At 36.1% G+C, this 72089-nt stretch overlaps 2 protein-coding genes across 29 annotated transcripts; both read right to left on the bottom strand.

Moving 5' to 3' along the window:
* Positions 1-33739: 33739 nt before the first annotated feature.
* Positions 33740-71597, bottom strand: LOC114310493 (histone-lysine N-methyltransferase ATXR7). 28 transcript variants are annotated; one of them, XM_082873268.1, is made up of 25 exons: positions 71417-71597; positions 70634-70847; positions 69949-70537; positions 69671-69787; positions 68595-68918; positions 68172-68510; positions 67762-68076; positions 67114-67596; positions 66324-66732; positions 66069-66227; positions 65497-65918; positions 65295-65417; positions 64987-65067; positions 64572-64625; positions 64310-64461; positions 50392-50438; positions 49908-49954; positions 48476-48546; positions 47319-47371; positions 46428-46608; positions 43812-45277; positions 35365-36551; positions 35225-35285; positions 34067-35111; positions 33740-33981 (listed from the first exon to the last, which is right to left on the bottom strand). In XM_082873268.1, the coding sequence occupies exons 2-16, from the start codon at positions 70819-70821 to the stop codon at positions 50417-50419; spliced, it is 3777 nt and encodes a 1258-aa protein (XP_082729394.1). In that variant the 5' UTR covers positions 70822-70847; positions 71417-71597; the 3' UTR covers positions 33740-33981; positions 34067-35111; positions 35225-35285; positions 35365-36551; positions 43812-45277; positions 46428-46608; positions 47319-47371; positions 48476-48546; positions 49908-49954; positions 50392-50416. The 28 variants fall into 28 exon arrangements, with proteins under 28 accessions (XP_082729394.1, XP_082729384.1, XP_082729379.1 ...); XM_082873258.1 differs by lacking the exon at positions 48476-48546 and having other exon boundaries at positions 65497-65921; XM_082873253.1 differs by lacking the exons at positions 47319-47371; positions 48476-48546 and having other exon boundaries at positions 65497-65921.
* On the bottom strand, positions 34916-36437 carry LOC114322609 (PKS-NRPS hybrid synthetase cheA). The gene is made up of 3 exons (XM_082873218.1): positions 35396-36437; positions 35225-35285; positions 34916-35111 (listed from the first exon to the last, which is right to left on the bottom strand). The coding sequence occupies exons 1-3, from the start codon at positions 36435-36437 to the stop codon at positions 34916-34918; spliced, it is 1299 nt and encodes a 432-aa protein (XP_082729344.1).
* Positions 71598-72089: the final 492 nt, after the last annotated feature.

Below are 72089 nucleotides of genomic sequence, written 5' to 3'. Positions count from 1 at the left end.
AAAACTACCATCCTTCTTTTTCACAAATAAAACGGGCGCACCCCAAGGAGAAACACTAGGCCTAATAAAGCCCTTATCTAGTAACTCTTGTAACTGTTCCTTCAACTCTTTCAACTCTGCTGGGGCCATCCGATACGGAGCCTTGGAGATAGGACCCGTGCCAGGTATCAATTCAATGACAAACTCAATCTCTCTATCTAGTGGCAACCCCGGTAACTCTTCAGGAAAAACATCGGGAAATTCCTTCACAACTAGAATATCCTCTAACTTCAATTCAATCTCACGGGTATCTCTCACAGAAGCTAAATAGCCCTCGCAACCATTCCTTAACAACCGTTTAGCTTGCAAAGCTGAGATTACCAGAAGAGGAGTGTTAACTCCACTACCCACAAAGCAAAATTCTGGTTGATTAGGAATCTGAAATACTACCCTTTTGCCTCGACAATCCACAGAAGCATAATTGGTTGCCAACCAATCCATTCCAAGAATTATGTCAAAGTCCCGCATATCTAAAACAGTTAAGTCTACAAGCAATTTCCTGTCATCTATACTAACCACACGAGATTTGCAAATTAAGTCAGCAACCATAACCCCTCCTATCGGGGTTTCAACACATAAGTCGATCTCTCTAGAGACACATCTCCATCCATGTTTCTTAACAAATCCCATAGACACAAATGAATTTGTAGCGCCAGAATCAAATAACACATGTGCATAAACAGAAGACACTAAAACAGTACCTGACACCACCATGTTGGAAGTCTGGACATCTTGTTGCGTGAGTGCGTACACTCGACCCTGAGTCTTTGGCTTATGACCTCCATTTTTCTTTTGACTTCCTGAAGACCCTTTGTCTGTTGATGCTCCTTTATTTGTCCATGCTTTATGTTCAATCTCATGCCCCTTCCGATTAGGGCAATCAGCTATCTTGTGCCCCTGTTGCCCGCAAGAGAAACAAGCCCCAGTATTCCAACGACACTCACTATCCCGATGAAATCCATTACACCTAGTGCATTGTACCCGATCATTCTTCTTATCAACACTACTACCCATAGTTCGACTTCCCCAACTCCCAACCGAAGAAGTGTTTTGACTCTTAGCATTACCCTTCGAATTGTTAGTTTGGAAGTTGGAAGAACTAGGCCTCTTCTTATAATTCTCTTCTTTCTCTTCTTGGGCTCTGGTAAGGCCACTCTCAACTAGCAAAGCCTTATTCAACACTGCTCCAAAAGTAGGTAACTCGAAAGGAACCACTTGTTGCATAATGTTCGTTCTTAGTCCACCTTCATACTTTCGTGCTCTGCTATCCTCATCTGCTTCAAATGCTGATGCAAATTTAGACAACTTCGTAAACTCAGCTTCATATTCTGCAACCGTCTTATTCCCTTGCTCTAACTTCAAAAATTCCCTCTGTTTTTGTAGACGAACACTCCTAGGGAAGTATTTCTCATTGAATGCCTTCTTAAACCTTTCCCATGTATAGGAGTTGGCATCATGCTCGTGTATGCGCTTCTCCATCTGCCACCAATCATTAGCTATCCCTTGTAGCATAAACGTAGCATAGGTCACCTTCTGATCATCCGTACACTCAAAAACGGGAAACAACTTCTCCATTTTTGTCAACCATTTTTCAGCCTCCAAAGGGTCTGTGGCTCAGTCAAATGCCAAGGCTATCTTCTTAAACTCGGTAATGTTACAACGTGGCCTTGGTTGTGGCCCAACACCCGGCTGTATCCGCTGTTGTTGCTCCATAAGTCTAGTCAAGTTATTCCCTATGGTGGTTTGTTGTTGCACCACCCCGGCCAACGTTTGAAGCACTTGAACCATTTCAATTGGATTGGGGATTGCAGCTTGTTCTTGGTGTCCCAACTCTTGCCCCTGATTTCCGCCGACTGCTTGTGAACCACTACCATTATTAGTCACATTTCCTCGCCGATTGCTATTACCAGTCCGTCGATTCGTTTGACCCTGGCGTGTATTCCTAGCCATATTTGCCAATGTCTCCTCATGTTCCATTGCAACCTAAATGCATCAATAATAAAATCCCATCTTATTCTATTCTCAAGTCCCTATAACAAGTAAATAAAAATAACATTATATCAAATTATAAGCGTTCCCAATCCTATATCTACCCAATCTCACCACTATTTTATACTAGCCTTTAAAAATTACAACCTGGCTCTGATACCACTAAATTGTCACGTCCCAAGCTCCGTGACAACGCCGCACACTCATTTAAGTGAGCATGCAAGGCTAAGAGTCCAACACATAACTAACAATGTAAAATACTCCAATCAAATCCTTAATTATCATAATACTAAAATCCATTAACAAAACAAATCATCCAAGTACTTAAATCATAGTCCTACTCTCGGCACTCCCATATGTAAAAAAAATCCCGCGCAGCTCTACTCTTCAGAATCTGAAAAAAAATAAAATAAGGGTAAGCTAGACAACCTAGTAAATAACCAACCATCACTGCCAGCTGGATCAAGTATAAAATAAATAAATAAATAAATCGATAATCAATAAATATAAATTTTTCTACAATTCAATAAATGAACAATTATTTTGTAAGATGGTTTCATAGCTAAAAATAAACAATGTACAATACATTTTAAATGAAAAGCCAACAAGATAATTCAAAGTAATTCATTGTTCAAATCGATGGTTCGATATTCAGATGGTTCAATGATTTGATTCACAAAACCCAAGTCTTATTGACTACGGTCACATAGCCCGTGACAAGGCCCAGAACCACACATAGGCCGGTGGTAAAGCCCCAAAAGAAACTAGTTTCTGTGCCAATAAATAACCCCCATTGGCTAGGGTCTAAATCGTAGTCAGACTAGAGTGATGTTCAAAATTCAAACAATACACAAATTTTAAATAAAGCATTCGATATTTTCAGAATAAACGTTTAGTACAATTTTCAGAATAGTTTCACCAAATATTCAAATAATTTTAATAATAATATTCGATATTGTTTTATACTTGACCCATATTTTATTTTAAGAGAACATGAAGGCTTTAAATAAATATTTATGATTTTAAACGATTCGATAAGAATAAAAATGAATCAACAGTGATAGAGGGTTACTTACCTCAAACGCTTAAAAAATAATATTCCAACACCAACTCCAAACTCTCAGCTCCACCACTTTAATCACACAAACCTAATAATTAGACCTTAAATAAATTAATATTTTTATGTCTATCACACATCCACAAAACCCACTGTATGTATGAAAAGCTCAAGAAATACCAAATCAATTCTCCAAATTAATAGTCAAACACACCTTATCTAATATACCAAACTCTATTGTCAAAACTACACCTACACAATAGATTGCACTTTTATCATCAACCTAGACAGAGCACTATACACGTTGAACCCTATAACCATTAGGCATCCCCACAGGTTTTCTTTTCCATCTCCTTTTCTTTGCCTATTGATCTATTGCATATAATAAACAATGGTGTAAAGAAAAAGTACCTTGATCAATGAGCATCAAGAATGCTCCCCACAATTCCCCACCGCCGTTTCCAGCGAACCCTCTGCGCAAATGATAACAACAAAAATATAAAACCCTTTTTTCCCTTTTTTTTTTTTTTGTTCTTCTCCTAGACTTGAAGCAAAACATGTGGGTTTATTAACCTAGTTTCTCAAACTTACAAAATTGCCCATCTATGTTATAGAAATTATAATACCATCTCATAACTAATTCCTTGATGTTACTAAAATGACCCATATAAATTAATTAATTACTACTTTATCCAAAAATAATTCTACACATAAAAATTTGGATTTTACATGTTCCGCTCGGTAATGGTGGCAAGGGGTTCTGCCTCTACCCATTTAGTAAAATAATCAATGGCGACAATGGCAAATTTGGTCTGGCCTCGGCCGGTGGGTAAGGGGCCAACTAGGTCAATCCCCTACTTGGCGAACGGGTAGGGGCTGCAAAGTGTGATCAATTCAGTAGGAGGGGCACGGGGGATACTGGCAAAACGCTGACACTTATCACATTTGAGCACGAAGTCAGCCGCATCTTGGTTGAGAGTAGGCCAGAAATATCCAGTGCGAAGTATCTTGTGGGCTAGGGACCTGCCGCCCAAGTGATTGCCGCAGATACCCTCATGAATTTCTTGTATCACATAAGTTGCTTGAGTCGAATTGAGGCACCGCAGATAAGGGCGTAAGAAACCACGTTTGTACAAAATGCCGCTGACGAGGATGTAATTGGACGACCGGGCCCTGACTTTGGCGGCTTGCTGTTGGTCATCTAGAAGTTCCCCCATTGTCAGAAATAGAAAGATGTCCGACGCCCAAGGGATGGGCTCATTTTGGAGGAATTGTATTTCATGCTGGTCGGGGGAAATGGAGGGGTGGAATAGGTATTCGAGGCGGACACCACTGCTGAGGTCGGACTGGTCTACGGAAGCCAACTGGGCCATCTCATCTGCCTTAGAGTTCTCCGCCCGAGGAATGTGCTTGATGTGGAAGGTATTGAAGAGGCGAACAAGGGAAAGTGCAAGATCCCTGTAAGCCCGCATTGTGTCCTCCTTGGCATCGAATTCTCTCGTGATCTGTTCGACGATGAGCTGGGAGTCACTGAGCACTCGGATGTGGCTGACACCAATGTCCCTGGCTAGGCGAAGGCCTGCTATCAGTGCCTCATATTCAGCCTCATTGTTACTGGCCTCAAACAAGAAACGGAGTGCACATTTGAAATAACCACCCTCAGGGGCGGTGAAGAAGAGGCCCACCCTACTACCTTGCCTGCGGGATGATCCGTCAACGTTGAGAGTCCAAGAGTGAGGGTCTTCTGGCTCATTGGGAGCTGGTGGGGGTGGAGAGGTAGTGGTCGGGGTAGGATTAGTGAATTCCAGGATGAAGTCGGCTATAGCCTGCCCCTTAATTGCTGTTCGGGGTCAGTAAGAGATGTCAAACTGGCTGAGTTCCACTGACCACTACATGAGTCTGCCGAAAAGTTCTGGTTGCTGCATGACCTTCTTCAAGGGTTGGTCGGTGAGGACCACTATGGAATGGACTTGGAAGTAAGGACAGAGTCGTTTGGAGGCAGTGACCAAGGCCAAGGACAATTTTTCTAACAGTGGGTAGTTCTATTCCGCTCCCCTGAGGGCCCGACTGATGTAGTAGACTGTTCGTTGGACAGAGCCGTCTTCCCTGATAAGTGCTGCACTGACAGCGGTGTTTGACACGGCTAAGTAGAGGAAGAGGGGCTCGCCCACGATTGCCTGTGAAAGGAGGGGAGGGTTGGCCATGCACTGTTTCAACTATTTGAAAAGCCTCTTCGGATTCAAATGTCCATTCAAAAGTTTGCCGAAGAACTTTGAAGAATGGTAGGCACTTATCTGTGGCGCGGGAAATGAAACGATTGAGGGCTGCAACTCGGCCAGTGAGTCTTTGGACCTCTTTAACCGTTCTGGGTGACTGCATCTCGACCAAGGCCTTGATCTTTTTAGGGTTAGCTTCAATGCCCCGCTGACTGACCATAAAACCCAGAAACTTCCCGGATCCTACGCCGAAGGCGCACTTCTCTGGGTTGAGCTTCATTTGGTACTTGCGTAGGGTGGCGAAGGTCTCCCGCAGGTCGATCAGATGATCAGTGGAGAGTTTGCTCTTGACTAGCATGTCGTCGACATATACTTCCATATTCCGACCTATTTGGTGATGGAAGACGGCATTGACCAACCGTTGGTAGGTGGCCCCAGCGTTCTTCAATCCGAATGGCATTACTCGGTAATGGTAGGTACCTCAGTCGGTGATGAAGGATGTATGTTCCGGATCGGACGGGTGCATCAGGATTTGGTTGTAGCAAGAGAAAGCATCCATGAAGCTGAGCATTTGATAACCGGCCGTGGCGTCGACCAGCAGATCTATGCGGGGCAGAGGATAGCTGTCTTTGGGACAAGCTCGGTTCAGGTCAGAGTAATCGACACAGAGTCGCCATTTGCCATTGTTCTTGCGAACGAGGACCACGTTTGACAACCATTTAGGGTAGTCGACATTTTTGATAAATTGGGCCTCAAGGAGCTTGTTGACCTCTGCGACTATAAGAGTATTGCGCTCCGGATGAAAAATGTGCTGCTTCTGGCGGTAAGGTTGGACATGAGGTTCAATGCTGAGGCGATGAGTTATGAAAGAAGGGTCGATGCCTGGCATATCTGAATGAGTCCAGGCGAATACATCATTGTGCTCAGTCAGAAGGGCAGTAAGGTCGGCCTTAGCTTGGGGGGATAGTTGGCTGCCGATCTTAGCAGTTTTTATTGGGTTGGTGGGATCGATGGGAATCTCAACGAGCTCCTCCACCGGCTCGCCTCTGACCAGCTCGTCCTCATCTCGAGCGTCAAGTCCTTCAATGATCATGGCCTCCTTCAACTTGACTTCCTTGAGTGAGGTGGCATAACATTCCCTGGCTATGGTCTGCTCTCCCCGTACTGTCCCGATGCCCTGGTCGGTGGGAATGGCGAGATGGTAGGTTGAAGTGATAGCTTGAAAAGCATTAAGGGCGGTGCGACCAAGGATGATGTTGTAGGCAGAGGGACAGTCGACCACAAGGAAAGTGAGCAACTTGGTAGCCTGCCGTGGGTATTCGCCGATGGTGATGAGAAGATCGATGGAGCCGATGGAGGTCACCCGATCACCAGTGAAACCGACCAAAGGGGTTTGGAGGGGAGACAGACTTTTCTCTCCAATTTTGAGCTGGCAGAAGCAGCTGAGGAATATGATGTCTAAAGAACTGCCGTTGTCGATGAGAACCCGTCTGACCTTATAGTTGGAGAGAAGGGCAGAAATGACGAGAGGGTCATCATGAGGATAACGGATGCCAGTACAGTCGGCGTCTGTGAAGGTGATGGGCTCTGTCCACTGCTTGGGCTGTTTGGAGGGTCGATCTACCGTGTCCACTACTCTGTCCGAGCCTTGCCTTATCTTCCTGAGCTGTGCCCTCTGAGCGGAGCGGGATGGTCCGCCACAAGCAAGGCCACCAGAAATGACTCGGATTTCACCAACTGGCGAAGGGGGATTACCTTGGGGCCGAGGCTGTTGTGGGGGGCGGTCATGGCCTTGGTTAGGTTGGGCTGGCTGCCGGGGTGGGGTACGCCGGCGGTTGTTTCTGAGGGGCTCGGTTCTTTGCCTCTGTTGTGGGTAGGTGTCCGTGAACCGGCTAAGACGCCCTTGACGAATGAGGGTCTCAACTTGATCCTTGAGGTTGATGCATTCATCAGTGTTGTGGCCATGGTCCGGTGGAAACGACAATATTTGGACTGGTCTTTCCGGTTGGAAGGGGTTCGTGAGGGTAGGGGCCATTTGAGGGGGTAATCCCGTTGGATCTGGTGGAGGACTTGTTCTATGGGAGAATTAAGGGGCGTGTACCGCTCGAACCGACCGGGCGGTCTGGCCGGTGCTGACCGATCAGTGCGAGGAGGTCGGTTGGTATATTGGGGTGTTTGGTTGTTATACTGGGTGTTTTTGGGTTCCGAGTCTTTTCTCTTTTCTCTGGGGGTCGGGTTTTTGGATATTGGATCTTGCCGAGCGGCTAGTGAGTCTTCGGCATTCATGTATTTCTGGGCTTTGGATAATAGGGCTGCCATGGAGGTTAGGGGGTTTTTGGAAAGGGAGAAGAGGAAATCGGACGATCGTAGCTCGGCTATGAAAGCCGTGAGGCTGACCTTATCGTCATTCTCCGCTACTTGTAGGGCTTCGGTGTTGAAGCAGGTAACGAAGCTGTGCAGCGACTCCCCCTCGGCCTGATGGATGTTGAGGAGTTGGGTTGCAGGGCGGCGTTGGCGATGGGCTCCAATGAAATGGCTGAGGAAGGAGTCGCTGAGATGCTGGAAAGTGGAGACAGAGTCCGCTGGTAACTGACTGAACCACAGTCGAGCTGACCCCTTCAGTGTCACGGGAAAAGCCCGACACATGATCTCGTCAGGGAAGGCATGGAGGATTATGAGGGTACGGTAAGTCTCCAGATGGTCGACTGGGTCCGTCGTACCGTCAAAGGAGTCAATGGTGGGCATTTTGAACTTGGCGAGCAACGGTTTGTCCCAGATGGAGGCAACAAATGGTGAATTTGCCGTGGTAGAGGGTTTATGCTGAATATTCTACATGACCCCTTGGAGTTGAAGCTTCATTGCTCGGAGCTCAGCGTCCCAGAGGGGAACGTGGTCACCATGGTCAGTCAATGGAGGCGGGACGCTGCTGGCCTCCCCTTCAGGGGCTGGTGCTACGACCGACGAGTGTGGGGGTGGTGGTGGTGGATTTATATGTGGGTGGGGAGGTTGCAAACCTTCCAAGTTGGGTGGATAGAGTTGTGGAGCAGTATGGCTCAGGGCTCTTTCTTGGTTGGGGGGAACATCTGGAGGTGGTGGAGAAGGCATCGGAAGATTTCTTTGGAGTAAAGCATTTATCAAGGCCTGGTTTTGCTCGGCCATGCGGTTAATGCTGTTGGTAAGCTCGATAAAATACTGTGGTGGGTTGTTTGGATTGGGGGGGTCGGCCTGATGGTCGGCAGCATTATTGTGAGAAGCCATGGATCTAGTCGTGACCATGCACTTTGACGGGTAGGAGAAAGAGATTGTTGGAACGGGGTCTCCGGCGACAGTGAACACAACTGGCGCGAGGAGCAAAGCGTTCCCACAGACGGCGCCAACTGTTGATACAGTTTATCCCAGTGAATGGAGCGAACTGGTCCAAGCTCCTCAAGCCCAAGCCCAAATGATCGAGCCCACCAGATAACCTGCAAACAAGTTCAACGAGGAACGGGGTAGTCCCCCAGTGAACTCTCCGACGAGCAAGTTAGGAAGAGAAGTAGAGTATATGGAGAGAGATTAGAGATAGAAAGCTTAACCTTTTTCTTATCTTCAACGTTCGCTTATATCCTTTGGCAATCATTTCGCTGTCCCTTCCGACCTGCTCTCCTCGCCGAAAGCCTATGCTGTAGCTTACCTTGCTCAGGGTAAGGGGATCATGTTCCGGCGGAGAGGTGTTGTCGTAATAAACGCTATGATGGGCTGCATTAATGGGGATGTGCAGTGGCAATAATTTTGCAGATCTTTGTCTGCTGATATGGCTCGTCCTTCTCTTGCCGTATGTCTGAATGTCATTGACTCTTTATGTCATGTTGGACTCCAGTTGTCCTGGACCTCACCAGTTGGGTTATGCACTGGGCTCCAAGTGATGGGCTTGGATTGTCTATAGGTGATTCGTGGCCTTTATAAGCTTATACGTGTCACTTTTCACCACAGAGACATGAATAGTGAACGAAGACATAAATAAGGACGGTAGGTTCGAAAGATGATACTTTTCCAATCCAACATATGTTACTTAAATTCATCTCCCAACCCTTCCCAAAAGAAATCCCTCTGCAACATTTCTAACCTTTTTGCCATTGAGGCATGAATAACAAACAAAGACAAAATAGGTGGTCACGTTCAAAACAGTGCTCTAAACCAAAGTACACCTATTACCTTCGTAAAGATCTACAGCTTCCATTATGCCAACCTCTAAAATCTCTTGATAATAGAATCTCACACATGCTTTACCTTGAAAAATGAACCTGAAGGAAGCATGTAACAGATAAGGACTCCACCCTACAACCCAAAAGGGAGGCCAAAAACCATCCACATTACGCACCTCACCAACTAGAAACCAACACCGACTTCCAAAGATTTACCTTTAGGCCCGATAGGACATTTTAAAAAAAAATAAAAAAAATAAAAAAGAAAGGAAAAAAAGTAAAAAAGAAAAAGAAAAAAGGAGAGAGGATACATCTAAGAAGGGTCCAAGGTTGAACCCTTTCCTTCTCTGAAAACTCTAAAAAGGGACCATTTCCACCCCACAATACTAGGAGACCCTCTTTGACTACCATAACAAAGTTCTCCGACCATTCTTTCCACTTCGCTACCTCTAAGAAAGGCCTCCTCTTCTGATTCAAACTCTTCCCTCCACTTGCACAAAATCACAAAACACTTTGGGTATATATACCTTCCCTCCGATTGTAATTTCCTCCTCTAAAATACAAACCCCACTTCTACCACCATACCCTCTCACCAACTCTTCAATAAAGCCCCTATTTTCAGGCTTCTATGCTCAACCACCCAACTCCTCCCTTGCAATCTTTGAAACAACCCTCCTCTTCTCCTCTAATGAGATGCCTCTATAAGCTGCTAACTCACCCATTACAGGATTCACAGGCCTCTGCTCAAACCTATCAAAGAGGAAAAACTTCATTTGATTGGCACTGTCCTCTACGAAATCAAAAGTCTTCCATCCAGTCTGAAAAATCTTCCAATGGACTCAACACATCTACATTTCCTTTGCCAATCCCGCAGTGCTTCTTTTGTTGCTTCTTTGCAGATGAGCCAACTACATACTGGTGTCACAAATGTTAAAATGAGATTTGTGCCCACAATAACAAAGTGACAACAACAACAACCCAGAATATCATCCAGACCGAAATTGCAGCAGCGGGGGTGGTGGGGAAGCCTGTGAATCTTGTTATTCGTCATCACCCATCCCTCATCCCCCACCCACCCACCCACCCATTTATTATCAAATCTTGTGATGAGAACACCACAATTCAGCAGCAGGCGAAAAATTGCTAGTAGTAGAAAAAGAAACCAAGACACAACCAACCAACCAACCAACCAAAATGCATAAAATTATCAGGGAAATTCCATTATAATTTATATGGATGGATGCATTATGCATTGATTGATATAATTAATTATATGACCCCCCGCCCCCGCGCATAAAAACAATTTATTTATTTATTTAATAAAAAGAAAAAGAAAAAGAAAAAGCAGAGTGTCACAGTGACAATGTTAACATATATTATATACGAAGAAAATTTAAAAAACAAGCATATCATGAAATATGAAGATGAAGATGAAGATGAAGATTGACGGGATTTGATGGATGATTATATCTATCTAAATTGAAAATACCTGAGGTGCTGGTTGCTGCTGCAGAAACCTATTATTATTATTATTATTATTATTATTATTATTATTATTATTATTATTATTATTATTATTCAGCTCCAACCCCATTTTTATTAGACGTTTGATTTGTGGGAGGCCTCCTTGTGTTTCTCTTCTTTGTTTACAGGGACAGCCCCTCACATTATATGGATTATATGGATGGATGCATGCATGCATTGATATAATTATATGACGCCAGAAGCTGACAGTGTATAGATTTTGCACCAAAGAGGAAGAGGAAGAGGAAGAGATCTATGATTGAAAGGCTTCATAATCAAAGAAAGACAAAAGCAACAAATTTAAGAGTGAGAGAGTGAGTCAGACACAGATAGATGAGATTGCTCTTTTCTACTTTCTTGGGCTTGAGGAAAAAAGGGGACGCGAGGAGTGGAATAGGAGTTCCCCTTCCCTTTTGAGAAGAAATCAGAGACACGCTCGAGCGAGCGAGCTCACTCTACTCACAAGCCCGGCCCTGAGGGCAGGCCAAAGAGTTTGGCCTGCGCCTTGGCCCCAGATTTGGGCTGAAAATAAGGTCCCAAAATATGATTTTGTGTTTTAGATATAAAAAAAAAAATCCAAATAGAATAAGCCCAATTGTGTGTGAGGCCTAAAAATATATATATATATATATCATGATAGATTAGAGGCCCAACTGATATGGCCCCAAAAACAAGAAACACATTATAATTTATAATACCCACCCTGAGACTAAGAACGTGTGTCACTGAAAGAAAAGAAGCATGGAAAGAAAAACATCTCTCTCTCGTATTGGACTGATCTCTCTCTCGCATTGGACTGATGAAACTTTCAGTCATCTCCTCTCCTCCATATTTGACGGACGCTGAGCATTAACAATTTTGGGCATCAAAACCGTGAGTCTCTCTCTCTCTCTCTCTCTCTCTCTCTCTATATATATATATATATATATTACATTTAAATGGAGGAAGTTTTTGCCCTAATTTTTCCCCTAATTTCTTGCCTTAATTTTCCTCCTAATTTTCCTCCTAATTTCTTGCCCTATATAATTTGTTCTTTAAATTAGGAAATTACCTAATTTATGTGCTTTAGTGGAAGTCTATAATTTTTGTTATGCTCTAATTCTGAAAGTATATTATTTGCAGAGATCAGTGATTGTGAATTTGTGTGGATTTGTGATTATATGGAGTAGTCATGCCTCCTAGGAAGTATATTTCTGGATGTGAAAAAAGGAAAAAGAAGCAAAAATTAGAAAATTTTATTCAATCTCAATCAGAAGCGCTTGATAAATTTTTTGGTAGCAAGAAACAAATAGAAAGTTCATGTTTGGTTGATGAAGATTTGGTAATTGAAGAACTTAATCAATGTAATGAGAATCATAATGAAGATTTGGGTGTTGAAGAGCCTATTGAATGTTTGAATGAGAATGAAAATGAAGATTTGGTTACAAACAAATAAAAAAAGTTGTTGTAACTTATCGTTTTATCCATCAACTTTTTTTTTTTTTTTCAATGTAAGAAAGGCCTTATTTCCAAAGGTCGCCTTAGGCCCCCTAAATCTCAGGGCCGGCCCTGTCTACTCACTCTCTGTTTCTCTGTCGTCTCTTTCTCACTCATTTAAAAATTTAAATTTCATTTATTAAAAAAAATTACGATCATTTTACCAGAAATCTCATTAGAAAATCCGGTTTCAAAATAATAAAAATATGTATTTAGGCCTATTTTGATGATAATAATAATAAGTCAATTTATTAGTTTATTTATTTGGATATCGTCTTAAACATCCTCTTACGTCATATCATCTTTTTATTTTTTATTTTTTTATATTCTTTTAAAAAAATAAAAAAAATTAATTTTAATTGGTATTTGATCAAACTAAAAAATAAATGTTAAATTTTTTAAGTTAAGAATTTATTTAATAAAAAATTAAGAATAGAATTAAAATAAATTGTTTGTCAGATATAATATTAAATTGAGTAAATTACAAACACACCACCTGAGATGTACTTAAATTACAAATTATCCCTTATGGTTGTACAAATTACATTATGTCTCCTAAGGCTTCTAATTTCATAACAAATTAATTTTTTTATTAATAAATTATCAAGTTAATTAACAATTTTTAATAATTTTAAAATTTTATTTCAATTACAAATAATTTTATTATTGTATAGGTGAACAGTTAGAAATTTTATTTTTTCAATTAATTCTGTTAAATAAAAAATTCTGACAGAGAGGTATTTGTAATTTTTCAAACCACAAGGGACAATTCATATTTTAAGCAAATTTCAGGGGGTGCGTTTGTAATTTATCCTATTAAATTTAAAATTTATCATTTTTAATTTCATATTGTGATAGTGAGTTGGTGGCAGCGGTAAGAAATGTAACAATGGTTGTCGAGGTGAAATGGTAGTGGTTACTGTGGTGATGGTTATGACAATGGTAGTAATAGTTGTGGAGGTGAAATGTTGTAGTAATTGTTGTAGTGGTGTAATGAAATAATAGTCGTGCTTATGGTAACAATAATAATGGTGATGCAAGTGGTGGCGGTGGCAGTGGTGGTGATAGCAATCGAAGCGGTGACAATGATGATGGTAGTAATGGCGGTGATTGTGAGATTATAATAGTGTATATATGTTAATACTTATGCATAACTATTCATAAATTTAGTCAAAATAAAGTAAGTTTTTTATTACTTAATTTTTTTTTTAATTTTTAGCCTAAGCTACTTAGATTTAGGGTTGGTTTGGGGTGTTTGAAAAAAGTCAAAAAGTTATTACAAAAGTTAAAAAATGATCACTATTCAACATATATATATATATATATAAAGACAAAAAATTTCTCCAAAAAAGGTACAAGCCAACATCATGGCTGAATGTGACACAGTGGTCTGAAGTGATGGTGAGTTTGAAAAGAGGGTGCTGCAAAAAATTACACAGCACGGTGTTGTTCGGCCCGTAGGGGCCCATTATAGGTCTTTTTTTATAATATGAATCGTTCAATGTGTAAAAATCGTCGAGTACTATTTTCTTGTAAAAAATCACGTTGATCGGATATCGATAACTATATGATCAAATCAGTTTTATATAAAAAAATAAACGGTGCACAAAATAACGGTTGACAAAAAAACTAATCAGATCTGATAGCTATCGATATTCGATCAACATGATTTTTTACAAGCATATAGTACTCAATGAGTTCTACACATTGAACGGTTTTGATTATCAAAACGGGACCCGTGGTGGGCCCACACGGGCCGAACAGCACCGTCCTGTGTAAACAGCACCGTAGGCAAGTTTTTTTTATATCTCTGGTTGCCACCATACTGTCTTCAAGTACCATCACTGTCAATACATATTTATATATGTAGGGGTAAAAACTTAATTTTGTTATTTTATACAATATTTTAATATACATTTTTTCATAAAAAAATAAAAAGTTATCCCAAGCAACTATCTTTTTTTTCCTCTACTTTTTAGTTCAAAAAGTCAAAAAATACACTTATTTAGGACATCTCAAACAACCCCTTAGAGACAATTACACACACACAAAAAAAATAATAATAATAATAATCCTAAGCTTGATCCTTATAACAAAATAAATCCTGAATTTCTATTTTTGTCAATTTAAACCCTAATTTTTTTATATATTTATTTTCAGTTTAAACAACTCACCAGTTTTAGTTAAGTAAAATTGCCAAAAAATAAAAAATATTTTAGTTATTAAACTCATTGTAAGTATATATAAAATGTCTAAAATATTATTTTTCATTGAGTTTAATGACTAAACTATCAATTTCTCAATCAATTTTACTTAACGGAAATAGGCAAATGGTTTAAATTAAAAACAAATTAAAAATTTAGGATTTAAATTCATAAAATTAAAAATTTAAAAATTATTTTATTGCAATGCTCAAATAAAATTACCCATTAGTTGGATGTTTATAAAATATTTATAGATTAGTGGAAAAATTTATGAATCTAATTATTAATATTTATAAATTTTACCATTGATTTGAAAATATTTTTGAAAAGTTACACTGTTGTAATTCTCTCAAATACTTTCATACATTTCAATACATTTTTATATATTTTTTCAACACAACAAACCCTAAAAATTATTTTAGCATTGTTTTTAGAATGAATACGGAGGAATTTTTAATTTTTTTGTATAATTTTTTTTTTTTTTTTGGCTTTTTTGTTTTGTTTTGTTTTGTTTTTAGAGTATTGGTTTGTGTGAGATTTGACTGTATGTTATCTAGCCCAATCAAACTTGTGATAGGTGGAGTTGTAAATGCTAAACACCCACTAGTGTGAAAAATTATTCCATGTCTGATGTTGTATTATCACAAATCAATCCAAGCCATTTATTTGTGTAGGTTTTATGTGGATCCTACACAAATGAATGGTTTAGTTTGATTTGTGGCATTTGTAGACACCTCATTGTTGACCGCCTTTAAGACTTAAGTGTTTCATTCCGAACACTCGATGATGAAATGTTATACTATGCAGTCTTTCGAATCTTCAGCAAAGAAATACAGATTTGAGCTCTAATCTCAACCTTACACCCCATTTTGACCAAATTATTTTGGACCCTTAAAAATCCTCTTTTCAAAATTTAGGAGCCGACAGTGTTTATTTGGGCCTGGCCGGCTCTCAGTAGCAGCAAGACCAAGAAAATGACCGGCAGGCCACTTTTTTGGGATGGCCGTACAATTGATTGGCCGGCAGGCCATGTTCAGCGAAATAGATATTTTACAGTAGCAGGCTGTTCCCATGCACAAAATTTGGATCAGTTGTCTTTTATGGAGATATTTCCGACCAAAACGTTCAAATTCTATAAATACAGCCCCTCCCTTCAGGTTTTAGAGGTTGAACAAAATTCCCTAAGAGCTTAGAAGGCAATCCAAAGCACCTCTTTACTCCTCTTGAATATAGATACACTATAGATATACCATTGAAGCTCAAACTTAAAGTTTTTTTGCTGAAGTTTTGAACATAAGTTCAGATACTTGAGAGTGTTTAGATTGAGATTTGTGAACTTAGCGGATCCTCCTCTCTTTCAAGAGGTGAACTTTGAACATTTTTCACCACCTTTTCTCTCTCTTTTTATTGTCTTTACATATTGTTTTTTAGAGTATTTTGGGCTTGAAATATGTGATTTAAAGTTACAAAAAATGGAGGGATTAGCCACCCTTCCTTAGGCTTGTTTGCTAAATGAAACCTCTTGGCTTTCGTCCATTTTTGCTCACTTTTTCCACCTCCTAAAACTGATTTTCAACACTATTTTTGTGTTGTTTGTGTGCTATTTAGTGTGTTAATTTATGTTTTGAATATCATATTTGTATTGTTATAAGTCCTCACGGATTTGGCGTGTTTAGGATATAGCGACCAATTCGTTTGAGTTGATCGTTTTACTTTATTTTATAGCTTTCCTTATGTATCTTGGAACCTTATGATCATGGGAGGATAAAAGCTTAGGCTTAGCCACCCCGCCACAAGTTTGCTTAACTAGCTATAAATCTCTTGCTTTCATACTATTGTGTACACCCTGAAGTATGTCCATCTCTTCCTTAAAGTAACTTCATGATAGGAAAGAGGTAGGTAGAATAGTAGAATAGTCTTATTTTTCGTTGTGTTTAGTAAAGCCTTTTCCTATTGCTTCTAAGATCATCATGCAACAAATTTGTAATAATTGATGATTTGAGAAGCTAATCTACCCCTTCCTTGAATATCTTCATGATAGGGAATGGCAAAAGGCATAAATATCCTTTGGAAACCTTCTGTTTTTGCTCTGTTCCAGTTCTATTGCAACAGGTCTTTCTCTAGTAGCAGTGGCAGGCCAGCCACAATCTTGTACGGACAAGCAGTTCAGTAGGCCGGCCGACCACTTTGTTTATACGGCAGTGGTAGTTTTTTCAGCAAAACAAAAAAGGTTTTTTTGGGCCAAACTGAGGCACGGCCATATTTCATTGGAGCCGGCCAGGCTTCAAAGTGTACACACAGAGGACTATTGTTGGCAAAGCAGAGCACTGGCTGAGGGTAAAACAGGACAGTTCTTCAAAGGGCAGACAAAATAGTTTCTGAAGGATGTTCTCACTCGCGTGCATGTTGTCCTTGTGTTTGTTTGTTATAATATTTGCAAATGTAATTAGTTAATTAGTTAATTCATTTGTGTTTGTAATAATTAGTTGATTAGGCCATTTGGACTCTCTTGTACGGGGGCAAATTTGTAACACATGATGTATGTCTTCCAACCTCCATATCTTTCTCCTCTTTATTTACATACTTGCCATAGTTGTATAGCATCATATTTTCTTTTGTCATTACCATGATTTGTATATATTTTTGCATGCATTAAGGTTCGGCTTATCATACTTGAGATCATTGATTATTTCTTACTTATATACATGCGTTACCGCATGCTTTGAGTGGATTCATATGACATATTCATAGCCGAATCAAGCAAACGTATTTTGCGTGTGTTGCATTAATCATGTGCATTTCTTTAGGATCATGCATTTTCCTTTTCTTCGGCTTGACTCAGTTAAGTACTAGGTGAGCATTTTTTGCTTTAGCATACTACATGTGTGTTTGCGTTATCATGTTGAGTATACTACCATGAGGCTACTTGCTTATGTGAAATATCTGTATGAATGCCTATGGATGAAGACTATTTTGCTTAGATTGGAATGACTTTGATTATTATACATATGAACTCGCTAAGTTGCATATATTCAAAAACTCTCTCAAAAAGTATGAAATCAAAGCATTCCAAAGTAAGTGACGTGGTCTATACTTGTTTTGCTTCACATAGTAATGTCAGCATTATTAATAATCAGAACATGAGCATATAATGTCCATAAAATTCACATCATGACTTAGTGGAGGCTGATCTGTGATCGGGTAAGTGGGGTGCTCAATTTATGACCTTCCTCTCTCATATCTAAGTTCCCGAGCCGAGACAATTTTGGTTATAACGGACAAGTGGCCTTTGGCACGAGTCACAGGTTTATTAAATTTCTCAAAAATATTTAGGTGACGACTCTAAAACTTGGCAATGCAGTCCATTTTTGGCATCTTTGATAATTAATAGATTTTCTAAGATTTGCCGGATTTAAACTCTCATTCGTTTTCTGTTTCACAGTGCACTTGTAGAACTAGATTCAAAATCACAAGAGTACAAACTGTGGGGAAATCGCATCTGAGGAGACTAAACCCCTTCGAGGAGCGTGAAAAACTAACTATAGTATTATGTCATGGGCCCATTCTTTCTAGAGGCGTAGCAAAATATTTTTTCTCGTGAGGTGCTTGAACTCCACCAAGTGTCAAGCCCATCCAAACTGTCCTTGACCATCAAGTGTTGAATCCTAACCCATCGTGTCAAATATAAGCCCAAATGCTATATCTAGCAAGAACAACTCCACAAGGAAGCTATGACACCCCAATTTCTATTCTAAGGAATGAAGTCTAAGTAACGTCATTAATATGTCATTTAGTCAATAACCGAGTAAGATCCCAGGAAAGATTGAAAGAGTCAATATAGTCTCTCTTCAAAATTCAATCTTCTTAGATAACAAAACTACTATTTTGACAGATATTCATAAGGTATCAACACAAGGATAACATAAGTTGACAGAGAAAAATAAGGGATAGACTTACACAAGATAATATATAAGCAAAAGTAATAATTACAACATAAAGCCTTAGTTACAAAATGGTAGAATTCAACAATATTACAATCCAAAATGAATTACAAAATAGGCTTGGAGCAAAATCTCTAGTTCTTTTAAGAAAGCCATATGTCTTCAAAAGTTTCGACTGCGTCATCCTCCAGGTAATACTCTTTCGTACTTACCATGAAATGCCATGAGATTGGAATGCCCAGTAAACTCACCCACACCCCACCCCTTTTTTTCAATCCAATATAAAATCACAATTAAAATAAACAACGAGTATGATATTCGAGTCAATAGTTAAAGGAACTACAATGATAGGTGTTAGTAAGGTAGAAATCTCCCAAAGAGATTTCATCCTCCCAACTACAAGAATTTGACTCAGATTATTCAATACTTCCTCTTTTGCTGCTTTGCAGACCTTACCCTAGATGCCTACAACGGTTATTTACCGCATAGCGCCAACCGAGGATCTCAAAAGAGTCAGTAAAACACGGGTCAACACTGTTGGAAAAAATGGTTTAATATAGGCATATTTTTTAGCCCAAATTTGAGTGGGCCCCAAACGTCTTTTGGGGTGGGTCCGAAGAGGTAAAGTGTTCCTTGTCGCGTGGCAAGTCACACGGTGAAGACGGAACGTCAAAACCATTTATGAGTGAATGGGAAGTTGACATCGTTTTCGAGTCTAACATTAATTTTTATTTGATAAAATTCATTTGAATTTTTTCAATAAAAAATTATTGTGAGAATTTAATTTAATTTTAAATTCAAATTTTGGGTTCCTAAGTGGTTTCCTAAAGTTTGTAATTATTGGAATTTAATTTAATTCTAAATTCTAATTTTTAGTTTCTAAGTGGTTTCCTAAAAATTGATTAAACTATTTAAATAGTTTAATAAAGTTATTCCATTTAGTGAAAGGTTTTATTGAATTAACTATTCTAATAGTTTAATTATAAAAGTTTCAAACAGTTTGATTAACTGTTACACCTACAGATCACTATTCAAATTGTTTGAAAGTGTGTTCAACAGTCTCTACAGCTTTTTGAATTCAAATTCTGAGGTTGTCCAAGTTTTGCACCTGTTCACTTTGGAATTAAACCTGTTCGGGTCAGATCCTTGTGCCTATATATACCAACTTTCCAGCAGTGGTTTAGAATCGGAAAATCAGTCTAAGAAAATTCTTTTTGCTGTCCAAACTTTGATTTTTTGGTGCATTATTCTTCATTTTAGTTTTAGTATAAATTTCAGAGAGTATTAGAACACAGGTTTGGTTCGCCGAACAAATTTTTTGGAGTGCTACTACAATTTGTGAAGATCATTGTATCCTAGGAGATAGACGCCACTCAACCGTAAGCACCGTAGCGGGGCGAATCTGTCTTAAGGACAGAGTGTCACACACTCGACTTGGTCTTTAATTATTCATTCGGTTTAATAAATAAATTTGGTACGTTATTTATTTATTTGTTTGAATTTATTTCTATTTATTTTATTTACACAGAAGATTGTTCCAACAATCTTAAGACAGATTCGAATTATTCTGTTTACAGAGTTTTTCGTTTGTTTCCCTTTTTCATTCTTCGTAAATAATTTCGGAAGAAAATTATTTTCTGTGGATTTACAAAATAATATTCTGGTTGGAAAAACAAATAGTGATTATATGCTATTTGACAGATAGTAGCAATATACTGTCTCTTTTCTTTGACAACAACTAGTAATACGATACTGGTGTCATTAACAATTCAGAATATATTTTTGTGGAATTTTTTCAAAAATTAATTTTGGATTTTAGAAATTATTTTCTGAGTTTTCATTACTTAAATTTCTGTTTCAGTATTTTAATTATTGGAGTGTTACAAGAAATTTAAGTTTCTGTGTGAAATTAATTTGGTTAAATAAAATTTTATTTTATTTCCAAATTAATTGAAAAATAAAAGTTATATTCTTATTTCTTTTATTTTACAGAATTTAATTTTCTGTGTGGAATTATTTTGGTTAAATAAAATTTTATTTTATTTCCAAATTAGTTGGAAAATAAAAGTTATAGTTTTTTTATTTCTTTTATTTTACAGAAATTAATTTTCTGTGTGGAATTAATTTGGTTGAATAAAATTTTATTTTATTTCCAAATTAATTGGAAAAAAAATAATAAAAGTTATATTCTTATTACTTTTATTTTATAAAAATTTAATTTCCGGTGTGGAATTAATTTGGTTGAATAAAATTTTATTTTATTTCCAAATTAATTAGAAAATAAAAGTTACATTCTTGTTTCTTTTATTTTTACAAAATTTAAATCTGTGCATTTGGTTTAATTTTTTGTGTAGTGTAAATTCTAATTATAATTTTGTTTTATAAATTAGAATTGATGGCTACTAAAACAAATGTCCAAACAAGTACTACTGTGGTGACTGCAATTGCACCAACCCCCTCTTCTGTAATGACAGTACCAATAAATCATGGAGAGAAGCCAGAGAAGTTCTCAGGAACTGACTTTAAAAGATGGCAACAGAAAATGTTGTTCTATCTTACAACTTTGAACCTGGCTCGTTTTCTCCATGAAGATGCTCCTATCTTGGAAGAGGATGAAATCGACCGGCAAGTGGTTGCTGCGGTTGATGCTTGGAAACATGTCGATTTCCTTTGTCAGAATTACGTCTTGAACGGACTTGACAACACATTATACAACGTCTACAGTCCAATCAAGACAGCAAAGGAACTTTGGGAATCATTGGAGAAAAAGCACAAAACGGAAGATGCCGGCTCAAAGTAATTTGTGGTTGGCAGATTCTTGGATTTTGTAATGGCTGATTCAAAAACTGTGATCAGCCAAGCTCAAGATTTCCAACTCATTCTACATGACATTCACGCAGAAGGCATGTCTCTCAGTGAATCCTTCCAAGTTACAGCCTTAATTGAAAAATTACCAAAAGGCTGGAAGGAATTCAAGAACTACCTCAAACACAAGCGCAAAGAAATTTCTATGGACGAATTAATTGTGCGTATGAGAATTGAGGAGGACAACCGCAATTCTGAAAAGCGGGCTGGTAAGCATCCTATGGAGTCTAAGGCAAATGTGGTGGAACATGCTTCAAAAACCAAAAAACGAAAGTCTTCTGGAGAAAGTTCATCACAAGGCTCTAAAGGGGGGGATAATAAAAAGTACAAGTTTAATGGCAAATGTTACATCTGTGACAAAGAGGGACATCGGGCCAAAGATTGTCGTAGCAAAGGCAAAAGCAAAAGAAGAACAACCAAGAAGCCTACTCAAGCCCATATGACCGAAGTGGACCATATTTCCAATGGTGTCGATGACATCAATCTTTCTGCAGTTGTTTTCGAGGCAAATCTTGTCAGAAATCCTAAAGAATGGTGGGTGGACACTGGTGCTACTCGTCATATTTGTGCCAATAAAAAGATGTTCACATCTTATTCTTCAGTGGACAATGGTGAACAACTTTTTATGGACAACTCCTCAACTTCCAAAGTTGAAGGACAAGGAAAGATTGTACTCAAGATGACATCTGGAAAGGAACTCACTCTCAACAATGTGCTGCATGTACCGGACATTCGCAAGAATCTTGTTTCCGGATCTTTGTTGAGTAAGAATGGGTTTAGGCTAGTATTTGAGAGTGATAAATTTGCACTTACTAAGAATGGGATGTATGTAGGAAAAGGTTACATGTCTGATGGCCTTTTCAAGTTAAATGTAATGACTGTTGTACCCTCAGTTATTAATAATACTACATCTTCTTCTTACTTGCTTGAGTCTTCAAATTTATGGCATGGTAGACTAGGGCATGTTAATTATGGATCTTTGCATAGATTAATTAATATAGAATGTTTACCTAAATTTGACATTGATTCAAATCATAAATGTGAAATTTGTGTTGAGGCAAAATTATCTAAAACTCCTTTTCATTAAATTGAAAGAAGTACGGAACAACTTGAATTAATTCATAGTGATATTTGTGATTTTAAATCAATTCAAACTAGAGGTGGAAAAAAGTATTTTATCACTTTTATAGATGACTATACTAGATATAGTTATGTTTATTTAATTCGAACCAAGGATGAAGCTTTGGAAACTTTCATTCAATATAAGAATGAGGTTGAAAATTAACTTGGTAAGAAAATCAAGAAACTTAGAAGTGATAGAGGTGGTGAATATGAATCACCTTTTGGTGAGTTTTATAAAGAATATGGAATAATTCATCAAACCACCGCTCCTTACTCACCTCAGCAAAATGGCATTGCTGAAAGGAAAAATATGACTTTAAAAGAAATGATGAATGCCATGTTAATCAGTTCTGGATTACCTCAGAACTTGTGGGGGGAAGCAATACTTTCTGCTAATTATATTTTAAATAAAGTACCCCGAAATAAAGTGAATCAAACACCTTATGAAATGTGGCATGGTAGAGTACCATCCTAAATACTTAAAAGTGTGGAGGCGTTTGGCTAAAGTGCCTATTCCTAGTCCTAAAAAGACTAAGATAGGTCCTAAGACCATTGATTGCATTTTCATTGGTTATGCCAAGAATAGTAGTGCATATCGGTTTTTGATTCATAAATCAGAACATACCGAAATGCATGTAAATACTATTATTGAGTCTTGGAATGCATCTTTCTTTGAACATGTATTTCCAAATAAGACTAGACAAGAGACTAGTAACAATAAGAGATCTCATGATGCTATTACTAGTCAGGATCAAGCACATGATCAAGAACAAGAGTCAGATCAAAATGAGGAAGAGGAACCTAGGCGTAGTAAACGTGCTAGAACCTCAAAATCTTTTGGTCCAGATTTCCTAACATTTTTGTTAGAAAATAAGCCTTTAACTTTTAAAGAGGCTATGTCCAGTCCTGAAGCTCCTTTATGGAAAGAAGCTATCAACAGTGAAGTTGAATCCATCTTGCAAAATCACACTTGGGAATTAGTAGACTTGCCACCAGGTTGTAAACCTCTTGGGTACAAGTGGATTTTCAAAAGGAAAATGAAAGCGGATGGATCAATTGACAAATACAAGGCAAGACTTATGGTCAAGGTTTTAGACAAAAAGAAGGTCTTGATTACTTTGACATATACTCACCGGTTACTAGAATAACATCCATTAGAATGCTAATTTCCATTGCATCTCTATACAATCTAGAAATTCATCAAATGGATGTGAAAACCGCTTTCTTAAATGGTGAGTTAAATGAAGAAATTTACATGGAACAACTAGAAGGTTTTTCTGTTCCAGGGAAAGAAAAGAAAGTGTGTAAATTGGTTAAATCATTATATGGTTTAAAACAAGCGCCAAAGCAATGGCATGAGAAATTTGACAAGGCAATGATGTCAAATGGATTTAAAATTAATGAATGTGACAAATGTGTTTATATTAAAAACATAGACAAAGGTTATGTCATTGTATGTCTTTGTGTAGATGATATGCTCATCATAGGTAGTAATAATGATATGATTACAACTACTAAGAAAATGTTGAATAAGCATTTTGACATGAAAGACATGGGCATTGCTGATGTAATTCTTGGTATGAAAATTACCAAAACATCAGAAGGATATGCTTTGTCACAATCTCATTACATAGAGAAAATACTTGACAAATTCAGCAAAGATGATGATCATCTTGCTAGAACACCTGTAGATGTTAATTTGTATCTTTCTAAGAATATACAGGAAAGTATTTCTCAATTAGAGTATGCCCAAATTATTGGAAGCTTAATATACTTGATGAACTGCACTCGTCCGGATATAGCTTATGCAGTAAGTAAATTAAGTAGATATACGAATAATCCAAGAGTAGAACACTGGAAAGCAATTATAAGGGTTTTAAGGTATCTCCGATTTACTCGTAACATTGGGCTTAATTATACTAGATATCCAGCAGTACTTGAAGGATACTGTGATGCAAATTGAATATCAGATACTAGAGACTCGAAGTCCACCAGTGGGTATGTCTTTACTCTTAGTGGGGCGGCTGTATCTTGGAAATCTTCCAAACAGACTTGTATTGCTAGGTCTACTATGGAATCAGAATTCATAACTTTAGACAAAGCTGGGGAAGAAGCAGAATGCTTCGCCACTTCCTCGAAGATATTCCAATGTGGCCAAAACCGGTGCCTACTATATGCATACATTGTGATAGTCAATCAGCTATAGGTAGAGCACAGAGTCATATGTATAACAGTAAGTCACAACACATTCGTCGTCGACATAACACCGTAAGACAACTACTCTCTAATGGAATTATTTCCATAGAATATGTTAAGTCTAAAGACAACATAGCGGATCTACTAACCAAAGGGTTAGCAAGAGAGTTAGTTGAGAATTCATCGAGGGGAATGGGACTTAAGCCTATTAAATAAGAGTTACTACAACGGCAACCCAACCTAGTTGACTGGAGATCCCAAGATCTAGGTTCAAAGGGACAACCGAGTTGTGAATGACTCAAAAGGATCACTGGGGAGTCTAACTCCTACCCATTTCTATGATGAAATAGTGATGTCTGCAGCATTTTAGGATAAGTAAAACTTTTAATGATTATTATATCTAGGTTAACCTAGTGGAGTAAAGCAGGATACTCTTCATAAGAATCACCTATATGAGTGTGAACTAGGCCGATTCTATAAGATTTGTGAAGGGCTACAAGTCTTTAGAGCACTCATGAAAGACCAGGTTGTTCAGGGCCAAAATGAACACAATAGTGAGAACTAAACTGTGTCTGGAGATATACTGTGTGGGTTCTATTGTCTTGGTTTACACAAACGGCTGAACAGTTCACGACATCATGTTCACTGGTTAGCTAGTAAATCCGATAGTGTCTCACAAGGGAAGGTTCAAAGCCAAAAACTACCTATCCTTTGCAGAATATTTCCAATTTGTGTACTCTCTGTATTTAGATCATGTTGTTGCATTTTCTTTCCGTCAAATTCCATTCATGTGGGGGATTGTTGGAAAAAATGGTTTAATATAGGCATATTTTTTAGCCCAAATTTGAGTGGGCCCCAAACGTCTTTTGGGATGGGTCCAAAGAGGTGAACTGTTCCTTGTCGCGTGGCAAGTCACACGGTAAAGACGGAACGTCAAAACTATTTATGAGTGAATGGGAAGTTGACATCGTTTTCGAGTCTAACATTAATTTTTATTTGATAAAATTCATTTGAATTTTTTCAATAAAAAATTATTGTGGGAATTTAATTTAATTCTAAATTCAAATTTTGGGTTCCTAAGTGGTTTCCTAAAGTTTGTAATTATTGGAATTTAATTTAATTCTAAATTCAAATTTTTAGTTCCTAAGTGGTTTCCTAAAAATTGATTAAACTATTTAAATAGTTTAATAAAGTTATTCCATTCAATGAAAGGTTTTATTGAATTAACTATTCTAATAGTTTAATTATAAAAGTTTCAAACAGTTTGATTAACTGTTACACCTACGGATCACTATTCAAATTGTTTGAAAGTGTGTTCAACAGTCTCTACAGCTTTTTGAATTCAAATTCTGAGGTTGTCCAAGTTTTGCACCTGTTCACTTTGGAATTAAACCTGTTCGGGGTCAGATCCTTGTGCTTATATATACCAACTTTCCAGCAATGGCTTAGAATCAAAAAATCAGTCTAAGAAAATTCTTTTTGCTGTCCAAACTTTGATTTTTTGGTGCATTATTCTTCATTTTCGTTTTAGTATAAATTTCAGAGAGTATTAGAACACAGGTTTGGTTCGCCGAACAAATTGTTTGGAGTGCAACTACAATTTGTGAAGATCATTGTATCCTGGGGGATAGACGCCACTCAACCGTAAGCACCGTAGCGGGGCGAATCTGTCTTAAGGACAGAGTGTCACACACTCGACTTTATCTTTAATTATTCATTCGGTTTAATAAATAAATTCGGTACATTATTTATTTATTTGTTTAAATTTATTTTTATTTATTTTATTTACACAGAAGATTGTTCCAACAAACACTTTAAACCTCCCCAACCTTATAACACCAAATATCAATAGCCACCTAGGATCCGAATACAATCGATCCATTCAAGGATTTCAAAATAAACCACTTGCGTAAGACTTAATCCTAGAATAGGGAATACATCCCACCAATTGATACTTGAAGTTACCATGTCATTATCTCATAAAAATTTACCATGGCAATTGAAATCCCAACACCACCCTTATTAAGCTTCCTGTTGAGTTCAGTGTATTATACTTGGGTTAGATCAAGCTATTGAAAAATGAAACCACTACATAAATAGAAGCATATCATGATATAAATTTAAAGGAAATACAACCACAAATATGCATAGATGGTACACCAAGGCTTGATTGATTAGTAAAGGATATACATAACCAATTAAGAGCATAAGAACATTGAACTTAACAAATTTCCAACATTGAATCTATTGAAAATAATTATAAATGGGGTGCTTTTAATGGTCCTCAAGACTTGGCCTCTTTAGGGTTTGTAGAGAATTTTGTTTAGTTTCAAAATCAATTTACGAAAGTGGGATAGCCTTTCTAGATTTTTAGTTATAAATAAAATACTCCATACCTGTCCAAATTTGTCAGCTGTTACGAAAATCAATTTTTCTCTCAATCCACTCTTTCATTTCCACTAAAACCAACATTATTTGAAATTTAACACTTTAAGGAAGATTTTGATTCAAAAATGGACTCAAGGAGATTTTTCTGCATTTCCCTAGAATGTTTGAAAGTTGGTTGTAAATACCGATTGTTTGTGCTCAAAACTTAAAATAAAAAGAGTTAAAAGAAAAAGAGGCAACCATGAGCAATTCTACACTTCTCATATAATAAAAATATGTCAAATAACATTTTGTAAACCCAGAATTTCAGTTTGAAGAAGTGTCTTTTAAATGATGCACTAATAAGTTAGATTTGATGGATTACTTCAACATAGATTGAACACAAGCAAAGGTAGTCATCAATGCTCAATCACACTTATATAAACACTTGAAATCTATATTCTAGGTACATGATATTATGTATTTAGAAGAGAAAAGAAAAGGATAGAGTGTTTGTGTGGCTTACTTTCTTGCTAAGTGTTGCTGACATTGTACAAAGCTTTCTCTCTTTTTCCTCCCTTCCTCCTCGCAAGCTCACACCTTGCTCTTCTTCCCCCTCTCTCAGTTGTGTATGTGTGTGTGTGTGCGCGTTTGAGTGTGCAAAACATGCTAGGGAGGTGGTACTATTTATAGGGAAAAAAAAGTATTGAAAAGTCTAACGTGCCCTTGATTGGAATTGAATAAAATAATTTTAGATTTCGTTGGAAAGTAATGGAATTGAGGTTGATTAAGAGATGTAAGTAAGGTTTAAATCATGATTTAGTTATAGTTTGGTTAAGGTAGAACTAGATTGATGGCTAGTACAAGGTAAACTTCCAAGATTTGAGGATTTTAGTGAAACTTTTTTCATAATTCAAGTTTTGTGTTTCATAAAGTACATTATAATATCTCTATATAGGGTGGCCGGGCATGTGCTTTGATTTTTAGGAGGGTTTTCACATTTTTATTTTTATTTTTACAAATACACCTGAAAATATTATTATAATGACGTACAAATATATATATATATATAATAGTGAAATTAGGGTTATATTGCAATACTAATAAAATATGAGGGTATGGACTAAATTTATAATTTAAAATACCTATTTCAAGTATAGAATTAATTAAAATAGAGACAAGGAAGATAATTTGCATTGCACTACTTCGCTTTAAAATGAAAAGTGAATAATCGAGCGAAAACAACAATAACCTAAAATTAGGGTTTAATTTGCGAATAAACAAGGAACTCAAGACTTTATTGTAATAATTCAAAGGTTGGGCCATTAATAAGGTTTACAAAAGTTAGGGGTCTCATAGAAGCTCCGACTTCCATGCCATAAGTAGGCTAAACGCCCACAAGTGCATCTCACGCGATTCATGCCACTTTATGGCACCAAACTCACCCTTGAGTGAGGCGCTTGTCCAACTGAGGTCCAATTCAATCAAGGTGCCCCTGTGTCAACGTGACTCACAATTGACCCAACACAATGTTTCCCAACTGTGCACTGATCTAGAACCCTCAATTTAGCTCACAAGTTTTCTTTCTTTTGAATAAGGTCTCTTGTTGCGCCCGTCTCGAATAGCCATAAGTGATTGAGGTCGCATGTGTGGCCACAACTCAAATCCTAGTGCATGCATTGATATGCCAAACCATCCACCAAGGGTCATTGCGCACCCAAGGCATTGCACTAATTTGTAGCATGAGCATGACAACCTACATCAATAGCCCTCAATTAGCATTCTGACTTCCCACAAGCTCCACACAATGTGCCTCGTATGATGGCAATGGTTTATGACATTCAATTGTTTCCACGAGTAACGGTGTTGTCACCAAACCGCTAGCTAGGCTATGTGACCCTCGCGTTCACGGCTGAACCCAAGTCTATGTTCACAAGTTGGCACATGACGCCTTAATGATGGCATGCCTCGATAGCCCAATTCGTTCGATCCAAGACCACACCACGATTTGCTATAACAAGCTTTGAACCTCTCGCTAGGGCATAGTGTCAGCACTTATACTGCTCGATGACACTATTTATGGGGTTCCCAAACCCACATGGAGACCAAAGACAACACTCAATAGTATGTTAGAGGCCTGCCCTTTGGTTGCCCAAAGGTTGCTCACTTGTAACTAGGGTTGCAAACGAACCGAGCCGAGCTGAGCTGAGTTTTCATATGTTTAGGCTTGTTTATTAAGATTTTAACGAGTTTGAGCTCGAGGTCAATAAAAATTTAATGAACCAAGCTCGGGCTTGTTGACGAGCCTTAACGAGCAAAAGAAATTATAAATTCATACTTGCATATAAGACTAAAGTTACAATTCAAATTTTGATTATACAATATATACAAACACAATAAAAGAAAAACCAATATCTTATCAAAATAATAATATCTACCACCAATATTATATAAATATATTATTTATAGTTAGCTATTATTTACATTATTTAAATATGTAAATAACATACTTATCCTACTTTTTATACATATTTTTACATGATTTAATATATAATAATATATTTATTCTATTATTTAAATAAATGCGAAACGAATATCTAACAAGTCGAGTTTTAGTATGTCTGGGCTTATTTATTAAAATTTTAACAAGCACGAGCTTAAGTTTGATCTCGAGGTCGAACGCAATAAAAATTTAACGAATTAAGTTCGAACGAGCCCTTATCGAGCCAAACTCGAGTTTGTTCACGAACGATTTTGTTTATTTGCAGCCCTACTTGTAACAAATCATAGGTTGGGGAGACAAACTGAAGCACACCATGCCCTCTTATAATAGCATCTTAAGCCCTTTTCTGACTAGCACAAAGAAACATCTCACATATTTGAGGAGTCATAATGAAATAATAAAATAATTCTTAATATTATCCAAATATTAGAATTTATGGAAATGTCACCTAGGCATGCTTGACACCAACTAGCGTGCAAACATGGACCGGCATACGCGCAAAGACGTCAGTCATGCATTGGACTACTTGGGGCCAACGCGCTATGTCGGAGTGTCGTGCCACTTGCAAGAGTTGCGAGTTGAAGAATTGTCAGTTCATGACACATTGCCACGTCAATGCCTTTGGGGCAATGAATAATTGCTCCACTAGTGTAGCCCAATCAAATTGAAAATTGACTGTCTAATATATGTAGAATTTTAGTTGGTGTTTGGAATTTGCTTTTTTTTATTTATTTTTTTTTTAGTTTTAGTGAATTTTAAAAAAAAAAATAATCCAAAAAACTTTAGATTTTTGGGTTATGCTCGACTAGATAAATAGGGGAAAAAATTAAAAATTAAAAAAGGTGCACAAAGGACTAAAAAAAAGGCAAAAAATATTTGATTTTTTTGGCTTTATTTTGTTTTTTACTTTTTAAATTCGTCTATATAAGTTGGACTGAATAAGTAAAAAATTAAAAGTAAATTTTAAAAAAATTATTAAAGACAAAAAAATTCAAAAAAAAAAAATATCTAACTTTTTTAAGTGTTTGCGAAACACCCACTTAGGCCTTGTTTGGGAAGTGAGTAAAACAGTTAAAAAATCATTACAGGTTGTCATATAAATCCCTCTATTTTTGTATACGTATTTTTATAAAATGTCAAAAAATCAACTAAAATAGTAAATTCTCAAACGAGAGTAAGATTTGAATTGTATGTTCTAGTTCTCAAAAGGACTTGTGACAGGTGAATTTCTAATTGAATTGAAATTTGGGTGGGTAGCCATAGTCTAGTATGTTTGTAAATGTTTCATCTCAATTCATATTTTAAGAAAGTTTCATGAGATGTATTTGTAATTTACCTATGTAAAATCTTGTTGTCTCATTTTCTTTGCATGTTAATATTGTATTTAATTCATAAATTTAGATAAGAATTTGAAAAATGAAAAGAAAAAAAAGTGTGTGAAATATAATTATACTTCACCTAATTTTTATTTTTTTTTATTTCTCTTTCTAAATCCCTACTAAATCCATTAACCAAACACAACCTAAAAATAATAAACTACTTTAAAATTGGTCGATGGCCATGAACACAAGTAAGCAATTATTTATTACATTATTGTGTCATTGTAATAATATATTAGTAAGTGAATACAATCCATATAAAAAATTATCTAAATATTTCATATTAAGATAGAAATGGCAATATTCCCTACATCACCCCAATGAATAGGGCTGAGTAAGGAATCCGTAAAATCCGTAATCCGATCAAATCCAGTCCAATTCGGGAGGTTTGGATTGATTTTTTGAATCCGTGGTTCGGTTCCAGATTGAAAAATTAAAAATCCGTAGTCCACAGATTAGTTCCGGATTGAACCCCACAGTTCCGGATTGGAACCGATCCGGACCGTATACAAATAGCCTATATTTTTATTATACATCCCCCTATAGTATCTTCTCTTATTCCATATAAAACCTAAACTCAAACCTAAACCCACTTAATATCTTCTTTTATTACTTTTGTTTGTTAGTTTTTAGTTTTAATTTGTAATGGTCTAAATACTTATGGTGAAACCAGTTTTCTTACGGTTGTTTAAATTCTAGAACAGTGTGTCGCTATTATAGAAAAACATGTTGCTATTGTGGAACTAATATAGCACTATGTTTATGTTTTTATGAAATTAAAATTTTATATGTATATTTTTTTGTTATTTAATTATGTGTATCCGTGATCCTAAACCGATCCAATCCGTGTTTAAATGGATTGGTTCGGATTGGTTCCACGATTTATACGGATTGGATTGGTTCTAATTTTTCAGGAACCATAGATAACGGATTGGTCCTGATTTTATCTCAATCCGGTCCAATCCGGACCATGCTCACCCCTATGGGAGCATCTATTTACACACACCAAATACCATCTTTGCACATCCTTCTTACTACACACACCAAAAAAATTAATTCCTAATTAGTTTACTCACTACACACACGGTTCATTCCACATCTACCCTCATACACACACACACACACACTGCTGACCCCAAACCCAGCTCTCCCAACGGTGCAAATACACACACCCATTGAAGCTGAGCTACATCTTCAACCTTGAGGATATACACACCCATTGAAGCTTACCGTGTGCAAATACATTGAAGCATTCCATCACATAGAAGCTTACCGTGTGCAACCCAGGTGTGCAAATACATTGAAGCATTTCATCCACGAACCTGCATCCCATTGAAGCATTCCATCACATTTTCAATCCTCATTAGCTGAGTTTACTTTTGAATCATCATTCCTATTTAATTTGCAACGTAGAGTTTTGTTTTTTTCATTTTGAAAACGAACGAAGGCCCACGAATCGTAAACAAACCATTCGGAACTGGGTTTCCGAAATTAAGGAATTTGTTCGGAAGTAGGAATCCGAAATTGATGATTTATTTCAATAGTAGGTTTCCGAAACTTTTTGATTATTTCGGCAGTCAACTTCCAAATACATTAAATTCAAACAATCAACTTCCGAAATTAATTTTTTGTTTCAGATTTCAACTTCCGAACAGTATATATACTTTCGGTTTTCAACTTCCGAACAGTGGTTTTTTTTTTTTTTCTCTCTCTCCCTTCTTTTGTGTATTATTTTTACATTTGTGGTAATCTCATATTGAGCTTCAATGGGTACTAACATGGAATTGAAAAATGGTATAGCTTTTTTTGGGGATAGAATTAGGGAATAAGAGCATTAGTAATGCACTAGGATGGATTTTTTTTTTTTTAATTTTGTTTTGTTTGGGTATATTAATTTTTGCAGAGAATATCGACTTTGAATATCAACAACGTATCCCACCTACTGCTTCAAATAGACGACGTCGTGAATTGGATGTTGACCATGAACGAGGACAAGGGCATGGGCGAGGACGAGGTCGAGGTCGAGGTCGTGATCCAGTTTCAGTAGAATATGATATCCCCAGTGCCAGTCAAAGTAGAAGCCGAAGCCAAAGACGAGTTGAAGGTGATGATATGCCTGACATTGCTGTGGAGGATGCCTCTTTACCCGATTCTCCTACTGTCCAGGAAGAGTACCTTACTTATGCTTTTCCAAGTGGACCGACTGATCCATCAATATTGCGGAGTTTCAATAGTCATGTGGCTGCAGCTATTTGGCACAGGGAGGTAAACATTCCTCAGTAAAAGTGAAATTCATTTGTATATGAGTTTTTTTTTTTTTTTTTGTGTTGTATGGTAGTTTCAAATGAGATATCATTTGTGTTATAGGAACGAGAGCCCCTAAAGTGTCATAATCACTCTTCCAAGATCCTTGCATAGTAACAGTGGTTAACAGTAGTTGATGAATTTTTTTTTGGTGATTTTTGTAAGATGATATTGTTGTAATGGTAACAGTGGTTAACATTTTTTTATTACAATGGAATGGCAACAATGGTATTGTAATGACATTGCAATGAAATTTTATTATTAGAATGGAATGCTAACAATGGTCGTTGATTTTGTAAATGATATTTTCTTATTACAATGGAATGGTAACAATGGTTGATAACATTCAATCCATATTGCAAAACAGAACACATCAACATCAAAAACACATCCATTAATTTCTTCCATAATTCTAACATTGTCAAATGCATACATGTGTCATGCGACATCAACAACATCAAATGTCTCTCGAGTAGCTACATTATCATGAATAATGTCCTTGAAATGTTGAATGCGACGCACATATGCATCATCCCTATCGACAGCACAAGGGTGACGGTATTTTCTCCAATTAGTGGCTATAGGAGGAACTGGATGACCTGGCTGCAACAAAACCTGCACCAAATATCAATTGACTTAGTAGTCATACCGCATAACTTCTTGTACATGCACAAACCCAATTGATAAGTTTCTGTTATACCTGGACGAAATGATTTCCGTTGACAAACCCAATGGCAATCTCACGTCTATCAAGTTGAGGTACTGGCACTGTTCTAAGAGGTAAAAAGGTGAGACATTGCTGTAATGACAAGTGGTATAACACAAGATTGTAGCACGATGCAACAAGATACCCCATGTCTGGCATAGTCATCCAATGTGAGTATCCAGGACTGCCTTCAAAGTATGACAATATGCTTGTCAATTCTTCAAACCTTTCATAGGACCCATAAAGTGTAATGTATTCCTCTTTGTGTGTGTGCAGCTCACCCAATAGATCAGGCCTAACCTGAGCCCAATCATCTTTTGTATGACCAATTGAAGCAGCTATAGCCCTAAAACCACAATTCTCATCTGCAGCTACATCCTAGACAAACTTAATGTATGGTTTCAACCCAGCAGAGAAAGCATCAACATATGCACCAGGTTTCACTGTTCTAGAAATGTATACCTTCCCTTTCGGATTCACCTTCTCATTTCCCTTAACAGGTCGCTTCTTCTTGGTTTGCAGAGTAGAAGCTAATGTAGTGATTTGAGTGTCCCTAGGTGAGAAGGAATCATGTCCAGATTGCACTAACTCAAATGCACATGGGTCACGACGGGTAAAAACATTGATCTTCTTATGATCCCGAGGACGTGTTTTGGGCTTCACCTCCGGCTCAACAAGAAAAGTGCTTCCCGGATATACAATCTCTTTTAACTTCTTCAAAAGCTCCAACTGCATGGTTCTATCACTTTCATTAAACTTGTTCACAAACAACTCTACTTCTGCATGACAAGTCACCTCTGTTTCCTCTTCTTTCTTGCATATGGAGATATGAAGTTGCCTCCACTATGAGTGTATGGTAGCAAGTGGTATAGGACGATCTTGTCTGATGTAGTCAGCAATCTCATGGACGCAAGGTAAATCATGAGTGTGGCAAAGGATGCATCCACAAGCTTCAACATCAATACCAATGGAATTGGCTCTCTTACTTTCTACAAGCAAATACTCCAATGTAGAGATAGACACATTACCCCGTAGCTCCCTGAATTGAGAAGGTTTAAATTGATGTTGCACAACAGTTAGACTTTTCTCAAATGAAGCATTGATATCAGTGTGTTGCAACTCAAGCAGACTGTGTATTTTCTCAAATGATACCTGAAATGAGACTTGACATAAACCCAATTGTCTTTTAAGTTTTGCATGTGCACTCTCAACCCTGTTGAATTCAATGTAAGTCAAGTTAAAATCAAGTACATGGCACTTATTAATAACATATTGAAGAAAAGTAATCTTACCGGTTCGTTGTAACATTGCCACAATGCATACACGTGTCTGTCCATGCCGCCACAAATTTGTCCTTGTAAGGAACCAACCAAGTATCCATGACGTATTTCACTACATCAGGATAACTACTAAATTCATTAAGTAATGATTTAAGATGCTCATCGTATTGAGTTTCAGAAAATGAATACACTACAGAGTTCCACTCATGGTTGAACTTCTCCCATTTATGCTGTGTCTCAAACATTTTCTTGCATTTGGTCAACACATTCTTACTGATATGCCAACGACATAATAAATGTCTGGCACTCGGGAATATCTTCTGTATGGCATTCATCAAGGCTAGCTCTCTGTCAGTAACAATAATTGTTGGCACAACAAACCCATCCATGACATCACGCAATGTAGCTAACACCCACGCATAGTTACTGACCCTCTCATACTGTAAGTATGCGAAAGCTACAGAAAATGTCATTTCAGTTGATGTCACTCCCACAATTTCAAGAAGAGGAAGCTGATATATGTTGGTTTTATATGTGCAATCCATAATTAATATACATGGGAAAGACCGAAATAAGTCCAAACTAGTAGGATGTGCCCAAAACAAGTCTGTCACAGTCAACGTGGACTCTTCAGACCGATGGCGCTCAATGTAATTATACTTGGTCAATTCACCCAATAAGTGTTGCATCTGTGATCTTCTAGCTCTCTGTACCACCCTGTTTCGATGGCGTACATTGTAAATGGTTTTAAGTGTGCTTACATTGAGGGCATCTCGCTGTTTCAAGGTTACTAGGATTTCTTTTGGCCGAACCATGCTCTTTGACATATCCATTAACAATGCTTTCTCATCCTTTGATAGCCTCCCCGCATATAAATGTCCCTCAAGGTGCTCCGCAGGTGGATGATTATGCAATCCGCATACTACGGTCAATGTCCATTCATCATGTGTGGTAAACCTGTGAGCCCTCATATCAAAAGGACAACCACACTTCTTCGTACCGGTTATTCTTGATGTATTGTTGCCATCATGTTTTAACTTCTTTGTTGCTCTATATTGGCCACTCCTCTCACAAGCAAGATACATCGTGGGTCTTTTTTTCCCTCCACCATAGTCTGATGTTTTCATTACAATGACCAAACCATTTCTCTTTCCAACTTCACGTACCCAGTTGAGCAATTCATCCTTACTTTTGAATACCTACAAAGTTAAATAAATATTATCAAACATTTACATTTGGTGAGCAATTCGAAACATAATCGTTATAATTTCGCAGAGTGAACATGTTCAGTTGTGAATTGAGTGGTGTAATCTAACACAAAATCCGCGCAAACCTGGCTTCCTTGAGTTGACACATATTCCTGCATGTTTTGTATAACATTACAAATTTTTAATGGCATTATAAAGATTAATTTGCAATTTGAAACTGTAAATTTGGTATGCAGTTTGCAAATTTGGAATATAAAATGGGAAAAAAAAATTTACTTCATTCGAAAGTAGTTGTCCGAATTTATTTTCAAATTTCGGAAGTTGAATGTTATAAAAGTTAACTTTGTTCGGACAACAACTTTCGAATTTAAATACCTTGTTCGGACAACAACTTCCGAAATTTATTACTTTGTTCGGACAACAACTTCCGAAAATAAATAATTATTTCGGTACTAGATTTCCGAACCAAATAACAAAATTCGACTCTGGTTATTCGAACGACGCTGGAAAAAAAAATGAAACTCACATTTCCTTTGCTCTGTTCCACATAAACACTTATTTGCTGATTTTCAAACGGCAAATCCTCCATAACAATGATGAATGAGGAAGAAGTTACGAATGAGGAAGGTTGAAGCTACGAATGAGGAAGGTTGAGAAGCTACGAACTTGGACCTTAATGGAAGAAGCTGAACTTTGAGCTTAATGAATGAGCACTTCTAGCTCAATGGAAGAAGCTGAACTTGGAGCTTAATGAATGAGTGCATTCGCTTCTACCTCAATGGAAGAAGCTGAAGTTGGAGCTTCAACGTGAAGTCTGGATGTGTGCATTGAGACTTTTGAATTGGGTAGATGTCTAAAATAATAATTTCAATTAGGGATAAAATTGTAATAAAATTAAATATCATTAAATGTGTGTATAGAGGGGATTAGGTGTGTGTAGATAGAAGCTCCCCACCCCTACCAATGAAGACGTGAGGCGGGTATGTGTTTTTACTCCACTACCCCGTTCTATCTTGGCCACGACCCAATTTTTATTTATTAAATATATTTATATATATAATTTAATTTAATTTTTTTAATATAATAATAGTACACTAAAATATTCCACTTAATATTCATCTTTACTCCTTTATTTCTCAACTTACATTTTAATTCTTATTAATTATAACTCATTACTCATAATATATCATATTATTTCTGATTTTATTAGTATCTCCATTCTTAAAGTTACAAAATTTATCCACCCCTACATGCTTCCCCCTCTTTGATTTGCCCCGCTCCCATTATGAGGAAGACCAGAGCTAAGACACTACAAATCCGCCGCAAACCCACCTCATTGCCATTGCAAACTCCCACACAATGTGGATTGAGGACCTTGACGTACACGTGAATGTTGCAATGTAACACCATTGACAATCAGTTGTGCGGTAAGACCACCATGATATAGTGAGATGCCTAAACTTCAACAAAAATGTTAGTACGACCAGGTTTTATGTAAGCAATGTTTTTGTGACTTGGGAATATACAAGATATATATATATATATATATATTATTCAAGAGGCGAACTTTATTTGATTAGAAAGATAGTTGGCTACACAACGTGGAGTAGCCATCCCACAATTGTCATTTTGGACAAAAAGCAAAATAAAACACGGAGGCCTAATATGTAACATGAGATTCTCGCACAAGTGAAACAACATTTTTTGCCAACACAATAGCAACAACATTTGCGTCCAGGTAGACATGCAAGAGATGGATGTGCCAGTTAGGCCCAAATATTGACCTGCAATAAGAAACGAAAGGGTTGTAGCCAAGGTGAAGTGAAATGAGAGGAGGAAAACAACATATATGACATAGGCAACATGAAAATCGACTTCCAAGTCCATGTAACAATAGCCTTATTGCCAGGCCAATATAAGTCTTGTACGAATGGCCCATAATTTAGCCACCATGTTCGTGGCCATGCCTAGACATTGGGCAAAACCCAAGAAGCCAACAGCCTAAATGATTGTGAAAACTCCCTGCAATATCAGATTTCATGGTTGGCCTAGGGCACAACCTTCCATATTAAGCTTTATGCATATAGATGGCATGGGATGGGATGGGATGGGATGGGATGGCATGGGATTCCAGTGAAGCCACAATACGCGTCAAGGACCTAGAGTCTTTTGTGGGATAGGCTACAATTAAATATTCAGGTGGCATGCCAAAAGAAGAGAAGGACAGAGGGGGATGTCTAGTGCTTGCTGGGACAGGATAGGGGTGAAAGGGCTCTAGATGCTATTGGTCACATATTTGATTTGAAGTTGTTCCCATGTTACCATCTAAAAGTCCATTTCGTGCTTTGAGAATGGTTTTGGCTTGAGCCACCCAGAAAAAAACCTGTGAAATATTTGGATATGAAGATTTGTTGGGCCCATAAAGTATTTGGGTGAGCCTAAAGCAGCAACGCTAGATGATGCACAAAGTGGGCAATGTGATGAGTTTTTGGCGAGCCCATGCCACCCATGGCTTTGGGTGAGGTAAGAGTGGACCAATTGATAGACTGCCATTTAGATGTGGAGATGCCTCATAAAAAAAGATCGAATTCACTTGTCAATGGCTTTGTGGATGCAGAGAGAGGAAGAAACTGAGTTTGCATGGCACATTGGGGAGTAGAATTAAGAACCATACTCCAATTCTTTTGAAAAAAAACCCAACACCATGAACACTACTATCAAAGATAGATCATAAAAGCCTAAGAGAATCACTTAAGCAAATCTGCAAGACATACAAGACCAATTGTAGATCATTATTATTATTATTATTATTATTTGAGAAAAACACATTTATTTATTTACTTATTGATAAATTATTTGAGAAAAAAAACATATTTATATTAAAATAAAATAAATAACATACATGAAAAAGAACATCAACAAGGTCCCAAAGGACCAAACAACAAAATACAAAAGCTCACAAAAAAAGTAGCCACAGTTAAGGAAAAACCTCTAATCTTTTCACAGGTGTGCTTGAGAAAGCAAGATCTAATTTGAATTTTAAAAAAATTAGTGTTTGTGTGTGTGTGTGTGAGAGAGAGAGAGACAGAGGACAACAAAATGGGAGACCGTAATGTTGTGTTTGGTTGGAGGATTTGGGAAGGGATTTGGAAAGGGAAAGGGAAAAGGTGTGTGAAACTATGTGAAATTTAGGCATATATAATTCTCATTTCACCTACCTTTTCCATTTTCCTTTCCAAATCTCCCAACCAAACACAACATAAGAATATAGTTTGTGTGAGATTATTTAAGGTAAATTGGTTTTAGATTGACAATGAATTTTTAAAACTCAATTTGCTGACCATGTTCTATGTTCTATGATAAGCGAAGTGAAATGCAAACAATTGATTTTTTTGCTAGCCTTATTATTTTAATTTTTTCTTCTTTTTTTTAATGTTTTAATTTTTTATTTTTTTATAGAGAGTTTATTTTAAATTTTAAGTCCTAGTACATTTGTTCTATCATACACCCATTACCAAACATGATATCAAACACGTACCCCTATATCCTTTAACCTGTTTGGATCTTAGATTTATGGAATACAAAAGAACAACATAGAAATGATAGCAAAAAAAATTGAAGTATTTTTTTTTTTTAATCTATATTTCTTTTGGTTTAGTTACAATAAAAAATAATGTATACAAGCAAATTCGTTTTCGATGACAAAATCAAGATCCAAACATAGCATACACAGGAAAAGGAAAAAGCAAATAAATAGAATTGAGAAAGTGTGGAGCTTAACACTCCGTTTGGATTGAGGGATTTGGTGATAGAAGAAACAAAATGGAGAGAATGAGATTTTTTTATCACTTGTTTGGATGATTAATGGAGTGATTGTAAAAAATAAAGAGAATGGTGAGAAAGTTAAATTACACCAAACTTAAGTTTTGTTTCTTCTCAAAAGTGATGAGACTTGATGAGAAACCAAAATTATTCTTTTAATCATAGTCCATCCAAACAAAAAAATGAGAATTACAAGGAATGCGTAGCTCCACAATTGTCTAGGTCCTATATATTCCTACATTATTTCTCATATATTTTCAACTAATGTAATGTCTGTTATCGATCAAGGCCTGATCCATACAGGCATTACGAATGTTGATTTTCATTTTTTTTTCTTTTTTTAATTGGGTGTCCAGATTAGTTTGCGTGTGCACATCTCAACTAATCTCAGGACTCTCCCATGGCCCTTTGAGGTGATTTGAACTCGAAACCTTAGATCTTTTCCTTAAGTGCAAAGGGTCCGTAATGTGCAAAGACTAACTAATCTCAATTATTTTAGTTTGGGAATTATTGCATTTCTTAATTAGCATAAAAGTGATAAAACAGTGGATGCAATGAATTAACAATGTTAAATTTATTTGTACAACGCCATAGCTAACAAAAAAATATTTGGTAGTCAACAATGTTCAAATGTACAGGATTAAAACACAAAATATATGCACATAAAATACATTATGTGACTATGATTTTAATTTTAAATAAGACTCACACATCATACTCAATACAGATTTCAGCCACACAATGCATTTCGTGTAATTCTAATTTTGAGTGCATCTACTATTACTGTTTTGCATTTTGTCTTGGGGGAGTCGACAACATCAACATGCAGTCATATTAATACTCTACTCAAACCAGATTCTAAATTCTAAATAATCAGAAAATAAAAAAGCAGCAATAACATATAATAATATGATAATAAATGATGATCGATCATACCAAGAAATGAAAACCATCCAATTAACAGAAAAAAGAATTAGAGAGCTTTCCTAAGAAGAACAATACTAACACATAAATGCCCACCCTTACCACTTTAAGTGTCCAAAACTTCAGAAGCCAAGGAAAGGAAATAAAATAAAAAATAAAAATAAAAAAGACACCCCTTATGAATCCTATTTCCATCAGTCCAATAATTTGTTGTTCCCCCCCCTCACTCATGGAGATGATTTTCTATACTATTATATAGCCTGTTTGAAAACTGTTCGTCCTCTTATCCATCATCATCAATTCAACCGTAAATCCAATCAAAAGGATGAAATATTGGAAGAATTGTCCCAATATTATTATTGGATTCCCCAGTAACGGAATCTCAAAATGTAGAATTGTCCTAGTGTTAAAATTAAATATCCAATATATTTAATATTATTTCGAGAGGAGAGGAGAGGAAAGGACAGGATGGGAGATCACCACAACCACACCGACCTGCCGGATTCGAACCGACAACCAGAAAGGATTAAGCAGGTTTTGCCAGGCTAAACCAGGCCTTGTTCTCTCCTTAACCCTTTCACTCTTCCCATTGAGCTAAGGTCGGATACATTAGTAGTAACACACAGATGACTGGATATGACCTTGGCTTTGGCTTTGACATTGGCTTGGCAACATCTAAATTAATGGTCCTCTCCTCTCTTGTAACCGAACAATCATTTGCATGCAAAGCAGTTGACGAGCCCCCTTAGCTTCTCATATATGCCAAACCCTCCCCATCCCACCCGCTCACCCACCCACCTAGGGATGGCCATAGAGTGGGTTTGAGATTGGTTTGTAGTCCCTCACTCCCGCCCCATTTCATATGAGGGGTGGGCAAATCGGAATGGTGTCAGGGGTGAAGCGGGAGCGGGGGAGGATTAATTTGTTAAGTTTAAAAATGAAAATACTAACAATAATTAGACATAATATAATATATTATGAATAATAATTTATAAATCATGAAAATTAATCTATGTAATATGAAAACTAAATGAGTGAAAATGAATGGTAAGTGTAGTATTTTAGTGGTTTAATCTTATTATATTGAAAAAATAAAAATAAAGAATATATATACATTATTTACATATAAAAATAGGGAGGAGCTATTCCCACTCCACTTTGCTCCAAATACTCTATTTTTTGTCCTTTATTATATATAGTTACATTAATACCCTTTCACACAAAATACAACTCTTGAAATTCAAGAATTGTATTTTGTGTGAAAGGGTATTAATGTAACTATGTCTAATAAAGACAAAAATAAATGTATTTAGAACAAAGTAGAGTGAGAATAGTGGCTCACTAAATATATTTAATAAATATAATCTCGGGCGGAAGAAGCATAACCCGCTGGGGCGGGGAAAATTTGTGCAGTGTGGAAAAAAATGGCCATCCCTACACCCAACCACTTGTAATATACTTGAACCTAACTAATTAATTCAACCCGTTGATCAACCTGATTGGGAGTTATAGGGGGTCATATTCCCAAATTACCATCTCTCTCTCTCTCTCTCTCTCTCTCTCTCTCTGAAAAACACATCCAAAGGAGCAAACTGTTTTTTATTTTTATTTTTTTGTAAAAAAAAATAAATTCCAAAGCAGCTGTGGCACATTTATTTCAGGAGCTACGAGAATCCCAGTCGTACTAGTTAATTTATCTAATCTTGTCACAAATTTTTGGTTATAAGAATGTGAAGGGCATTGAACAAACATGCAAAATTTAACTGACCATAGAATAGATGATTTGTTACTTTTTGTGTCTGATTGTAGATTTTGATAATAGATGAAAATTGATTCAAGTGGAAAAAGTCAAATAAAGAAATAAATGTAAATTGATTTTAAGTACTGGTCCCATAGATACCAGCACACAGGCCATTGAGTAACCCCAAGTGTGTCAAGCGCCTCACGTAATTTAAACTCTGTGACATAGGCTTCTTGAGGCCCTTTATTGTTGCTCAACTTGTAATCGGGCTAGCCCCTTGGAATTAAAAATTGATTTAAGTTGATATGTTTAAAAAAAAGTCTCAGTTGCTATAACTTGTGTAGGTTCATTTTGTAAATCCAACATCATCAAGTAATGCTTCCCCACTCAAAGGGGGCTTAATTTGTTCAGGAGAATTTCATTTTTTTGTGACGGAAGTGATTTGTGGTCCAGAAATAAGAATCTTATCTATCTACAGCTGCTTTCCATTTCCAATTCCAATGTTGCTTTCCAATTCCAAGTACAACCTTCATGGTATTGTTGTAGTACAACCCTTCTCTTTACAAGGGATATACATGCATACATATTTCAACCCTTCTTTTCTTTTCTTTTCTTTTTCTTCTTTATTAATTAGATATTTTCCCATTGGTTAAGAAGTCCATCTCTTGTCACCAATACAAGCCATAAGGGTGGGGGAGCAGGCACAGTAACAAAAAATTGAACACCTGAGAAATATAAGGAGGTGGGGGTAAGGAAACACGTACCAAAGACCCAAAAACCTCCAGTCACAGCCAGTCCAAATAGAGATACTACTTGATTAATCCTGCGCCCAAAGATAGTGAAAAAGAGGGGAGAAAAAAAGAAGAAAAAAAAAAAGGATAATAATTAAAAGAATGAGGTTTATATCTTTCTCATCTATCTGAACTTAAAGCACTTGGCATACAATAATTGCACAAAACAAAGAACATGCAGATGAAGCTGCCACTGGTGGTGATGGCAGCAGCGGCGGCATTGAACCCACTATCAGCACACTGCAGTAACTAGTTAGCGTAGTTACATTTGCATTTGATGAATGATCTACTAAGTACTTGCCATCAGTGACTTCAATCATGATTTCAAACTCTCACTCATCATTTAGGCACATGCACTTTTGAAATTTAATAAACTCCAGAATGACAAGTAACAACCGACTCTTCTTTTATACAAGCATTGCAGAAAACCCATCCAAAAAAGCCCTTTTACTCGTATAGAGATCGCGCTTTGTTTGGCAACATCACTTTTTAGCCTAAAAGCTAAAAAAATACTAAAAAAAATCAAAAAATCAACAACCTATACCAAAAGTCAAATATTCCATTTTTTCTCTACTTTTTGCACATTTTTTCGTAAAAAACTAAAAAGTCATCCTAAACATATTAGTTTTTTTTACATCATATTTTAACCAAAAAGTTACAAAAAAGCCAGTTCCCAAACGAGGCTAGTTGTGATAAAATTATTATCTGGATTAGCCAATATTTATATAAAGCAGATTAATTCCAGCATTTGGATTTACAGGCCACTCATTAGTCATGACCCGATATTCTGTTAAGGGTATGGATCACTGAATAATTGGGCATAAATTAGGTTGCTTATTCACACACATTTCAAGCCACACAGCTTGCACTTGATATCTACCCTCTTACTGGCCGCCCAAATAGCACATTTGAATGCTCAACGATAGGTTGGGATCAATCTCTTCAACATTTTTGAAACGAGTCCAAAACTGTGTTCACTATTACTCCCCAACCAAGAAACACGGCAGTAAACATACAACTCAGCTATAATGAATGATGTTCATGATAAGTTCGACAAATTATTACAGTTTTTCTTAGTCTCTCATGATTTAAACAGGAAAGTAAAATATGCATCCATGTTTAATAGACACAGGAGGCAAAAAAGTTTACTGAACACCTGAAAAACATTGGAGTTGAATTATCTGATTCGTATATTGCATCAAATAATGAAGAAATGAGGTATATGTCCGTACAAGGGAGTATTCCAAAAATGCCACAAAAACAAATAAACAATAAACTGATTTACAGTTTTTAAGAGGAGAAACTCATCTGCGACCGAGAGCTATCTACAAGATTATGCATGAATCAGTAGTAATTTGTCATCTCCAACAAGTAGGCAAAAGTTGAAATAGAAAACAGCCCCGTAATCAACTGCCTTACGGAGATCTGCATTTCATATCCTGAAACAATATGAAAGCAGCATCAACACTCGCTCATAAAGGAAATTGATTATTATTATTTTCTAATATATGCATGTACGTTTAAAAAGAAGAAATTTACAAAAACCTCATCTCACAATCCTAACACCAAAATACAAATTTCAGTTAACCTTTGTTGACAAAACAAATTGGTAGAAGTTCCCGTCAACATATGGGTTTGTTTACACACTTAACCAAACCCAAAGTAACCTTCTTTTAGAAATGGGTAGCATAGGTAAAGTGATAATAATATAAAATATAAAAAAATTCAAAATTATATGTTGCCCTACAACAATATAAAAAATTTGTCTATGGTGTTAAGCAATAAATATGACAGGTTGGAGCTACCCCTAAAGCCTCAAGGAATCATATTGGCCAAGGCAGAAACTCTATTGCAAAAAACTGATTAAAGGCTCCCAATTATGATTATTGGCCAAGTCCACACTCTTTGAGATACGCAGTGGAGGAGGCCAATTCTTAGGGGTGGTAACCATTTGCGTTCGTACAAATCTTAACCTCGATTCAACACCACAGTTCTTAGTGGTTCTAAAACCATCAAGAAGATAGTCAAGAAACCAGACTATCACCAATTTTTTTTATTTATTTTTTTTTTTTTTTTTTTGAACAACATAGAATATCATCAGGTTGGAATTTTAGTTTCCATGCATGAGATATTTTAGTGCAACATCAAAAAAGGCACTTCAATAAACCAGGAACAACCCACGCCCAAATTTAGGTAGCGTAGAACCAGACTTATGTATGCAGTTCTATAAAGCCAGTGTGAATAATTACATCTATGATTTCCACTCTTGCCCTAGTCCCCCTTCCAAACTTTTTCCCTAATCCAAGTCATGGACCCCTCACCAGAATAAAAATGATTAAATTTTCAAGATCTGTTTTCAAAATCTGGTTTGGCTGTAAAATATTGCAATTATCCCACATGTTTAACATAAGTGGAAAGGTGCTATTGTCAATATTAATACTGAAAACCGTTTTAGAAAAAATGCCCACATAATTATGATTCCACAGAGTCTTGGAAATTGATTACTATCCCAAATGAACAAAATAGCACAAATTAATGACAACACCACTGAAGTAAATTACTGTATACTTGTGCGTTTCAGAGACATACAAATGATGATAAACCCATCCAAAGCAATCTGCTGCAGCCCATTCATCTAGCCAATTCACAGTCACGAGAGCTAAGGTAAAACTTTCAAGCACACTATTGAGGGTGCTGTTTTAGACTCATTAAACCATAGATTTCCCTGTAGTTTCAAGCTACAGATAAAGCAAAGAACATTCACTGTAACCTGTAACACAGACAGAACCACTAAGTACTTGCATTTCAAACAAAATGTGTTCAAGAAGGCAGAAAAAACCATAATTAACATAAACCGCACATCCATTTGATTCAACAACCCAAACATAGTCAATTTGCCAAGAAAGCACCACAGATACAGAAGCAATAACAGAGAGTTAGGGCAAGACCTTGTCGAGTACAACCAAGCACACACACATCTCTTACCAACAGAACATCTTTTTCTATGCATTCCAAGATTTATTTATATCAAAATTTTAACTTGTAACATTGAGGGATTCGCTATTTAATTTACGAGCAAGTAACTTGCAAGCCCAATCAAACATTTACATATTATCTATTAGCACAAAACTGTGATCACCAGGAGGGGGTGTTTAAAAAACCAGTAAAACCTTCACCAATCCCAAATAACTCACACCATGAATTGCTTTAGTCCAGTTGTCTCACTTGAAGAGCCACCAAAGAATAGCCAAGCCATGCCAAAAGGGGAACAAAATTTTGGTCTGTTTCCATTGAAATACCGAAACTCCAATGTTTTCACTAAGATATTACAAAACAATTGAGTTGTTTCAAAATCTATTAGGAGAGGAAAATCTGCTAACCTAGGGCTGCATCAAAGCAGAGGTCAACTGTCCAAGTATCTCTCTGTGATATTTTGTAAAAGAAATATTCATACACATTAAAAAAAGAAATTAAAACCACCTATGATTTCGAGCAAGGGCCTTTACTTGCTGCCTTGGACTTCACATAAGTGACTGCAAACAATCAGGTAACAAAAACAACTGCTTAGTTTGAGTTTTATGCTAAATATTAATACATATAATTCATTTAAATATACAGTAGCATGGTTATAGATCATTTAAATGTACATACATCCGGTCTTGTGTATATACAAGTAAACATAGCTGCTTTTGAGACCCTTTGGACAATATAGTGTTTTCTTTTTCTTTTTCTATAGATATAGATGGATAAATTCATTAAACACATCAAAAAGGGGCACAACCTCTATAACTCTATATAAACTATAAGCCATCTACAAAAACTAACTCCCTTTAGGGGTGTGCATGGGTTGGGTTGAGAATAATATTCAAACCAAACCACCTTTGGTGGGTGGGATTTTTTTTAACCCATCAATCATCGAAATTGGCGGGTGTTTGACCATGCTGGTTGGTGGTTACCATTCAAACCTCAATACATCAATTAAAGATTCAAATTCTCACCCCTCAAACTCCCTTCTAAAGTCAACAAAAGCTAAAGAACTCACAAAAATTCGCCTTTCGCCTCAAGCCAAAAATTTAAACAATGTAGAAGAGTCAAGTCCATGTGTACTCTACATCATTAATGTTGTATTTGGTTGGGGGATTTGAGAATGAATTTAGAAAGGGAAATGGAAAAAGTAGGTGAAATGTGAATAAAATATACCAATATTTCACTTAGTTTCACATACCTTTTTCCTTTCCCTTTCCAAAACCTTCCCCAAATCTCCCAACCAAACATAGCGTAAAGGTAGGCTGTTTCATTCTCTCCATATGCACCACATTAAATTCAAAGACGCCACCGTTCAAGATATTTTTAACCCTTTAGATCGGTATCCTCCTTTCCAACTCTCATAATGAGAGCACTGAATCTAGCGTAACCCAAAAAACTCCAAAAAGAAAAAGTGAGACCCATGAATCTCATGGCCACTTCACAATGCAACAAAAGGTGATTGACAGACTAATTTGCCTTCCTCCCCATGCAGCACTAATTAGAAAGCATCTAACCCTCATCCCCAAATGATCCAAAGTCAATATGGAATCTAAGCCTGCAGTGCAGAACTAGAAGAAGAATAAGGCACCTTGGTAGGAAACCCAACTTACCAAATGCTTGTGATCTCATGGTGTTATCAAGGTCCTTACCCTAGCATTCCTGAGATTGCTCTCGCTTTATGCTACAATAAAAATAGTTGTGTTTGTTTTAATACATTATACATGTAAATTTTGAAATAAAATATATTTTAAGCCAAATATCTAAAAATTAATTAATTAATTCACAAAGTAGCAAAAAAAACTACAATATTACATTGATTTCACAACCAACAAAGGGGGCACAAAACAAGGAATTATAACCCTCCTTCCACCAAAGATCATTTCATTTATGTAGCACGTTAATTTTTTTCCACTTCCATGAGTGTCACGTGGCCATTCCAAACAGAGATGATGGACAATTCCTTTTCCTAGTAGAGATGCAAAATCACTCACTAAAAGAAATGGTAAGAAACTCTAGGCAAGCCGAAAGAAACAAACGTGATAGCAAAAATATGTTAATCTCAATAATATACCCCATATAATAATACAAACATTGTGCTAATGAGTTTCTAGTGGCTCACTAAGTAGCACCCAGCATATGACATTTGTGTCTTTAGAATAATCAGCAGATGCATGAAACAGGCAACTGAATATTAAACTCCACATATGCAGAAACCTGACAGAATAATGCATTGAACTAGCCTCCCTATGTGTCTTTTGGGTAACATAAATGCTTCAGCAGATACTAGTTTTATGATTTGGTCACATTCCACCACCAGCAAAGGAAGCAATAGGAAATATTACTTTACCAAAATTTCCCCTATAATTGTCACAAGATTGTGGTTCAAACATAAATACAGAAAGAAAGTGTAAAGATTAAAATAAAACCAATGAGTGCAACACTAAAAATTTGTAATAGCATTCTTAAACAGAACCATCCAAAGCATTTAAGCCACTAAATGGGATTTCATTACCAGTCCTGAATGACCAATGACCTAAGAAGCACGAACACTTCTAAGAAAATAACGTGTCATATCCGACACCGTGTCTAACACCGACACGACACGACACGACACTCGTTGGACACTTCTTAACACTTAAATTCACAAGAAACACATTATTTCAATAAAATAACTTGAGACCCAATGATAAAACAAAAACAATGTAATTTATACTTATTCTCCTCCTTCATACTTTAAAAAAATGCTTATCCTCGACTAAATATTCATATATATCACATATGACATATACTAATTTTTTATCTTTATGAGACATAATAATAATATATAAAATTATATATTTTGCATGTATCCCCCCCCCCCCAACAGGTAGTGTCCTACATTATTTGAAAATTTATGTCGGCGATTCGGTGTTGTGTTCGTGCTTCTTATCCACTGACTGAAATAACAAGAAGCAGGACAGAGAAAATTAACTGTGGGGATGGGATAAAAAATAAAATAAAATAAAAAAACAAGAATTATGATCAAGGAGAAAGGCTACAAACCAGTGGCGTCAATTATCGTCCACTCCACATGAACTTAAAGCGATGACCTATAAAAATTGGGAGAGGAATAGATCAGAAGAGTCTTCCCCCTTCTCTTTCTTTGACAAGTAGAAAGCAAATAAGAAGGTAAAACTTGAACATGAATGAAGATTTTTAGTTGAAAAGGAACACAAATTTTTTGCGAATAATAAGAATGATGATGTTGAGAACTTGCAGGGATAAAATTTGTTATTTGACTTCTTTTTGGGCTTCAGTGTCTCCTGCATTCAAGGGGATTCCTTTGTTTTTTTTCTTTCCAGTACATGGAGAGAAGTATGTGATATGTAATTTTACTTCCTTTTTCCTTCTTCTTTTGGTGGACTTCTTGTCCTCCTTTAATCCTTTTGTTCTTTTATTTTAATCTTTATTAATATTCTTTGTTGTCAATCAAAAAATAAAATAAAATGAAGATAGACCATACTATGAGAATCAATTGTGTGCTTACCAGGATCGTTGACTCATAAAAGAACTTAGTTCAATGACCCTCGGCACCTGAAAAAAAATGATGGGTGTAAGATAAAAATAAAATAATAGCAACAGTGAATAGTCAACAGTTGGTGAGGGCCAAAGAGGATAATGAGATTTGATCATAAGCAACATTGAGAAAATCAAATATCAGGAACATTCTTCACCACAGCATACAAAGCCAAGAAAGGAAAGCGAAAAAACCTCCAATCATTAGAGGAGGTGAAATCTTGAGGCATAAGATCCAAGCAACTTAAGAATTTAAGCTTATAAGTTTAATTTATAAAATTAATCCATTGCAAACCACGTGTTCTAAGGTTAATTAACATTTGGTGCACAAAGCAATATGTGAATGCTGAATAACAAGTTATGAAAAAACTCATTCGGCAATGAGAAGCAATTTTTAGCATTCAGCGTGGCTGTTTCTGGTCACAAAAATGCTTGCCTGCTACTCAAGAATTAATACAAATCATGCCATGATGAAATTGTCCATGTGATGACACAACAAAATTTTGTACTTCCAAGCAATAAATAAATGCTAGGAAAATGAAACCATCTCTTTGTAAACTCAAGTTTCCTGCTGTGTTATTACTCCACCCCCTACACACCACCATGCGCCAGACACACGTCTAGATGTGTCGTCTAGATGTGTTGTATTATTTTTGAGTTTTTTAGAATGCTGAAGAATATCTAGACACGTGTGTTCATTGTCTAGACGCATCTAGTGTTTGACAAAAGTTTGGGAAAAAATAAAATGGAGCCTAAAGATTAAAATTATCAAAGGATGGATTTATATATACTCAACCATTTTGTGGGCTTTTCGATGTCTGAAACCCTAGAACTTTACTTCCAATTTGGCTCATAAATAATTTTTCTTTCAAAAGCTATAGACACAAGTCAAAAGATATGCCACAATAAGAAGACACCGACACCACAATATTTTAAAAAGGACATGACAATAAATAAATATATTTTTTATACATATCTAACAAGCACGGACATGAACACACGACACAGACACAAGGATATGTGAATTTTAAAAAATGTAGAACACACAATATGTAGAAGACACGTGCAAAGCATATAATTTTATATAACTATTATATGTCATATTTTGTTAATATTATATATATATATATATATATATTTTAACGTCAAATATTTATTCTCACCAAATTCATCAAGTTTAGGATGATATTCTGATGAAAAAAATTTATAAATTAAAAATGGGTCCCCAACATGGCCTAGCATCTCCCTAGCATATTTGATTCCTTCGAACCTGTCTGACATGTGTCTAGAGCATATTTGTATCTGACATGTGTCCGATACCGATACTTGAGCTCTGGAGAGGTGTTTGTGCTTCATAGATACATATACATGAAAATAATAATTGCAGAAGTATTACTTCACTTTCACATTGCAAACACATTAATATTTTATTCTATATTAGATGGACTCAAGTATGAGTATCAAGTGCAAATGCAGTAATCAACCGTTAAGTCAAACTAATGGAACTAACAAAGTGTATGATATAAGCGCCAATTTTTTTTCCCATAAATACCTATATTAATCCTTATGAAATTAAAAATTTTATTTTCTTTTTTCTTTTTCTCGTGTCACATTCTTTATTTCCCGTTTTCTCTCAATTAGTAACACCACTTCACCCAACCATCATACCCGCCTCTCCCACCCTCGATTAGCACCACTGTCACCTGCTCCCACTCACAATCAGCACCACTATCATTATAGTCTACAAGCATTTTGATGCGTCACCAAATAGGGTTGGAGAATATTATAGTAATGTAAAGAGAGGAATTTGGAGGTGGGTGGACGAAAGTAAGGGTAGTATGATAATTTCATTTTGGTATTATAGAGAATTTGGGTAATTTTTTTTCCTATTTAGGACAGTTGTAGGAAAAATTTTAACAATGGGGTATTTCTAATTCCCAGAACATGAATTCATATTTTTGACCCTATTCTTAAATAAAAAGTTGTCAATTATGAATAAATATAGTTGAAATTAAACACGAATGAAGGAAAATATGGTACTTCTATCGTCATTCCAAGTGTCTAAATTGGGTATGGGTCGAGCACATATCACACACCTTATCGTTGTCATATACGGTGGACACAGGTATTTTGGGGAAAATAAAAGGGTCCATGTGACATAGATTTTATTATTATATAACATAAGCAAAAATGTTATGAGTCTTTTGAGCTTGTAACTCTGAACACAAATTTTCTAATTTTTTGAATTTCTAAAATAAATAAATACACGTCATTCAATCATTTGTTATTACATTTTAAATGTAATTAATAATTAATTATTTGGTTCAAACAGCAATAATCATCAAATCAATTCAATTTGGAAAGTAAATTAAACTTTGAATCTATACTATATATTAAGGAAAAGGGAATTTCTAACAAGGAGCATTGTGAGAGCTACAAAACCTCAAACTAAATTTCTTAATTTTTATTTTATTTTAAACAATTGAAAAAAATTTATTGGCCAACTCTTACTACATAATATAAGCAAAAACGTTATTGGGTGTTTGAGGTTGAAAGTCTCAATACAAATTTCTCAAACTATTGAATTTATAAATTATAAAAGGACACATGGCACGAAAGTATTGGTTTCTTATCAATATGGTGATATTTTTTCCTTCTAATCATGCCTATTTCAAAACATTTTACATAGAAACTAACACAAATTCTTTATGTTTCTAAAATGTAAAAATACATGTTATGTTGATTCTTCAATAAATAAATAAATAAATAAAGCAATATTTTAAAAAGAGTAAATTTGTGATAAATCCAATCTAAAGAGGTGTAAGACATTAGATCCAATAGATATTTTTTATTAGTGAGAGGTCCACCTTTTATGAAATGTTTGGTGAGAAGTCTTTTTGTTTCCAATTTTACCCCTTAATTTATTTGTTGACATTTTTTTATCTGTTGACTTTCGTTAACTATCTGTTCAATTTTTTTCCTATCTGTTCAAAAATTTTTACTTATCTATTCAAAATTTCGCCCATCTGTTAAATTTTTTTCTCTAGCTGTTCAAATTTTTACCTATCTGTTCAAAAAAATTCCCTTATTTCTTCAAAATTTTGTTATCTGTTAAAATTTCCCCTTACCAAGGCCATGATCTATTTAATTTTTTTTTAACTATCTATTGAAATATTTTTTTATCTATTGAATTTTTATAACTTAATTTTTCTATATGTTCAAATTTACATAAGTATCAAACTTTCTATCTACTCCTCTCTCCAATCTTCTCTCTTTATTTGATTCTCTCTATCTGTTGAAAAATCTATGTTGAAAATCTATCTGTTGATCCCCAACAGATCCAAATACAATCTAATATCCTCCGAGTGAAGATTCAGCTTCAATTGATGATGCTAATTGTCTAGTCGAAGGAGAGGCAAAGACCATTTCATTTTGATATTAAGAAACAGAGCCTTTAGAAGCAAATCCAAAGCAAGTAGTTTAAGGTCCATTACCTTTATCTATGCATACAAACAGATCTGTGTAGTGATCACAATCAGACACAAAATCAAATCTAAATTCATGCAACAACTAGATCAAAACATATTAAAAGACCTTGATTCGATAATCAATTGGATAAAGAGATAAAGAGTGAGTTAGTGAGTGTGTGTGTGTGTGTGTGTGTTTGTTTTGGAGAGAGAGTGTTATTCAAGCTCATGAACCAATATCCATTTCGTCTTCCTAGGTTTTAAGTTCTGCAAACACAAGTAGATCGGTCCACAGACCTCTACCTCTCATCCGTCGTCCCCGCCGCTGCTGTTAATACATTGTCGTTGTCGACGTTACTCAATTCTCCGTCGCCGATCTTAGTGTGCGATCTCAGATCTAAGAATGGAAGACCGCAATCTTAGAAAGAGTGGTCTTGTCTCAACTCACACCTGTGGCAACGATGGTAGCAGCAGTGATTGAGGCGACGGCGATGCCGTGTGTGAGGCGGATGAGTGAGTGAGAGAGAGAGAGAGAGGGAGAGAGAGAGAGAGAGAGTGTATTTGTGTGTGAGAGGGAGTGTTTAGGTTTGGACTCTATGTATGGTTTATATAAGCAAGGGTATGTTGGTCTTTTTACATAAGCTTGTCCTTATGGACAAAAAAAAAATTAACACTTGAACCTTTGAACCAAGAAAATTCAAAATTGGACTTCTCACCCAAGCACCCTTTTAAAAAATACCTATACGAAAAAAATAATTAAGTTTTTAAAATTATATACCTATGTCAAAAAATTAATATATTATCATTTTCATGATACCACAAATTTTACCACTAAATCATTGCATATTTTTTTCTATATTTTCATGAAACTGTAGGAATTGAAAAAAGATAATGCCAAAAAAATTAATATTCTTTTATTCTTCTTAAATAATACTAATTTTACAACAATATTTTACTTCTTCAAATTCTCGGTAGTGTACAATCTAAAATATTTAATTTCCTTCAAATTCAATATAAAAATTTAGGTTCTGTTTGGTAGAGCTTTTGAAGTTTAATTCTACTTGTAAGAACCCACATTTTTCATCTTGATCATGTTCATGAGCATTTGTATGATTGTGACTTGTTTAGCTTGCATGTGTGTGTTGCGATTGTTTCGTTGAGTTAATGTGATCCATGTCTTGATTTGGTACCTTTGTGATTTGTCTAAGTGTTATGTGCTTGTCTGAGTTATGTTTAGCCGACGTTGTTCCTATGCCGAGGTCATCCTTAGTCTGGCATTAGTATCTTGGAACCCCTTGTTGACCTCCGTCATTGCCTTGAACACATTAGCCAAGATGTTACCCTGCACCCCAGTGAACTCGTCCTGGAGTGGTATGACCTAGACCGAGGTGTGGCGCATCTAGGCCAAGATGTGGCACAGCTTAGTCAAGCGTTGTCCTTCCTAGCCGAGGTCATTGTCACCATAGTCGCCGAAGTCTTTTGTTAGCCGATGTCACCCCCTTGCCGGCGTGCCATTCCGTATAGCGTGTTAGAAACGCCTTGTTGTTAGCCGATGTCATGGTCTGTCAGAAAGCCCATACCGCTTTGCTTGTTGAACACCCTTCCACCATGCTTTGTCTGGCCTGTCAGCCACCTTTTCAGGCTGAACCCAACCAGTCGCCGCCACGTGTCTCAGCAGAGGGTTAACCCCAGAACCGGGTATAGAAAACTATCATTTGGTGTCATAACCTTGTCTTGTAGAGAGAGAAGCTCTAGGAAGAAGAAAGAGTTTTAGAGTGAGGAAGTAGATCTCCAAGCTTGATTTCTAGAGATCCAACCGTTAGATCCGCGTTCTAAGGTTAGATTCTTGATCTACTCGTGATGTTCTTTATGTTTATGTTATTGCATTGCATGATTGAAAATGATTTGTAAGCCATGCATCGTTTTGAAGCTCGATTTTAGAAAGAGAAAATGACATTCATGTGTTCTTCAAGAAAGTCTTGTTTTGATCCGAAAGCTTTATGCCTAGATTCACGTTTTGTGTTTGTTCTTGCATGATTTCCAAGTATGGGTACCCAGGTCCATGTTTTCAAACTCATAGCACGAAAACCCCAGATTTGTGATGACAGATTATGATCAAACATTCGTATTTTTCATGTTTTCACCCCCATGTTCTTCATGTTCATCAGCAGAGGGAAACCCAGAGTTTCCCGACCTCTTTCCTTGCATGTGGCCCTCGGGAACACACCTCGGCAAGGAGGTGTGGAACCTCGGCCTAGACCTGGTTGGTGCCCAGCCTGTTTTCCGAAAACATTTGTGTATACGAGAGACTTGTTTGAAAGCGCATTCAATAGGCTTTGCCATGTGTTGTAGGACTTGGGCTTGTCTCGACCCCGACGTGTGGAGAAACGATGTGAGTGGTATTTTTAATAAAGCTATGTTACACTTGTTTTGATAAATCTTGTTTTGCCTTGTTTTGAAAAGTACTCGATCTAGCATGAATGACTATCCCTATTTTGTATATCAAATGCTATCTTGTTTTGATGACTCGTCTTGACAGTCCTTAGTGCTAGAGGACTCTAAACTTTCGCAGCACAGCTTGTCTTGACAGTCCTTAGTGCTAGAGGACTCTAAACTTTCGCAGCACAGCTTGTCTTGACAGTCCTTAGTGCTAGAGGACTCTAAACTTTCGCAGCACAGCTTGTCTTGACAGTCCTTAGTGCTAGAGGACTCTAAACTTTCGCAGCACAGCTTGTCTTGACAGTCCTTAGTGCTGGAGGACTCTAAACTTTCGCAGCACAGCTTGTCTTGAAGCTCTTGTCTTGATATGTCATCACCCCTTGAAGTAGGTAGATGTTATTAACATCCAAGGAACTTGAAAGCCGGCAAATGAACTTGATTTCCCTCTTGATCGAAAAGTATGCTATGTGTAGTTTTGAAAGAAATCTTGGATATCAATCATGCAAAACCTTTATTTCTAGTATCATTCACTGAGTATCCAAGCTCACCCTCTCTATATATATGTAGGTGATGAACAAGAAGGCATTGAGGCCTAGACGTGATTGCCGATGTGTTTTGGGTGCCTTGCCGACATGTTTTGGATTTGCGTTTTGCATCGTCTTGAAGATTATGCTTCTCGGCTTATGTTTTCTTTGTTTGTTTTGGCATATGTCGGCTTGAGAAGCCTTTTGGTCAGGATGTATTTTGTGTTCCATTTTGTTGTATCTAAAATTGTAAGACTTGTAAAGATGTTTGATGTATGGCATTCCATTGGACTTATGCACGGCTCTCATGGACTACTCAGTTTATATATGTATATTTTGCTTCCGCAACTTGTAAGCCCCATATTCTATACTCTGATTGTGTGTGATTTTTGCAAGACGGCCTTCGGTAACCTCGGGTTACTGGCCATCACGGCACCAAACTACTAGGGGCGGTTTGGGGGCGTGACACTACTCCTTAGTTTGAGTGTGTTGTTTGGTTATAGCTTTAGAAAATTAATTCCACACCCACTTTTCAAAACACTTTTTAAAACACTTCAATATTATATGTCACATCACTAAATTCAAACTCTTTTCAAAATTCATAACCAAACAAATTTTTCACACTCAAATCATAATTTCAAAACTCACAAGCTCAAAATACAACTCTATTCTCAAATCATAATTCTAAAACTCTACCAAACGCAACCTTAGTTTTTTTTTAATAAATCAGTATAAAAATTTAGTTTAGCCATACTATCATCTAAGTTTTATTGGGTTGGGTTTCTCTCGACTTTAAATCTCCACTTGAGAGAATTTTAGGGTCCGTGGAACCCACCACAAACCCGTATTGATGATCCAAATAATTTATTTTGTAAGCCATCCGAATATAATATATATCATTCACAAAATAATATATATTATTCATAAAAAAAATTAACTCGATCCAATAATCGTAAATTTTATTTTATCATGTAAGAATATGAGCCAAGGAAGTAGCTTGACTTAAAATTATAACGTAACTATAATAATGCTTGAAATTAATTTTTTAGGTAATGGAACATGGATAAACTTACTCCCTCCGTCCCAAAATAATGGTCCCTTTTGGGGAATTCAAATTTTTTTGATAGTATAATTATTGTACTTAAAAAAAGTTAATTTTCCAAAATTACCCTTTGATAGTACATTTTTTGGGGAATATTAATGTCACTATTGTACTTTTTATATTGTTTATGAATTTAAAAGAATGACAAAATAGGAAACTTATATTATTTTTGTACTTTATTTTTGAAGATGGACTAATATTTTGGGACAATAAAAAATGAAATAAGGGACTAATATTTTGGGACGGAGGGAGTATTATTTATTTATTTTGCAATATTAACAAGTTGTTCTTATAAGTTATTATTAAAAAATTCAAACGTGATTGAGACCCCCACTTTCCCCCCACCCCCACACACACGTGGGGGTTGATTATAGGAAGAAGAAAAAGAAAAAGAAAAAAAATTTCTGGCCAATCAGACCCCACTGGGGGTCCTGGGGGTCATCCCCCAGTGGAGGTCTGAAACATTTTTGTAAAAAATTAGTTAGGTACAGGTATGAGCGAGCCAAATGACTCACTTGACCAAAATGGTCCACCCGAAATTGAAAATTGGTTATTAATCTTATGATACCCAGTTATAAGTTTAAGACAAACTAAATATTATTAGATAAATTAATTCAAGCAAATATGATTCTCAAAAAAAAAAAAAAAAACAAACAAACAAACAAATATGCATATAGATAATAGTTTATCAAGTAGGCACAAAGTTATTATTCAAGTAAGGATCATTAGTCACTTTAATGTTTCATGTTAAGACAAGATAATTTGAATTATCATAGTTTTATAAATTTATTATGACAGACTTAAAATTTTACTTGGATCTTAGATTTAGATAATGAAAGAACCATGAAAAACAAAAGACCAGAGGAAAATAAAATGAAGTGAAAGAAGGCTTTTTTTTTTTTCCCTCTCCACTTCTTTGGTTGGGTTAAGGAAATGTAAAAAAAGAAGACAATAGTTATTGAAAAAAAAATGCAATCTATTTTTTGTTTAGTTAATTTCATTTTGTTTCCCCTAAATTCATTATCCAACCGAAATATAAGTGTGTTTGGGGTGCACTACAAAAGTTTACTTTTTTATCTTTTTATCTCTCTTGGATCACATCATCTCTCTATTTTTCTACACATCTTTTCATAAAAAGTCAAAAAATATACTTATTTAAATCATCACAAACACCTCTGTCATATAAAAGAATGTCATGGTTAATATGTAATTATTTGAAATATATGTCAAAAATATTGAGGAGCTTAAAATAGTGGAACTTGGGCCAAAAGAAATTGGCTCAAATGTGCCAAACTAAAGGCAAGTTTGGGAAATTAAATTACTATAATAGTCAAAGTTAAAAAATCACTAAAAAGGTCAAAAAGTCAAAAACTATACCAAAAAACGTCATATATTTATCTCCTGCCTACTTTTTGTACGATTTTTAGTAAAAAATCAAAAAATATCCCAAACTTACTAATTTTTTCCACCTTATATTTTAGCCAAAATGTCAAAACATTACTAAAATAGCATATTCCCAAACCAATCTTAAAGATAATTCTGACATTTGGTTTATATATATTTGTTTTTGTTGACCTAATTTTTATCTTACTCCACACACTCTCTGTAGCCCAACCATTCCATGATATATTGTAAATTACAAAAATCTCCTTTAATTTTAAAAATAACCATTTGGTGATGTTTTCTTTTTGAACTACATTTGATGATATTATTCACAAAGAGTTAGTTTAGTTAATAGGGTATAGATGGGAGAATAATGGCAGGAGCTCTAGCAAATTGTTGTGTTAGGGTTGAAAGCCGTAAAGTTGGCTAGAGAAAGGCACTAGAAAAAGGGTGGCTTAAAAAAGGCAATTAAAAGTGGAGAGAAGGGAGTGAAATAATTTATAGGTAGTGGAGTGACTTGAGAAAATGGTAACTACTTCTGTAGGATAAGGTGGATTTGATTTGGAGTGACTTAAGAAAATGGGTCAGTACTACTCCCTCTCAATTTTCTTTCATTTGATTTTCTAATTTGAGTTTCAATATGCAATTGTAAATTAAAAGTTGTATGTTGTAATGTGACAAGAAATTGACTTGAAACAATATATTTACTTTTAGGTCTAAGTGAAATTTTTTGTAGCTTTAATATTTATGTGCATCTTGACTAATCCCGATACACACGCAAAGTGCCCCTCCACATGGATCGGCCCCATCCACGCAAAGCACCCCTCCACGTGGATCGGGCAAATCTCATGCAAAACCTGAGGGCGTAGCCCCAATGAGTTGATAGCACCTAGTGTAAGTTGAATCTGACAACTGAAGGGAGCACACCCGCAGACCTCAAACTACACCCACTAGGCCAACCCCTTGGAATTGTTAGGTAATACTTAAAATATAACATTAAAGGCAACACAATTAAAACTTCATTTGAGTGTAGTTCAAAAACAACTTAATTTACATGATTTTAACTATTTTACCTTTAACTTTTAAAATTGTTACTATTTAAATTCAAAAATAAAATTTTAATTATTTGTTTAAGACCATGCATAGCTTGGGTTATACGCTAATATCAAAATAGTAAGAAATCATTTTCCGCATTATAAATATTAGAACAAAAAGATATTCACCCAAAAAATATTAGAAAAGAAGTATCAACAAAAAGTACTACTCTCTCCGTCCCAAAATATTAGTCCCTTGTTCCATTTTTCATTGTACAAAAAATATTAGTCTCTTTTCAAAAATCAAGGACAAAAATAACATGAATTTCCTATTTTGCCCTTCTTTTAAATTCAAACATTAATATTTTTAAAGTGCAATAGTTGTATTACCAAAGGGTAGTTTTGGAAAGTCAATATTTTTGAAATGTAAACAAGGAACTATCAAAAAAAAGTAAAATTTCCTAAAAATGACTAATATTTTGGGACGAAGAGAGTAAAATCTATTTTAGAAAGCTCTATTCCTAAACAAATTGCATGCTATGAAACATAAACATGAACAAGAAACATGAATACGACACAAATGGACATGTAGGATAGAGACATGGTTAGAACACGCCACAAATAAGCACGACTGGGGACTTCATGGTCCAAGATAATAAAACCATCAATAAGAGTAACATAAGCATGAGACTTTCTAGTAGTACCGGTGAACCAAATGGCCGCAACGATGGAATCTAGGACAGAGGACTTAATTATATCTTCATATTATATTATCTAAGAATATATTATATTATACAGTTACATAAGTGCATAATATATACAAAATTAAATAATTAATTTACACTAAGTAAATCTTGTATTTAATTCTCTTACATGAATTTTTAGCCTATTAGACCATGGTAGTTCAAAATCCGATAAATTATAGCAAATATCTATAATTGAAACATTTCCCTCTTTCTCCTAAGCCATTTGCTAATGCATTCATATATATTTTCATTTTTCATTTATTTTATATTAAGCTTCTATAGGATTATTCTTAATAATCATATTTTATACGGATATAAAATATTTATGTCAAATTCCATGTGTTAGCAAATGTCCAATAAGTGTTGATAATCTTATGTTTATTTTTTTTCAAAGCTTTATTAGTTCTATTCGATTCTTTTTTTTTCCCCCTTTCTTACTGTTGTAGTAGATCAAAATTATATAAAATAAAAGATAAAAAAATTAATTACTTTCATCATAGTATTGATGTTTTTAAATTGTTATTTGAAATTTATATACTTGAATAAAGTGAGAGTTTACAAATTATTTTGTTTTTGGCAAGAAACTCTCTTTTCTGATTTCTTCTATGTAATGACATTAAAATAGCTCATGGACTTACTTTAGTATTGTTGGTATTGTTAAACAATGATTTATTTTTTGGTTTTATAATTTCTCTTCTTAATTATGGTGTTGAACTTTGATTTGTATGTTGGATGTTTAGCTATATATTTTGAAAAATAAAAAAATAAAAAAATAATTTGGCATATCCCAATTGAACCCGTACCTTACTTTTTTTAGAATTTGACATATCGGCGTACCCGTACCTATGCTTCTTAGATTGGCAGTTTGCTTTGGAGAGGGAGCGTGTTTAGCAAAGCTAGTGGCGACCAAGTATGGGGTGGGTTTGGAGGTTGGTGTTTAGGGACAGTGGTGGGTCCACATGGGAGGGGCTTGTGGAATGAGATTGGTTAGCATGGGGAATTTTGGAGTTGGGTCCGTTTTAAGGTAGGTAGGTAGATGGGAGGGGGTGCGTTTCTAGTCAGATTTATGGTGTGGAGATCAGTTGTTGTGTCATCATTTTCCACTTATTTTTTGACTTACGGCTGATAAGTTTGCAACTGTGGCTTCTTTACTTGGTCAAGTAAGGCAACGAGTTTTTTGGTATGTTCGTATTCGGCAGCCGATTCAGGAGTGGAAGGTAGAGCAGCTAGCGGCTTTGTGGCTTCTTACTCAGTTTTGTCTTTTTATCAAGCTTTAAGGGGCATTCCCATCACGGAATGTGCAGGTCGCTGGTGGACCCTCAAAAGTCATGTTCTTTGTTTGGACGGCGGCGTTAGACCAGATTTTGACAATGGATAACCCTATTCAACGCCGTCATGTAACGGTGAATTGGTGTTACATGTGTCGGACGGATGCAAAATCGGTCACACCTTATTCATTGTCATGTTGCTTCCCAGTTATGGGTGTTGCTACTTTCTATGTTACATGGACTTGGGTATGAATATTGGTATCGAATTTGGGTGCAGGTGCGCATCTAGGGGTCGACACTTCAAAATTAAAATTTGAGGATACGTGGATATAGATCCAAATTTGGATATAGATACGAAGATACGGTAATTAGTTATTTTTTAAATATATTTATTATATAAAGATGAGTTAAATAGTTATTTTTTAAATATATTTTTATTTTTTATCTTATGTATTATTTTTATTGATAATATTTTTAATTTATGTATATAATTTATTTTTTTATTTTTAATTGACATATATATATATATTATAAATATAAAAAAAAAAGTATAACAAATAAGGAATAATAAAATAAAATATGTTAAAATAAATAAAAAGTAAAAATTAGATGATTTATTTTACAGATTTTATTAGATTTTTTTTATTATATATGATTTAATTAGATTTATTATTATATAACAAATTATATGATTCATTTATTATGTTAAAAAGGAGGGAAGAGAGAGAACAAATCGGGGAGAGAGAGAGAGGAGAGAAGAAGAAGAAGACAGAGAGAGAGGAGGAGATCGAGAGAGATGAAGATAGAGAGAAGACGAGAAGACGGAGAGAGAAGAGGAGATCAACATAGATGAAGATAGAGGGAAGACGAGATCGAGAGTGAGGAATCGATTGGCGCAAGATTGAAGTCATCGAAGGCGCGAGCAGCGGAATCGAAGTCTTCACCCTTTTGAAGTCGACGACCAGGTTCTCACCTTGTTCTTTTCTCTTTCGTTTCTTCTGAACATAGCCGTATTCGTTTGTAAAGTGCCGTATCCCAGCCGTGTCCCTCACCCGTACCCGTGTCGTGTCGTGTCGACACGGGTACCTCCAAAATTCTAAAGAGTCCGTGTAACGTAGGCTATTTTATGTGTGGTTTGGTTTGGGTGCAACAAAGGGATGTTCTGGGTGTCCTTGGGAGTTGGCGAGGGGGTTGGTGGGGTAACGTCAGCGGAAAACCTGGGATCTTGTGCCATTGTGTTTGATGCGGTCCATTTGGTTAGAGCATAATAGGCGGATTTTCCAGGGGATGGGTGGCATGTTTGAAACAACGGGTTTTGGGAAGTTTTGTACAGTTTGGGTGTCAAGGCGGGTGAAGCCATTTTCTAAATTTTTAGATTCTTTGCATGGTTAGGTGATGGCTCTAGGATGTTCTTTTGTATTCTTTAGCATCATCTAGATGCTCTTTTATTAATAATATTGTTTTTATTTATCAAAAAAGAAATTATTGTACAAGATCAATGAGAAATTTTCATTCAATATTTTTGTACACCCTTCTCAAGATGTATACTAGAAGGAAATGGTGATGCTGATCCGCAATTTCATCGAAGTTGAGCCATGGCCATTGTTGAATCATGGTGCTCCAAGGGATAGAGAAATACAGAGAAAATAATAAAGCCTAAAGAAGAAATGACCAATCTGCCAATTGCCTATGAGGGATATATAGGGCACCTGGGTTTCCAACTCAGTAACAAACATTGTGCAGAGACCAAAATTAGGCTCGGGTCAAGAATTCCTCAAGACTAAAATAGCAAGCCTAGCGTGACTAAGCCTTCTAAAAGACTGATTAGCTCTTGGTTAAAAGGGAAGGAAGTCAACCAACCAAGGGTGCAACTGATAAAACAAAAGCTAGGGATACACACAGCAAGAGAAATTCAATTCATATTACCTCCGAGAACCACAGTTGCAGGGGATCTTTTTCTCCTCCAGTGGAAACTTGTAATTGTAAGTAATTTCTTCACCAGCAGCAATATGCCGTTTTGCATAAATGAAAATCTTTTTCTGACCCTCAACACTTATAACCTTGGTATAGCAATTAGGCTGAAAGACAATTGATTTTGATATAGAATGGAAAAATCAAATTAGAAAGGTCATCCTATTGCTTTTAAAAATCAAATTAAAAGAGTTAGTTGATTACTTAATGCAGCTACCTCACATGAATGGTTTATGAATCTAGCAATCCCACCACGTTTTGTCGCATCAACCTACACATAATTCCAAAATATATTAGCAAAAAATATGATTTTTATATTCATTTTTTTTTATTAATTTAAGCAATTATCAGACTGGCTTAATGTTTTTTAGTAATACCTAAGCCTAAGCCTAGTTGGACATACATGAGCAGAGAAAATTGTAAAAGGTATAGAAACCGAAGGATGGTCAATTCAATATTAGAGTTCAGAGGACTTTGCTTAGTCCCATAAAATTATATCATTAGCTTAACATATGGTCCTCACGAGAACAAAGAAAATTATAAACCAACCAATAGACAAAGGTTTTGGTAAAAGCAAGTTAAGAGGCTACACAGTGAAAATCACTTTATACCATCCATCACCTTTTACTTACCACATAACCATCGTCCAGTCTAAAAAGATAACTGCTCCCAATTCCCATCTTCTCATAATAACGTTCACGTATATCAGATATCTGTGAGACGAAAAATGTAAGTTAAATAATAAAGCAAAGAATAAAAAAACATTCCAAACATTAATTACCGAATCATACACATTCAGAAAGAACATAATCAAGCCATAACAACAAAAGAACAAAAGAGAGAGAAAACAATAGTAAGAAAATGATGTAACTAGCAACAAAATTGAGATCCACAACTAATATGGTGCATTTAGTAATGAAAAAAATGATTTTAGTCTTACACGAGCACGAATTAGTTCTCCAACATATTCAATGACAAAATCCTCTGCCTCAATTGGCTCCAACGCAACAAGACCCCAATCATGTATTTTGCTCCTTTGGAAACGTAATCGTTTTTTCCTAGCCTGAAAAAATTTGTAAAATATTTAATAATGACCACATATGCACAGAGACATGCCAAAGCAAATTACATCCTTCTATCACCTTCAACTGCGTAGTTTTCAAAAGATCAGCACCCTCTGCAGCAGCAAGAAGGTTGCGCATCTTAACCCTGTTTGTTCTGGCAGAAAGGCCCTTCATATTCGACATCTGTGATCCACTAACCTCGTAACCAATATGTTGAGCATGAACACGATGAGTTCCCCTAACACGGGCTCTTTCAGCAGGACTTGCATTTAGTGACCATTTATGCCATTCCCAACCATTAATTGATGCTCGAGCACACCCATCAGACCTGGGGCATGGATTAGATGCCCTGGATTTTCTTGTCTTAATCTTCCGTACAGTAACTTGTTTAAAGACTGGTTGCTTGGCAACACTATTTTTCAGTTTCAAAACTTTTCTAGAGCACGACAATGGCACATCATCCATTGAGTGCTTCCTCCTCAGATTTGCTGCCTTAGTTACTGCTACAAAACAAACAATTCAAACAAAAGGTAAGAGTAGAGTACTAAACAAATATTGTAAAAACTAATTGAGAAACCATTACACAATCACAGAAAGTTAAAAGTGGCAAATTTTAAATAATACAGAAAAAGATCAAGAATATGATTCACATTTTGTTATCTTTTTGGAGCTGCCGCCTGTAAGCGCTTCCTGCATCCAAACATCCTCTACATTGCTAGTAGCAACCTTCTCAGTATCATTAGAACCCTCTGTGAAAACTGAGACACTACCTTTGCTGCATTCTGGATCATTTCCTTTGACCGCAAAATCTAGAAAAAACAATAAATAGCTTTTTGCTGTGTTTGAGGTGTGTCATACTCGTCCATAAAATTGCAGGGTAAAGAAATCGAGTTGAAATGAAATACCTTGAACTACAAGAGAAAACTCCAATTTCTGACTGACTGCATTATGGCTTGCTGAGTCATCCTCGCACTGTTTGGCATCAATACAGGATTCAGTCTGGCAATTATTTAGCCCAATTTTTTTAAGATTCAAAACCGCAGCAACTTCTGCAACCTCAGACACACCTTCAGAAAAATCCTGCTTTCTTGACTTCTCCACAGCCTGATTATGTAATCCAACATTCCCTGAAGTCGCACATTGAGACACAGATCCCAACTTTCTACGCACCAATTTTTTCTTGCGGTAATATGTATATTTTCCAGATACCGCCAAAGGGTCTAAGCTGTGAGCAACCCTTGATCCTTCCCTAAGTTTATCAGAAATACTGGGAGAATTCTCAGCTTTCTCTTTATTCATCTTACATTCTCCTATCTGAAACAAAGGCATGATGAGAATCAATAGAAATTACATAATAAGAAAAATGTACATACTTAGGCTTCGTTTGGGAAGGGCCGGTTTAGCTAAAAAGCCAAAAAGTTACTAAAAAAGTCAAAAAGCCAACAATCCATACCAAAAAGTCAAAAATTCTCTTTTCTCTCTACTTTTTGCACACCTTTTCATAAAAAACTAAAAAGTCATCCCAAACATACTAATTTTTTTTAGTTCATATTTTAGCCAAATAGCCAAAAAATTACTAAATTAGCCTGTTCCCAAACGAGGCCTTAATCATATTTTAAAATCATACTCGATGGGAGTGAAGCAAAAAAACTTTGAAAAGTTTAGGTAAAGAAAATATATCAAATAGAAAATCACCTCACTAGCATGTAATCTGCAGTGTTTCTTTGAAGACCATGACAATAGATGTTCATGAAGAGCATGATCAACAAACAAGGATTTCCACTCTCTCAGCACACCATCATGTAACTTCTGCCGGAACATTGCCATCACGACACTCTCTCTAATCTTAGTGAGATACTCATCTGACCAGGATGTTTGAAATTTATCTACCATTGATGGAACAACATCTCTTAAATTATCCTCAAATCCGGGTGGACATGGCTCATGAACTTTTTGGTCATTAACCGTATTATCTACATGTGCACACAATTTGAAAAATGCACTAGATAAAAAATGAGACAGAGAACTTTTATATCCAGAAACATAAGTCCCATGGCAAGGTTCTGCTAATTGTGATGGAGACTGGGAATCATCAGATGAAATCATCTTTAAATCAGGACATGGGTCAGTAAAACCGTATCCACATAAACTGTGTTGAACAGAAGAGTCAGAGGCAACCTGCAACATACTTCTTTTTCTTAATGACACTCAGGTAAAAGTTGAAAATATTTGCACTACCAACCGATTACTAAGAGAGACAGAGGCAACATACGGTTGCCAGGAGGATTCCAAAAGCAATTATTTTTATTCAGTTAAAACTAAAAAATAATTCTTTAAGCTTACCTCATTCAATTTGCCACCACCTAAAGAATCAACTACTTTCTTCACTTCCTCCTCAACGAAAGTTTCAAAATATTGAATCAAAGATGTAGCTGCAGATGATTGGAGATCATTCTCTACACGTTCCAAGATGCAATCCAAGTCTTCGCAAATTTGATCACGATTCGATAGACTATTCTTCTTAAATGACTTTTCTGCCCCAAAGGAGGTTGAAACACCCGCAGGTGGACAGGAATAAATATCTGGGATAATTCTCACCAATTCAAAACCAGGGGGACGCTCAAGCTCACAAGAAGAAGATTCTTCTTCTGATCGCAACTGTAAACCCATCAAGAATTGCTTCAGGTACAATAGACACAACAAAACCAGTGCAAGAGAATATCAAGGATACAAAATATTAGTTCAACTGATACCTTCTCAATTTTTCTGACATACTTTGTGAATGGGATTCCCTGTTCAGCAGCAGCACAATGACCAGACCAGCGTCTTCTCTTTCGCCATGAAGAGGAATACTTTGCTATAGGATCATAAAAAATGGCATTCCACATGACTTGCATGCAAGAATCAAAAATCATTCTGCAGACAAAGAGATATGCACGCCATATGTTCTCATAGTTTCCGACGGATTTCAAGCTTGCAAGAGAATTTGTAGGACTTTCATTAATGGGATGTTTCTGCCCAGAAACATCATTACATGCTGCCACCTCATTCACAGAAGCAACTGACTCATTCCTCGCATCAAAAGTTTCAGACTGTTCACAGAATACACCACACAGAGATATGAGACAATAAAGAAAGGAAAGCATCAGTCTTTTGTTTGGCACTTGCTTACATACCGCTTTGCTATCCAAAGAGCAAGTTTTGGCAATCTGATTGACCACTTCCAACCTAGGATGCCTGTGGGCTTTCGTCATAGCAGCACATTCTGCAATTATGTGGCGAATAATCTCATCTAGCACAACTCTACGAGCTGCTTTCATAATTCCAGTGTGCAGTTGGAAGCATACTTCTTCAGAAATTTCAGATAAGAAGCTTGATAAAGAACCAGTCTCATTGCCTTTAATATCAGATACACATACATGTCCAGGTATAGCCGTTCTCCAAGAATTTATCATAGATTGCAAAGTAAACGGTCTAAACTTATTATCAGCGTGATATACCTGCACAATGGCATCAATACAAGGCAGTAAGAGGTAATGTAACCAAAGAGAAAGCTTAGCAAGTGCAAAACATAATATCTACAAGAAAGGAATTGTTCCCAGACACACAACAAAAAGTATATCACAATGAATGGGATACTCATAACCAATTAAACAGGTCATAGACAAGGACCACCCTCCCAATGCTTATAGCCTTTATTTCTCTAGGAAAACTAGTCACGAAACAAAAATTGCAAATAAATTATGAGCAACATGCATCTCCAAAATTCATATTAATCAACAAGCCGAACGGAACTCATTACTAGAGATGGTACATGTGCTATGCATGCAATCAAACATCTTTCTTTTTCTTGGGTTTTTCCCCATTTTTTGGGAGCTACACCTAAGTCTCCCTTCTCATTATGGAGACTTCAAAACCAACAGTTTTAGAATAACTATCAGAAGGGGTAGTACTCTCTAGGGTTTCCAGCAGTTTCAACACAGCAAAAAGAAGATGAATTTTACTTCAGGTATGTGTTAAGATTTCTTCTCTGTTTTGTATATTACTCATGATTTCTGTAAGATATCCCTATCACAATACGTTTTTCTCCACACACAGGACTGTTATATCCAAAAAGATGAAATGACAAAGTACCACAGAGTCAAAGTAAAGTTGTTTTCCACAATTTTTACACCAACTATCACAGCATATGTCAACCAATCCAATATAACTCATTGAAAATGAGCAGGATCACAGCATTTTGATATCTTACCGTTACTGAATCGCAAAGATATCCATGGTGATGCCAAGAATAAAGCTCCACAAGAGAGTGTGGTCCATGTTTCCTCCCCTCATCATCCTCAAAGAACCAAGACAATTCGTTGCCTGACTGTGATTTAAAAATATAGTTAGGAATTAGTAAAAAAAATGAAAATGAATCACCCATTAACAGGTAACTTCCAAGTGGTCGTCTTCATACAGCTACATACAAAATAATGGGCGATTCTTGCGAAGAAATAGGAATGGTTTGACCAACAGAAGTGGTAATACCAGCAGTGGGTATGACGTAGTTGAAGCAGCTGCTTCAGAGTTGAACATCTGTTGGTTGGAGCAACTGTTGTGGTCAAGACATGGTTGGATTGTTGAGTGTGAACCAGAATAATCACTGTTCGGAGCAGCAAAAAGTGGATCGTTTGTTTCTAAATCTCTAGTGGAATTGGCAACACAATTTGTTGGCACAATTATCCCAGAGATACCTGTAGTTAAATAAGCAAAACCAGTGGCAACATGGTCAGGAAATTGCTTGAAGTAATTCAATGGCACAGGGTTGATTAAAGCCCCATTTACAATGGGATACACGGGAAGCTCATTAGGCAAGAACCCTGTGAATAAACCCTCATACAACTGCTCCTGAATATAGGGCCCACACATTTGCCCATTTTCATTGACATACATCCATCCAGTCACAAATGCAGTCGGGACACATCCAGTGTAAGTCTTTCCCTGGTATGAAGAACCCCCAATGTTGCACGGCTGCGGAATATTGCCAATGTCGCCATTAGACTGGCAGCTCATCTCTGTAGCAGAATGTGAACCAACTTCTTCACAACAATCACAGCAAGATGAGGACACGTGGAGACTAAAAAAAAAATGATAACAGTAGATTAAAAAATGTGAAAACCATATAAGAAGAAAACCCACTATGAAATCAAACCATGGAGTAATGATACAGTACCCATGACTTGGCTCCGCAGAATAGGCAACAGCATCAAAATTACCAGCAGATATCTGAGAAACTAGATCATGGCGTACAGAATCTGAGACCTTTAGCCTCTTTCTACACGAAGAGTGGTCGTATTCATAGCGCTGGGAGTCCGGATAAAAAATATCAGTTTCACTGATGCAAGGAGTTGACGAGACCATGACTCAGAGAAGTTCCCGAAAGCAACCTGGGCAAAGAAAAATAACTCACATTCACATACTATGTTTTATAAATCACGAACTTGATGAATGTTTGGCACACAGGCATAAACGTTTCGGAAATTGCCCCAGTCAAACAAAGCATAAGGAAGGGCACACATTGAAGGATGAATCACAAAACGGGTGTATGTTAAGTGTCGAAAATATAGTGCCAAAATGCCAATCCTAAAGTCAAATTTTCCAAACGAAAGAAACAAAAATAAAATAAAATTTGTTGTACGAATTCTTACCACAAGAACATGAAGTGTTATAATCTAGAATTCAATTCAAATTTCTGGTAACTTCCTATTTTAATAGAGACGGGACGGTGTGGTTCTATTGTTCGGGGTTGATAAAGGAATTAGACAGCAGAACCAAAATTAAAATCCCATCCCGATTTCGACACAAATAAGAAATTTTTAATTGATTCAAATATAGTCCTATAATCCAATATTGATCTTTCAAATTATTCCTATAGTTCTAGGGCTTGGATGAATTCCAACATAACAAGACATAGAAAGATATATATATATATATAGAGAGAGAGAGAGAGGCCGACCTAGTAGATGAAAGCTGGTGCCGACGATGCCCCCAGTGGGTAGTCCGATGGTGCTCGTGGCGGTGGATAAGGCCCCTCTAAGAACAACGAACCCTAGAATAAGAGGAGCAGCGTGGGCAGCTAACTCCACTTCTAATCTATCTATGCCTTCGGTTCAGTTTATATTTATAAAAATTATTATAATAATTTTTTTATTTATAAATAGTTATCTAAGTTTATAAATTGGGAAATTTATTATAAAATCTTTTTTTAAATCTTTGTATCAATTAGTTCATAAAATATTATTATATTTTAATAGATCCTATTATTTGGACATTTTATTTACTAAATCTTAATTTTTATATTTAAAATATTTTATGGATATTTCTATTCTTACAAATATTTTTTAAACGGTTAGCAATTTGGTGATATAAATATTCGTATTTTATAATATGAATATTCACATTGATGGTGTGAATATTCACATTACGAAACATTTATACTGTAAATGTGAATATTATTATAAGTATTTTGGTAACTATGTCACCCATAAGACTTATTGGAACATAAGAAAATAATGTAGACTGAATGAAATATAAGTAGATGAAAAATGATTTATGAAAAAGTGACTCTTATAAATTTGAGGAAAAAATGTAAATTAAAAATGAGTTTACGTTAATTTTTAAACAGAAAT

The sequence above is a fragment of the Camellia sinensis genome, chromosome 6, assembly GCF_055761805.1.
Source record: "Camellia sinensis isolate YWXY chromosome 6, ASM5576180v1, whole genome shotgun sequence".
In the NCBI taxonomy this organism is placed as follows: domain Eukaryota; kingdom Viridiplantae; phylum Streptophyta; class Magnoliopsida; order Ericales; family Theaceae; genus Camellia; species Camellia sinensis.
The sequence above is the reverse complement of the archived record's forward strand: the minus strand, read 5'-3'. Positions and strand labels throughout refer to the sequence as shown.

What these genes read in the sequence shown, in the direction of transcription:
- LOC114322609 (XM_082873218.1), bottom strand. Translation starts at nt 36,437, where the DNA reads ATGTATCTTGCTTGTGAGAGGAGTGGCCAATATAGAGCAACAAAGAAG. An exon ending in GGCGGCATGGACAGACACGT is followed by an intron (nt 35,286 to 35,395) that starts GTATGCATTGTG and finishes TGAATTCAACAG; the next exon opens with GGTTGAGAGTGCACATGCAA. An exon ending in TATGTCAAGTCTCATTTCAG is followed by an intron (nt 35,112 to 35,224) that starts GTATCATTTGAG and finishes TTCTCAATTCAG; the next exon opens with GGAGCTACGGGGTAATGTGT.
- LOC114310493 (XM_082873258.1), bottom strand. Translation starts at nt 70,821, where the DNA reads ATGGTCTCGTCAACTCCTTGCATCAGTGAAACTGATATTTTTTATCCG. An exon ending in GTGGTGGCAAATTGAATGAG is followed by an intron (nt 67,597 to 67,761) that starts GTAAGCTTAAAG and finishes AGTATGTTGCAG; the next exon opens with GTTGCCTCTGACTCTTCTGT. An exon ending in TGCAACTGTGGTTCTCGGAG is followed by an intron (nt 50,439 to 64,309) that starts GTAATATGAATT and finishes ATTTTTTTTCAG; the next exon opens with GTGCCGAGGGTCATTGAACT.